This window comes from Pteropus medius, unplaced genomic scaffold (genome assembly GCF_902729225.1).
Source record: "Pteropus medius unplaced genomic scaffold, Ma_sr-lr_union100, whole genome shotgun sequence".
NCBI lineage: Eukaryota > Metazoa > Chordata > Mammalia > Chiroptera > Pteropodidae > Pteropus > Pteropus medius.
Window position 1 is genome coordinate 287,570 of NW_024344371.1, and position 72,089 is coordinate 359,658.

The 72,089-nt window shown below is 44.3% G+C and overlaps 1 protein-coding gene across 2 annotated transcripts; it reads right to left on the reverse strand.

Annotated features, from left to right (window-relative positions):
- Positions 1 to 28,531: 28,531 nt before the first annotated feature.
- Positions 28,532 to 50,648, reverse strand: CD34 (CD34 molecule). 2 transcript variants are annotated; one of them, XM_039870287.1, is made up of 8 exons: positions 50,473 to 50,648; positions 40,762 to 40,944; positions 39,828 to 40,081; positions 38,707 to 38,787; positions 31,126 to 31,276; positions 30,826 to 30,878; positions 30,344 to 30,508; positions 28,532 to 29,644 (listed from the first exon to the last, which is right to left on the reverse strand). In XM_039870287.1, the coding sequence occupies exons 1-8, from the start codon at positions 50,549 to 50,551 to the stop codon at positions 29,459 to 29,461; spliced, it is 1,152 nt and encodes a 383-aa protein (XP_039726221.1). In that variant the 5' UTR covers positions 50,552 to 50,648; the 3' UTR covers positions 28,532 to 29,458. The 2 variants fall into 2 exon arrangements, with proteins under 2 accessions (XP_039726221.1, XP_039726222.1); XM_039870288.1 differs by lacking the exon at positions 28,532 to 29,644 and adding an exon at positions 29,651 to 29,793.
- Between the last annotated feature and the right edge of the window lie 21,441 nt (positions 50,649 to 72,089).

Genomic DNA, 72,089 nt, shown 5'->3' on the forward strand with positions numbered 1-72,089 from the left:
CCCAACTACTAACAAATACGTATTTACTGAGCACCTGATAGGGACCAAGCACTCTGCTAGCCTCTAAGGATCCAGCCGTGAACAAGATGGATGAGATCTTCCTCATGTTCCAAGGCACACCCTCCAATTCCCAATTGCCCCTTCTGGCTAATACAACACTTTCTTACACTCTATTCACATCTTTTTTTTATGCTTTGTCTTGTAGTTTAGTGTGGGTATCTGTCTCCCTCACTAACCATAGTTCCCTGAGGACAGAGACCATGGTTCATTCACACTGGCATATTCATTTTTTCCCATCCCTACCTCACTCCATCCAGAAAGACACAGAACTTTCACACAGGAAGCCCTGTACAAATGTGCATCCATGAACGGATGCTGATGGGTAAGCTAGCGGTCTAAGCAGCAAAGAATGGCTCACTGGGGACAAGCCTTGCTCATCAAGCGGGATCCAGATGTGGGAGACAGTCTCTGTGCAGCAGAAAGTACACAGGGCATCTGTGCCTGGCCACAGCCTATAGTTCTTATTCTAGCCACTCATCTTGTTTTTTTTTTTATTGTTTATTGGGGTAACATTGGTTAATATAATTATATAATTTTTAGGTGTACATTATAATTTGACATCTGTATTTCTACTGTGTTTACCACTCAAAGTCCAGTTTGATCCCCTTTATCCACTCACTCTCTCTCCCTCCCCTATATTTGACCCCCTTAACCACATCTACCTTCGCCCTCCCCCCGCACCTCCTACTCTCTGGTAACCACTAGTCTATAGTCCATGTCTATGAGTCTCTGTTTGTTTGTCCTGTTCCTTTGTTGCTTTTAGGTTTACATCCCACATATAAGTGATATCATCTGATTTTCAACTTTTTGTCTGGCTTATTTTGCTTAGCATGATTATCTCGAGGTCCATCCATGTTGTCGCAAATGGCAATACTTCATCTCTTTTTATGGCTGAGTAATATTCCATTGTATATATGTACCACAGCTTCTTTAGCCAATCATCTATTGTAGGACACTTTGGTTGCTTCCATGTCCTGACCACCATGAATGATGCTGCTATAAACATCGGTGTGCAAATATATTTTGGGGTAAATACCCAGTAGAGGGATTGCTGGATCATATGGTAGATCAATTCTTATTTTTTTGAGGAACTTCCATACTGTTTTCCATAGTGGCTGCACCAATGTACAGTCCCGCCAGCAGTGTATGAGGGTTCCTTTTTCTCCGCATCCTTTCCAACATTTGTTATTACTTGTCCTGTTGATTATAGCTATTGTAATAGATGTGAGATGGTATCTCACTGTGGTTTTGATTTGCATTTCCCTAACAGCTAGCGATATTGAGCATCTTTTCAAATATTTGTTGGCCATTTGTATGTCCTGTAGGGAGAAGTATCTGTTCAAATCCTCTGCCCATTTTTGATTGGATCATTTGCTTTTTTGTTGTTATTGAGTTGTATGAGTTCTTTGTATATTTTGGATATTAGGCCCTTATCAAAGGCATTGCTTGCAAATATATTATTATCCCATTCAGATGGTTGTCTCTTTACCCTGTTGATTTCTTTTGCTGAGCAGAAGCTTTTTAGCTTAATGTAGTCCCATTCATTTATTTTAGCTTTTAATTCTCTTGCTTCTGAGGTCAAATTCATAAAATCCTCTTTAAATCCAAGGTCCTTGAATTTAGTTCCTATGTTTTTTTCTATGCATTTTGTTGTTTCAGGTCTTCTATTCATGTCTTTGATCCATTTTTGAGTTAATTTTGGTGTGTGGTGATAGACAACAGTCTAGTTTCATTCTTTTGCAGGTGGCTTTCCAGTTTTCCCAGCGCCATTTATTGAAGAGGCTTTCCTTTCTCCACTGTATGTTTTTGGCTTTTTTGTTGAAAATAATTTGTCCATATAAATATGAGTTTACTTCTGGACTCTCGATTCTGTTCCACTGGTCCGTGTGTCTGTTTTGCTGCCAATACCATGCCGCTTTGATTACTGTCACTTTGTAGTATAATTTGAAGTCAGGTAGAGTGATAACTCCATCCTCGTTCTTTTTCCTCAGGATCAGCCGCTCATCTTTTAAATTGTTGGAAAATAACCCCAAGTGTACATATGCAGCTGACATACCTCCGGGACTGTCAAAGTGGATGAAAAGTGTAATTGCACAAGCATTTTCAGCATGTAGGTGAGCTGACGGAAGACATGGCACAGTGCTTCAAAGACACATCACCTCTCTCTGTAAGAAGAGAGCTGGCTACTCTAGCTACGTTGGCCATCTCTTCCAGCAACCTCTGCCAGCTCACTTCCAGAGCAATGTTTGAGCACAATCACCTACCTCCTAAATCACAACATGGCAGTGCCTCAAAAGTAGCCGCCATCTTTGCCACCTGTCAGATCCAGAGTGAGGCATTAAGACTGCAATACTGTTTTCCCTAATGTCACCAATGCTTTCAATACTGCTAAAGAAATGGCTCTAGAAGCCACCAAAGGAATCCTGATGCTGGACTTTGTTATTCAACAAAGACAGCTTATCGTACTGAGGTCAGAAAACGGAGCTAATCCCCAGCACTATTCAATACTGGAGAAACCGAGCACTGTCAGAAACTGTGAGCAACAGGAAAGACAACACCCAACCCTGAGTGGATTGAAGATTGGTTAGGGAGGCAAGATTAATCCAGCAACCACTCTTGATGTGGCGTGTACAAGATCCATTAGGATAAAGAACAAAGGATTAGAATGTCTATATTTATTTTTCATTTAAAAATTACGAATTAAACTTTACTGTCATTAGTCTGTGCTGGGTGGTCTCTGTCATTTAAGGTACAGGAGGCATCTCACGTCTGAGTGGGAAACGAAAACACAAAGGGTGACAGTGGCACCCCATTGTCTGTGTACTCTAGTATAGTGTATGTGCGCCCAGTTAAGCAAATTGAAGGATATCATCTTAACTACAATAAATGACAGTCCACTGTAATGAGAGGACAAGGCCAGCAAATCATTCGACCACCTACTCCGACTGTCTCATGGCAAAGTACCTGAAGGAGCTGCTCAACTTAAAAAAAAATTTTTTTAGCAGAAATCAAGGTTCCTAAATCCGCTGACCTCTTCCGTAATGAGTGCCTGTCAGCAGAATGCTACTGAATGAATATTTTAAAACAAACAAAAATTTAGTCTATTCTTTTAAGGTAATGGTGACATTTTAAAAATGGGTACGGAAGCCTTTACTTTTAGAAAGAGACATGTCACAGAAAGAGCACTTCAGAAACAGGCACTTGGGCATGATGATGTAAGAACATCAACTCTAAAATCGTTATCTATGCACACACTTAAAACAGAATATCTAAACTTATTTTAACATCTCCAGTGAAATGAATGAAATGAAGTATTTCAGGGGTCTTGAGACCATTTATACTATAAATTGAACCCATGATAACCTTTTTATAAAGCGATCTCTTTCGAAATACCAGACTTGAATCAGACCTTCAAGAAGCTATGCTGAAAAATATGACACCAAGATATTGTGAAACAATAAAGTATATTCAACTGCATGGTTTTTACTGAAAAAGAATCATTCTCAATAATTCATTCCATTTAATTCTTCAAAAACATCTACCTATCTCTTACGTGCCAGGCACTGTTCCATGCTCTGGAAATATAGCAGGGAACAAAAGTGACAAAAATCCCCGCTCTCATGGAGCTCACCTTCCAGTGGCGAGAGAGAGAAAACACACGAATCAAGAGAGATACACAGTAAGTTAAACGGTGATGGTGCTGTGGAGAAAGAACACAGCAGGGCAGGGGGGCAGGAAATGCGTGCAACAGTGTGGGGGCGGGGAGGGGTGCTGCGAAGGTAACATCCGAGCACAGACCCAGGGGAAGTAAGAGCCAGCTACTGGGCCATCTGGAAGAAAGTGTTCCAAACAAGGGAGCGGGAAGGTATAAAGGGCCTAAACAGGAAATGCCTAGTTTATTTGAGGAACAGCAAGAAGGCAAGTCTGGCTGGAGCCAAGTGAACAAAGGAAAGAGTAGCAGGAGATATGGACACAGAAGTAAAGCAAGGCCTGACCGTGTAGGCCTGCATTTCCAGTATGGCAGCCGCCAGCTACATGAGGCTGCTGAGCACGTGAAATGCACTTAGTCCAAATTGAGATGTGCCGTGAGTGTGACTTAGTACAAAAACAATGTGAGAGATATATATATATTTTTTTTTTTTTTACATACTAAGTTAAACAAATTATTAAAATTAATGTCACTTGTTTTTCCTTTTTTTAATTTGGCCACCAGAAAATGTTAAATTACTCATGCGTAACTCTCGTTACATTTTTATCATGTTTATAAGCTACAGGGTCTTGTGGCCACTCTGAGGACCAAGACTTTCACTGAGTGAGGACAGATGCCACTGCAGGGTTCCGAGCATGGTGGGGCATGATGTGACACGGTGCATGGGACCCCTCTGGCTACTGTGAGGACTACAGCCTGTAAGGAGCAAAGGAGAAACCGGTCAGAGAGATGATGGTGGCTCGGACCAGGGTGCTGGAAGTAGTTCTGACTGGTCATATTCTAGATATATTTTGCAGGTAGAGTAGCCATGACTTGCTGATGATTTAGATGGGTATGAATAAATGAGAAAAGTTATGACCATAGGTGTTTTGGATGAGTAGAAGGACAGCAGTCCCAGAATCAAGATGGGAGCCTGCAGGAAGAATATATTTGCATGGGAAAATCAGGAATTCGTTTTTTGGGCATGTTAAGTGTGAAATGTCTTTTAACATCCTATTCGAAATGTTAAACAGGCAGATGGAGACAGAAGTCAGGTCTGTAGTTCAGGGGAGAGGCAGGACTTGAGACAAATAATTGGGGGTCATCGACATGTAGATTTCTTTTTCATTTTTTCATTCTGTAAAATTTCAAAAATAAGTAAAACTAGAGAACAGTATAATAAACCTCCAGGTACCCATCACCTAGCTTCGACCACTATCAACTCACGGTCAATCTTGTCTCCTAGGATTACTCTGAAGCGAATTCTAGACCTCATGCATATGGAAGGTATTTAAAGCCATGAATCAGGAGAGGATCACAGAGAGAAAGAGAGAAGGTGGGGGAGGCGCCCTGGGGGCCTGCTCACGTGTAGAGGTCAGGGAGATGAGACACTGAGAAGGAAGAGCCAATCAGTCAGGTGGAAAAACAGAAACGTGTCCTAGAAGCCACGTGAAGAAAAGAATGTCAAAGAAAAGGGTGTGACCAGCTGTGCCAAATACTGCTGAAGCTACTACCATGAAGACTGAGCAGTGACTAGATTTAGTGACATGGAGGTCACTACTGGCCTTTCGTCCGGAGTGGTGGGGACAAGCCTGACTGGAGGGATTCAAGAGAGGAAGTGAAGAGAGCAAGGGCTGAAAATTCTTTAAGAGATAGAGAAATGGGCAGTAGCTAAAAGAGGTGAAGTCAAAGAAGGCTTTTTTAAGCTGACGAAAACTACCGCGTATGGAAATGATCCCGCAGAGAAGGGAAACCCGTGATGCAAGAAGAGGAGGGGTGTCCTGGAGCCTCCGCTGAATATGGAAGAGGGGCCGAAACTGAGTGCAAGGAACAGGGGGTTCAGGCTCAGACAGGACCTCAGAGGCTCCTGCTGGGCGAAGGCGCAGAACACGCCCTATCACAACCATTTTTACTTTTTTTTAAATTTTGTGTTTTATAATGCAGATAATATATTAATTAGTATAGTAATGCTGTATATAAAAACACATACACCTAAGGGGATTTGCACAAAAGTTTTAACCATTACAGAGACATAATCAAAATAATTAACTGGAAGAAAATAAAGTAGGTGGCCTTCAGCGACTGACATGTATATTATGGTATATTTAATATATCCTGTATTACTATCTTAAGTACACAATAAAAGAACAAGAAAAGGTAAAGGAATACTACTCTTTGTATCTGAAAACATATATATATTTTTTATTAACTACTTTTTTTTTAAGGCTCAGACACTGTAATCCAGAAACTGCAACAGAGCTGCATTTGAATTGCAAACAGAAAAAACGCAACAAGAATCATGGATCATAGGGACTTTACACAAAGCAATGCAAATCGGTTAACAGTATTATTAGCAAGATGGGCCTGAATTGGACCGTCAGGTTCTGCTACTGAGGCAGCACAGCCACCCTATATCATCCTGCTCAGCAAAGAACAGCAAATCGAGAAAGTGGGCCTAGTTAAGCAGGTAGCCTAATCAGAACAGGCGAAGCCCCAAACCAGCCTGAAGCTCACAATGACACAGAAACATCCAACTTGCCCAAAAAGCCTATCAGCATCACTTGGCATCTGCTAAGCCCTTAAGCAGTATAGAGTGCTTTTTGGATGTTTTTATTCAACCTGCCAGTTAAGTAAGCTCTCCATTTTAACTTGCTTAATTAGCTATAAAGACTCAACCCAAGAGTGGCTTAAATAAATGGATATTCACCAAGTCAGTCGGTAGCACTGCTAGAACCCCAGTCACATGGCTATAAAACAGAGGCCTGCCACAGAAGCCACCTAGAACCTTAGCAACCACAGAAAATGACAGCATGAGAACATAAATACTAAGTCCTAGAACATGGCAGACCTTTCGGCATAGAAGTGACACTCATGGTCATCCAACTCAGCTGGGGCGAACACGCAGGGGAGAGAGACAACAGGCAGACTCACGACAGGCCTCGTGCGGTCCGACTGCAAGCTCCACAAGAGCAGGGCCCTGCCGGTCTTTCCACAGCTGTATGCCCAGTGCCTGGTACAGCGCCTGGCACAAAGCAGGCTCTCAAGAAATACTTATTGAAGGAAGAAAAAAATGACTAGTTATATTAAACCACAAAGACAACAGGAATAATGAAGAATGCTCAAAAATCTCAAAATGGTTCAACAAAACTCAGGAAAGCTGATGACGGCAGCCGACTGGAGACAGAGGGGACAGCTAAGGAAATCCAAAAGGCAGAACTGCAAAACATAAATTCTTTTAAGAAGGACCCTAATCTCCATTAACATAGACTTTGAGATTAATCATCAACTGAAGGAAACGTGTGAATCTTTTTGGGAGCCTGATTCAAACAAAACCAACTATTAAAAAAAAAAAATGTGACAAGCAGGGAAATTGAAATACTGATTAGATGACTGGTGAAATTGAGGAAAGCTGGTGCTTTTTACAAGGGGTGATACTTCTACTGGGTTACGTTACTAAAAGGTATTATCTTTTCGAAATATAAAATGGAATATTTATGACGAAATACGATGTCTGGGATTTGCTGTAAAATAATCTAAGAAGGGAGTAAAGAATAAAATGAGGGATATAAATGAAGCAAGAGAGGCCATGTGTTGATTATATGTTGAAACTGCATGATGGGAACACTGCAGTTTCTCGTGCTCACTCACGCTACCTTCATATATATGTGTAAGCTGACGTAGTGAGAATATTAGAAAGAGTAACTGTAATCTCAAAGCGCAGTTAATTTCCTTGCATCTGCCCCACCACAGGTACTTTGGGTCGAACCTGGACACGGTCATTTCCGAGGAGACCTGCACGACAGACCTGAGGGCACTCTTGCCTTTTCTTCATCACCATCATCTTCACCTGGGATTCAACCGCTTCAGCTCTGCTCTCACTCTAGGCCTAGAGATGGGTTCTAGGTCGTCTCATCGTAAATACCTTTGCCGCAAACCTTTTCACTGCGCAACTAATTGGCCGTAAGGCAATTTCACGGTGAAAGATAAAGTAACTGGCTGACAGTTTGGTTTACATTCGGCAGACTTCATGTATTTAAGCTAGTTGTCAGTTTGGGTTCATTTCTCCATGGATGAAGTTCTTGCATTTTTATATTACAGAAATCTCAGCCCTCATAATGGTCTGTACAGTGACAAGTGGACGTGATGGCCTTAAAACAGTGGATGATAACGACTACGTATAAAGCAGACTACAAAGCTCCATGCAACACCAGATTGCATTCTGTGCTAGGAAATGATCACAGATCATTCTGCAAATCCTTCAGTGAGTTAAAACCTGTTAAAACCAACTTTACCAAGCTATGCAAATATAAATGAGGCGGCTGCTAATTCACAAGTCTTCAAGAGCATTAATTATCAATTCTTTAGTTGGAAACTGATACCTCTCTTAATGAAGAACAAAATTTTAGTGTAAAAGAGAAAAGGTGTAACTCTGAATGAGGCGGCAAATCAAAAAAGAAAATGTATAATGAATGCCATGAATGAAAGAGTTCGAAGACAATATGTTTTCATTTTTCACAATGAAGTTTTTTAATACTATTAACATTTTCACGTTTCATTACGTCCTTTTAAATGTCCCTCTTTCATTTTTTGTTCTTTTATCTTGTAGAATGAAATCGCCTTAGGGCCCATTAGTTACCAACAAACGTGCTAGCGGCAAGATGTTTACGATCAAACTATCACAGACCTGTTTCCTCTCAGGCTGGTTCCCCACCCCAAACCTACCTTCCCTGCCACTGGCTGGTTCTTCTTTCTTCCTCAGCCTCTGCTTTATCTAATGATGTGGGCTGCCGCCAACCCACCTCTCTGTACTGGGTCATTCTCCTCCTTTCTCATGGTTCTGATGGAAAGGAGTCTCTCATCCCACCTGGCGTCAATCTTTCCGTACCCTTCTCTCCTTAACAGCACTGGCATCACCAGTACGTCCACCCTCCCCCAAATGTGTCACACATGCTGCCACGAGCTCCCCTCTTCCTCCACTCACCTGCTCAGATCCCTGCTGCACGTTTGCAGGACAGACCGAGCAAAGACGGGTTGTCCTTACATCTGCGTGCCTACTGTGTGCCAGGCACAGTTACCTCACACTGGGTGACAGCAATGAGCAAGACAGACACGGATATGTGCTCTTGAAGCTTATGCTCTAGTGCAGATCGTATGCCAATTGGTTCAATTGTCCCTATACCTTCCAGATCAGACTGAATCCTTGATTTACTTTGTATTCTCCCCACTTCACAGGGTGCCCGACACATAACAGAGCCTTAATCGATATCTGGTAAAATGCATGATTCTCCAAGTCAGTGCCCTTATTTCCACATTAGTGTAAGTCCACGTAGGATCAGGCCACCCTAAACTCTGCAAAGAAAAGGTATTTAGAGAGGAGTTTTGATAAGGACCTTTTTTTTTTTTCTTGTTTGAAAAAAATATGGAAAAATATGTCTCTAGGAAAAATATGTATGAGGAGGTCTGGGGTCGACTCCTAGAGCCAGACTGACCATCACCAGCTAAAAGCGGCTCTGGGTGTGTCTGGCTGCTGTCTGCTTTGCTATTCTAGCTCGTCTGCTCCCTTCTCCCACTGCCAGCCTCCTCCCTTCCAGCTGCAGTGGAAATAAACCTCAGCCACCCCTGGACGCCCCACCGCTGCGAGCACCTCACACCAAAGTGTCTCATTTCCTAGCTCAGCCCTGCGCAGAAGTGCCCAGACTGCTGTGCTGCTCTTTTGTAAAAGCAGAAACTTTAAATTAGCCCTGTTCCTGCTAGGAGTTTCACCAAGACTCCCAGTTTGAGAACCGAGTCAAAGAAGGTGTAAACCAGGAAGCAAGGGGACTCTGTAAAGGCCGGCTGCCGGAATACTGAGTAGTCATTCAGAGCCCAAGACCACGCAGCCACACCCTCACCAACTCAAGCCACAGGGCCTTGTTCACAGAGTGGACGAGAGCCAGGTTCAGGTTGGCAAACCAGGCTGGGCCGCAGGCTCTCTCTGCAGCTGCATCTCGAGGGCCGTGGCACTAAAGGGGATAGTGAGGCCAGAAGTGACAATGCAGATAACAAGGGAAACGGGCCACAGGATTTGGCAGGACCAATGAGGCCCTCCTCCTTACCAGAGACTGGGTTTGGGTTGATCCACTGTCTACAGGGTCCTGGGAAATGAGAGTAGCTGGTCACACCAAGGCTACACCCTACCCCTGCTAAGGAACTCAGACCTCTAGGCTCAAAGAAGTAAATGGGGAAGGGGGGCTGTGTTGTGGGGTTGGAGGGACACTCTCCAGGTTCCAGAGACAGAACTGAAAATGAAGAGGGTTTCCCAGATACAGGATGCTGTCTTTGGGCAGACCCCAATAACCTGCTCTCAACTGCCACATCAACCTCACAAGGGATCACAAAGGCAGGCCCCAAGCAGAATCTTCAAGAACCCCAGGAATCTGAAACTGCCATAGCAAGCATCCACAGTGGAGATCCAAGTACTTTTCTGGTAGTCAAGGGTGGGAGTTGGTAAACTTTTTCTTAAAGGCAAGACGGTAGATAGTTTAGGCTTACAGATCATATGGTCTCTGTTGTAACTATGGTTAAGTCCTCAATGTTATGGGTAGCTTCCTGAAAACTGCAACTTTAAGCGTATAACAAAACCAATGTGACCACAGGCTAATTGATATAAATTAGAGTTAATTCCTAGGGCACATTTCTGGTCACAAAAAACACCACCGACCTTCTAAATAAAGAAGCAAAACACTACAATATTAAATACTGAACAAAATGTAAGCTACACATACATTTAAGAAAGATTAATAAAAACAAATAAGATTGTTATTTTCCAACCCACTTATTCCAGTGCAGGGTCGTGCGTGACAGGAGGCTATCCCCGAAGCTCAAGGGCACGAGGGGGGATGCTGCCCTTGACAGGACAACCTTCCAGCGCAGGGCGACCCACACGCACGCCCTCACTCCAACAGGGACCATCTAGACACACCAGTTCATCTAACGGTCACGTCCCTGGGCTGTGGGAGGAAACCCACGAGACATGGGGAGAACATGCAAACTCCACACGTAGGGGCCCTGGCCAGGAATCGACTTTTTTCTCATCAACGTTATAACAAAATGACATATAACAAAATTACATTAAACAAAACATTATTAGAGGACCTGCTGTACTCAACTACACCAATGTAACACAAAAGCAGCCACAGACAACATATAAACATCGGGTGCGTCACTGTTTCAATAAAACTGTATTTACAAAAGCAGGCATCTGACCCACGGACTGTAGGTCACCAGCTCCTGACCTTCCTGCTCTTCTAGCATTTCCACAATCTCAAGAGGAAAAGAGGCCACCCTCCACCTGGAGGGCTCCCACCCACTGTGGACACAGGAGCCGCCCCTGGGGACCCAGCCCCCATTCCTGCTACTCCCTCCCATAAAGCATCAAAGAAATCTGGGCTTCTTGTTCAAAAAGCCTGGCCTGCATCAGAAACTTGGGCAAAGGTGTTGAAAGCTTTGGACATCAAATCCGAAGGCTTTAGAGCTGGAAGGAACTAAACCGCTTAGACCAGGCATTGAGGGAAAGAAAGTGACTCGCCCAAGATCATGAAACTGGCAAAGGCCTCCTGACTTTGTCCAGCGTTCTTCTTCCTCTCCAGTGACAACTGGAAAGGAACCAGAACCAACAACCTTGCCGGTGGAGGCTAAGGACCTATGACGCATCTCTACACCACGTCCAGGGTACAGGGACTCTTAGTCGTTTCTAAGTGAATGGCAGAGCAAAGGTCAAGGTGTGAACCTGAGGAGGTAAGAATACTTATCTATCTTTCCAGGACGTATCCTCCTGGTCATAGTTACTAGGGAGAAGAAAACTTAAACAGAAATCTGAACTTCAAAAAAGGGTGTGGTTTGGTAGAAAATGTGGACGTTCATTCGCAGAAACTGGTCCAGCAGTCTGGGTGGGCCCCGGGATAACAAAACAAGTACAAGACATACAGCCTCACCCAATTCTAGGCTGATGCCCCAGGCTCTGGACTCACTCTCTACACACCTTCTCAGCAATCCCGCTCTTTCAAGGCTTCACAGCAATTTCCTCCAAATCTCTTTCCAGAACTGACTTCCCATGCAAACTTTATTTGCCTGACCATAAACATTTCTATACTGACATTACCATACATCCTAAAGATATCATGTCTAAAAGCAAATCAAACATGACTCCCCGTAACAAGCACTTACCCTGATTTTTCTAGTTCTGTCGATAACTAAGAGTCAAAATTTCAGCACTCACTCTTCCCCATCCTGCCCCCAAGCCAAAGTGGCTCGCTGAACTACCTCTTCCTCGACATTCCCACAGGATCCACCCTGATCTATCACCTCCACTCTAGAATACTGCCAGGCTCCTGCCTGGGGCCCAGATTCTAGGCCTGTAACAAGGTCAGACAAGACCATATGCCCCTCTTCCTTCCATCCGCCACAATCTCTCCAAGGTCAAGGCCCAGTCCTACTTCCTTGTTTTCCCAGTTCCCAGAACCTGACCTAACATGGTAGGTACCCAATAAATGCTGAATGAATGAATCTGAGCTTGCATCGGGAGCCATGGCCACGCAGAAACCTTCCTATTCCTACTAGCATGAGCCCAGACTACCAGGCTCTGCAGGCCTCCATCATCTCACCCCCGCTTCCCACCCCCCAGCTCTTATTATTTCAGAAACAAGCTCCATCTAACTGATCAATGCCTGACCCTCCTCATGTGCCAGTCATTCCTGCATCCACATCTCTGCCCACGCTCTGCGCACCCTGCTCTGCAATGACGTCCATGCCCTTCCCCCTCCATCCACTCCAACTCCTACGCAATTGCTGAGCTCTGGGGGAGACAGAGGATGCAGGAAGTGAGATGATTTTTAAAAACTGGGGAAGGGGAGCATGACGGGGATATGCTGAGGTCTCTGATCCCTGGAGCCGTCACCCTCCCAATGGGTCGCAGGCTATTAGAGAAGGAAGAGGCGGAAGGAGGAGCCAGATTTTTCCACTGAAGGAAAGGCATGATTTTCATCACTGCTTCTGTTGCCCTGGTAACCAGGGACAGCCCAGTGGAGAGTACAGTAAAAGAACACCATGTTTATCTTTGCTGTCTGATCCACTTCCCTGTACACCCTTCCCTGATCACCCCTTAGGCCTGCACCAAATTTCTTAAATGCCACCACCATCCTTCTAACCACTTCTGCTCAAAACCCCAAAAGCAGAACTAACATCTCCCTCTTTATCCAACCCTATGTACCATGTATCCTTCCAATGCAACATTCTGGTGGTCATTTCACCACACCCATCTGCCACATCGGTGGGCCCCAAGAACAAAAAGCTGGCTTCGAAGCACAAGAATGGCATCCACTCCAGCAGACAATCCCTTGGGCAATGAGGACTAGAGCACAGGAAGTTGAAGGCTGCCCAGCCAACTCCTCTTCCTCAGCCGCAGACGACTGGTGTGGAGTGGGCCCCTGTTCTCCCATACCCACTCCTATGCCCAGGATCAGGAGTAGGAGCCAGGGAGGTCCGCTCACAAGCCTCCACAGATCCTGCCTCCCTCCTCCACGGACACAGTATCTGTGTGACCTAAGAGTGGAGACACACTGCTTGCCCTGGGAGATTATATAAGCGTTATATAACATGGTGGCACCAATAAGCACACAGCGCCAGAGACAGGCCAGGGGTGGAAGCAAACTGAAGGGGCTGCAAGTAACAGCCCTCTCACCACCGATGCCAGAGCAACAGCAGGCCCTGGCCGCCCCGGCCCTGTCTATACCTGCTCCTTCCACCCCAGAGGACACAGAGAGAGACTTGCCTGGCTCTGCATTCTTCTTCCCACGCTGGGCAACAGGGAGGGGCCGCAGCACCATCATCACCCTGGCCCAGGGCAGCCTCTGTCCACTGAGCCTCAGGCAGCCAGGTTGCCCTTCCCACGGAGAAGCAGCGAGAGGGCCATGGGCAGGGAAAGGGGTGTGAGCCAGCCAGCAGCCCCTTCCTCTCTGTCCTTGCACCAGAATAGGCTTGTTTGGGGAACAAGTGCTGCAGCAGCTCCAGGATTGGCTGGGCCAGCTGTCCCTCTGTTCTGTCATTTGCCGTTCCTCTAAAAAACAAAACAAATCAACAGGCAAAGAAAAAAATTGAGCACATTTGGCAAATGATGAATCCCAAATTTGTCTATGGCTGCAAATCGAGCTAAAAGGAGGGGACCCTAACGACATTACTCAATTTCCCTACAGTCCCACCTCCCACCATATCCTGGCCAAACCACCACCAATGAACTTGGGCTCTAGGCCTAGAAACACCCCCTCACGTCCCGACACGCCCCTCCCCCACAGCCCCTATCTCTGGAGCTGCCTGTGTTGCTGGAGCTTCAATCTCTGGCATTCCCACTCCCCACCCCAAGTCTCTGCAGAGCGCTCAGAGTAGGGGCTCCCGGATATGCATGTAGGAGCCAGGCGGCCAGCCGGGGCAGTTCAGGGCAGTCCTGGGCCAGGTCTTCAGCAAACTCCTCCACCCTCACGACCACACCCACTTTATTAATTTTTGGAAGGTGCGGGTACTGAAAAGAGACAGCCCAGTGGAATCTCCAGCAGCTCCTGCCCTCTCCCGAGCTATGCCTCTGGCCCTCCTGCCTCCTCCTCCTCCACACGCACCTCCGAGCCCCCTGAAGAAGGGGGGAGAAAGAAATATGCATTAATATCACGAGCCTTCGCGCACCATCCCTCGCCCCCTCAACCACCTGTCTCTGCGCTCTCCATCCCCCACAGCCTTCCTCAACTCCGGGCGCCCTCTCTGCAGCAAAGGGGCACCACGCCCACTGCGGAGCGGAGAAATGCAAGGTGGAGAGTGGGTAGGGGCTCCCGTGCCAGGCCCAGGGGGCTGCTCCGCCACCTCCCCAGCCGAGCTGGCCCTAGCCCCCGAGCCTGGGGACCGCCCGGAGCTACTCCCGGCCCGGATCCGCTCCCACCCACGCAGCGAGGGCAGCTGCGCCCCGAGGCCGCGCCGCAGCGCGGGTAGGGCGCGACTGCAGCGCAGCCGGCCCCCGGGCATCGCCCCCAGGGGCCCACCCGTGCCCCGGGGCTCTCGGAGACCGCCTGCAGGCCTGGCCCGCGGTGCCCCGTCCCACCTGGCCGGGGCTCTGCTCTTACCTCCCGCCGCGGCTTCCTTCCCTTAGGACTGCGCCACCCGCCCCGCCGTCCTGAGAGCGCCCCGCGATAGGTGCGAGATGCGCAGCCGCTGCGGACGCCGGCCCCACCGCGGTCGCTTCCCGGGCGTGTGAGCTCAGCCCGCCCGCGCGCTCGCGCTTCCCACGCTCCGCACCCGGCGCCGCGCCACCCAGCGGCGATGGTGGGCACGGCACGCTCGCATCCGGGAAAATCTGACGCAGCCCTGCCGACAGATTTGGAAATTCCCAGAATTTGACCAGAGGTTTGCTGCGGGGTGGAGGACTTACAGGCCGTTGTGACCGCCTCCAGTCTTTGGACAGAACAGCTCCCACCCACCAGATCTTTGAAGGAGATTCCAAGTCTTTGCACGATTCCCTGGTTCCCGCCAACCCGCCCCTTCCTCTGACCTTGCATCCATATTTCTGTCAGGGCAGTGGATACTGTGGTGAGGATGATGACTACTCCTGTAAAGGAGTGGGGAACTGGGACGGGGACAAAAGGCAAGAAGCTCGAGAGGCTAGCATTCCAAGGCCTACTTAGGCCAGTCTAGAGATACCAAGTGTGCACAGGTCACTTCCCGAATGAGCTTGTTTAAAAAAAAAAAAAAAAGGATGACCCAGCCCACCTGTACATTCTAATTGATGAGATTCGGAGTACGTTTTGAGAATTGGAAAAGAGCTGTGGGCCCTCTCTCCAGAAAAGTGCACATGCATACATAAACACAATTTTGCATAGTCAGAATTCTCTGACATCTCGAAGTTCCACGGAGCTCAGCTTAAGACCCCTCTCTCTGCAGATACCCTAAGACGGCAAGAGATGGAACTGGCGATTACCCCAATCTCCTGCCATCTTTGCTCACACTGTTTCCTCCTTCAGGAATGTCTCCTCCGTATCCCAATCCTGCATTTCTGCATATAGAAACCCTACCTCTCCTTTAAGACCAGCTCTTAGCCTCTTACTCCCTGATTTTCCCATTCAGAAGTGCCCTCTATGACTGCGGTTTTTTGGGGAGCATATTCTTTAATGGCTATTAACGCTATGCGTGTGGACCTGTAGTTATTTTGTGGCTGGTTGTCTTATTGCTTATTCTAGATTATAAACTCTTTTCACATCGATTTCCCCCTCTGCAACACTAAGATGTCTTACAAGGTATGCCATTGACAGATAGCTCTTAATAATCAAAGGAGGTTGGATTGAGAGAACAGGTGGTCCAGGAAGATGAATGCCTTTGCTCCAGAGGAACCAAACGCCCCTCTTCTGCCCTGATGCTCCACCTCCAACATAATGCACCACAGGCACACCTCAGTGCCTGGCAAACAGAATTCTCAAGTCAGCAGGATCTTTTCATCCCTCCTCTTCTGGGCAAGACACCCATAATTAAGAGGTCCCTGGATGAAGATGGGATACAAGTTCATACAGGATGCACCTGCCACATAGCAGATATTCTATTTCTAGTGTCCCCTTGTCGAACAAAAGACACCACCACCCACCAGTTGCACATGCCAGATACAAGCTGGCTGTCAGCCTTGACTCCTCCCTCTCACTTCCCTCCCTCTACGAACATTCTCCATCAGTCATCACATCCTGATTTTACTTGTTAAATCTATTTCAAAGATTGCCTTTCTCTCCATCCCCATGGCCCCATCCCGAGCTCAGACCATCATTATTACTTGCCTGAATTTCTGCATTTGTCTCCATCCTAACTGGCCTACCTGCCTCCAGTCTCACCAGCTCAGATCCAGTCTCCATATCTCATCCAGAAGGATCTTCCCAAAATATCAATTACTTCTCTGCTTAAAACGCTTAGGTAGCTCCACGTTTACTAAGGATGAGGCCCAACCTCCTTCACCCAGCTCACTAGGCCTCTAAGCTCTGACCCTCAGCTAACCCTCCAGCCTCTTCTTTGTCCACTTTCCTCCTACCCTTTATGCTTCCCTCATCCTAAACACCATGCTCTTTCTCACCTTGAAGTGAGAACCTTCCCCAACTTGTGAATGAAGCTATGTCTTAACTCATTCTTCAGGTTTCCCCCCTGCCTCCTCCTACGCCGCCCTGACCTCCCCCTGCTATAATATTTATTGCACAATATTGTGCCTCATTTATGTAGTGTCTACTTTCCCTGTCACACTAGGAGCTCTGCATTATACCCTCAATGCCTAGGTAGGAACGCAACAAATATTTATTGAATGAATGAAAGCTTTGAACTTGACATGGACCGAGAGGAGAGACTGGCACAAATGCAGTGGGAATGCAGATTCTGAAAGTCAACCCTACAGAATAATAGCATCACTCACTCTTTTCAAATGAATTTCAATCTTTCTGAGTTTTCAATTTCCACAACTGTAAAATGGGGATAACAACACTCAGGGTTTCTCTGAAGGTTGCCAGAGATATATGTGGAAGCCCTTGTAATTTTGAAGTTCTCTCTCTATATATAATAGCAGTATTATACTACTGATCCTCACAATAACATTTTGGGGTAGGCTGCTGTCATTTCCCATTTTGCATATGAGGAAACTGAAGGTGGACAATGTAAAGCAATTTGCGTAAGGTCACCTAGCTAGTTGCTAGGGAACAGAGGCTTATCATTGCGTCCCAAGTCCAGGCTCTCTCTACACATCACCACCGCTCCTCCCTTCCATTTCCAAAGTCAGAAGCAGTGTTGTTGGGACACATACGTGTTGACATCCTGTGGATCATGCAGCTTGCAAATGTCACCGCTTACCATTTGTGAAGGTTTATTATTATTCTTTCTTTATTTATTTATTTTGGCGGAGGGGAGGCAGGTGATGGGTTGTTGGTAAAAAATGAACTGTGTAACAAGAGGTATCAGGGTAGGAAGGAGTGGAGTCTAGAGAGACTGACCTAGGGGCTGACACTATGCTTCCCATCTCAGCCCCTTCTCCCACCCTAGAGGGGCTACCTGAATTGACAGCCCCCTTTTACCACATTGTTGGACTCCTGTGGGCTCTGAGGTTCCCAGAAGCTAGAGATCTTCTATTGCCTCCATATTTCCAATTCTATCTGTCAGCAAATATTTCCTGAGCTCTTGTCAAGTGCTTTGTCGCTGCCTGTGGAAGCCTGGCCAAATGACTGAAAACTCTCTGAGCCACAGTTTCCCCATTCTGCAAAATGGGATTGATAACAACCCCTCATAGGGTGGCCGTTATGGGCATTCAGCAAGATAACATAACAGCTGCCAGCGGTCCAGACCATTGCTAGTGGAGACACTTGCCTCCAACATCCCACCTTGTGTCTGCTAGTTTCCATTTGAGTGAATGGGAATGTCTGTTTGGTAACCAGGAGAGGATGCCGAGGAGCTGAGGGGCTGGGAAAGAGAGGAAAGGAGCACAAAGGCCCCTCCACCGTGCCCCTCCCAGGAACATGGGAGAGATCTGGGGCTCAGAGCCTGTTTGAACTGTTGAAGAATGACCTGTGAAAAAGAAAAAAAAAAAGACTTGTGATTTTCCGGATCCTTTGAGTTTGTATGACACAGTCAGCTCCAGTGATAAGAAGCTTTTCCAAGCTCTTGGTAGGCATAGGGCTTAGACCACTGAGAGCCAGGAAGAACAGCAGAGCAGCCATCTCTTGCTGACCACAGCTGTGAGGGCTCCTTTGGGAGGGGCAGGGGGGCCTCCCGGAATAACTCCAGGGCATTCTAAGAATGTTGATGAAATCATCAAACAGAATGGTTACCAACATAAAAAAAAAAAAAATGAATATGCTACCTAGCACATAGTAGGAACTCAATGTGTGTTAGTCCCCTAATATGTGTATCTTTAGAATCCCTCTGCTCTGGGGTCTCCTGGCCACGACGCCTTTGGACAAAGCATGTTTGTTTCTCACTATGTCCAGTGCCCCAGGGAACACCCAGTGGAACTGCCCTTCACAGATCCTGGTGTGTGGTTACGGTGGTTTTTTCTTTAAAGATTAAATCGTTTTCTCCCTTTCTGCTCAACAAAGACAACAGCCCTTTGGTTTAGATAAACGTTCCTTTCCTACTAGCAGGTGGATTTGCCCCGGGCACTCAGAGCTGTGCTTTTAAAACACACATGCCCAGCTGTTTGAATCTGCTATTTCTTATTTCTCTTATCTCCTGCCCTAGGGGCTGAGTTTTCTCTGCCTTGGCAGGCTGATAACATGTGGAATGATGAGAACAGTTCTAATTAATAGACTAATTAGTGGTACAAGCCTTTAATAGCTGATTATAGGAAAGTCATTCCCCACCCTCCAAGTGATTGATTTATTTATTGCTGTTGTGCTGCATTATGGCACAATAGTCGGCTTCTCATTATCGACTGGTTGGTTCAGTGGGCCCTTCTCTTTCTTCTCTGTCCCCTTGCTATTGGTCAGCACAGGCAGAATGGAGGAACTCGAACCAGCGGACTAGAGGCTCTGCACAGATACAAGTGTTGGGATCCTGAGGCCGCCCCATCTTGAGAGCTTAGAGTTAGAAAGGGAAGAGGAGGTATAGGGAAGCGGGGGAAAGGCAAGAAAATCCCACCCACAGTGTAGGCTCACCTCCCCCAGGCCCCTCCTCCCATGATCCCACCCTCTTGGTATGCCATAACTCACACACGTCAGTTACATTCAAGAACAGGGTGGAGCTTAAAAACATACACTGAGATTGACTGCCTATGTTCGAGACTTGACTCTCCCGCTGGCTGGCTATGTGGTTTGGGCAAGTCACCTAACCTCACTCAGAACTATAATTGTTCTGAGGATTAAACGAATAAGCCAGGTAAAGCCCTTAGCACAGTACCTAACACATACTACACCCTCAATAACATTAGTTATAATAATCACTACTACCTAGAATTATTTAACTTACCTAAAACATAGAACTCGATAAATGTTAATAGAATAAAGGAATAACTACATCATCATTTTCAAGTATATTGTGAGACCTTGAAGCTCAAATAGGTGAAGAAAACAGGAAATTGCTTCCTAAATCATAAGAAGCTACCTTTAGTTGAGTGCTTATCCCGGGCTAGACTGTGAGCTAATTGCTTTATTCTTTCATTTCATCCTTATGTAACCTGATTTTTACCAGCCCTCTTGGATTCTGTTTTCCTTAAATAGTCCCAGACCCAATACCAAACTTTGTGGGATGCCTGTCTTCTCCTCAAGACTTCCAGGGACTCTTGGGGCATGGGCTGACATTTTCATGATCACTTTTCCTTATGAATTCCTGCTCCGGCTGAATTCGAGCTTTCACCTGCTTCCTACAATGCCATCCTCTTGTCCCAACATCCTCACTCACAGCAAGCTGAGCCTCTTCCTTTCTCTCTTCTATCCCTAAAGTCCCCAGAGCACAGGGCCATTTTGTGTAGAAGAATTTACTGAAGGTCAGAGGCTATCTAGTCAGAGCACCAGTGAGAGCGTGAAAGCTGGAAATCACCACACACGGAAGCTCCCCACCTTCCTCTCCCCAGTGTTCTCTCTCCTGGCTGTTCTGCTCCCCAGAGCCCTGACTGTAGCCATTTTTCCCTTCCAACATCCTTCTCCATCTCTCTACTGTTCCCTAGCTCTCCCTTAAAACATTGGATTGCTATTACTTTATTACACAAAGAAATTTAGCTCTTTTTGGACAAACGTCTCTATTCTGGGCTAGTCTCAATCTGGGGTCAGCGTAGGTACTAAGGAGATGGATGAATGTGAGGCTGCTCAGCTGCTTTTCTCAGCCACAAAAGTTGACCAAAGTGTTTTCCTCAACAAATGAGCCAGGCACCTCTGAGATGACTCCTGCCTGCCCCTGACTAAGGAAATATGGCAGTCATATTTTTACACAAATTTTTTTCTTCCTGTTAAATTTGTGACAATGCTATGAGGTAGATATCATCATCCCCGTTTTTTCCAGATGAGGAGGCTGAGAATTGAAAAAGATTAAAAAGAAGTCACCCACTCAATGTGACATAGTCACGTCAGAGGTGGAGTCCCAGAGAGGGCCTGAGAGGTTGACTGCGACACCCTGTGGTCACTTCGTGCAGCTCAGGCAGGTCTGAGGTAGGCTTTGCTCCCAGGGCAAACCTTTCTCAGGAAGTCTCTCTGTGGGGGAGGCAATATGGGTCATAGGAAGGTGAATTGATTGACTGAAGGCCAAAGACATTAAAACAGAGTTAGAGCTAGAAATAGCTACCTATCTATAGCTTCATGTATGAGACCCAAGAGGAGTTGTGTTAATCACTGCTGAATGATTGACTCTGATAGCCTCGCTTGTTGATGCTGCAGTTGCTGACTTTTGCTGTGCTTTATCCAACCTTGGGGAGGGGCCCCCTCTCTAGAAAGAGAAAGCCGATTTTCTTTTGCTTGTCGAGTGCTGACTTCATATGTAAAATATCACACTGGTAGCCCATCCATGTTTAATTAAGAAGGTTAGCCAGGTAGCTGCGGCTCTTATAAATAGCTCGGTAAGTAGCTATGGACCGAATGAAAGATTGGCTCTTCACGCTAATTCGTTTGTTCTCTTCCCAAGGTCTTACCTAAGTAGAAGAGATGAGTTAGGCAGAAGCAGATGAAGGAGCATCCATCCCAGCTGGGCAGCTGGCTGAGGCACCAAAATTATAATGGATGCAAAAACATCACTGAAAATAGAAGGAGGTTACCAAAACAGGGGTGGGGGCATGCCGATTTTATTACAAAGTAGCAGTGTGACCTTGGTTGTCTCATCCCTAAAATGGGGATTATGATACTTACCACATGGGAATTTTCCCCCTAATCGAGTATGATAATGGAAAAATCATAGCTTTCATTATTACTTATTCTTCAGCCTTCTATATTCTGGTCTCTGCCCTCTCACACTCTACCGACTGCTTTCACCAAGGTTACCAACCACTCCTTTGTTGAAAATTCCATTCCTCTAGCGACTGATAGCATTCGACACTGTATACCAGGCCTTCTCCATGAAATATCCTCCTGCCTGGTTTCTTGTGACCCAAGTCTCAATGCTTTCATATTTCCTCGACCACCCTTCTAAGTCTCTAGTGAAGCATCCGTATTAGTTATTAGTTGCTGCATAACAAATCATCCCCAAATTTAGCAGCTTAAAACAGTATTATCTTACATAGTTTCTTAGGGTCAGGTTTTGGGGAGCAGATTAGCTGGATGGGGTGGCTTATCTGGGTTGCTCTGGCTTCAGATCGCTCATGAGATTGCAGTCTTATTCACTCATCCAAGCACTTTCTTCACCACATGGCCTCTCCTTAGGACTGCTCAGGACATGACAAATGTCTTCCCCATGAGCAAATGATCTAAGAAAATTGAGCATATGTGGCCAAGTTGACAATCACAGTGTCTTTGATGACCTAATCTCAGGAGTGACATACTATCACGTCTGCCCTTGTCGCACAGACCAGTGCTGGTCCAACATGAGGAAGGACCATGCAAGGGTGTGAATACAGCACTGGGGGCCATCCTGGAGACTGCCTGCTATCGCATCCTTCTTTGCTGACTCTAAAAAGTCAGTGTTCCCCAGGGTTCCACCCTCACCCTTCCTCGCTGCACATTCTCCACACATACCCTTGATACTATAGTGCTCGCCAATACCTCCAATTGTTGTCTGGATTCTAAAGGCATCCATTCTGCTGCTTAATCACAGTCCTCTCTCGGAAGCTTCAGCTCGTACACTGCTTACTGTATCCCAAAGCCCACACGTTACATACTGAACTCATCATTCCCACGATCCTGTTTCACTTCTGTTTCCATCTCACTGTCTGCTGTCAAGTGAGAAACTAGAAAATCATTCTTCACAGCCATTTCCCCTTTCTCTCATATCCAATCAGTGCATTAAGGTTCTTGGCTTTTTCATTATTTTCTCCATCTTTTCATTTTGAAAAATTTCAAACCTACAGAAAGTTTAAAAGAAAACCCAAATGATCTCTATTTACTCGATTATGTCATCTAGATTCACAATTGCTAATATTTTGTGTCACATTTGCTTTCTCTCCCCTCTTCCTCTCTCCGTATAAAAAAACACTCCATATGGTTTATAAAGCGTTCATCGTCTAGATTCATCTACAGCAGCACTGCCCAGGAAAAATAGAATATGAGCTTATACATGTAACTTTAAATTCGTAGTAGTCACATTTTAAAAGGCAAAAAAAAAAAAGGTGAAATTAATTTTAAAAATATATTTTATTTACCACGATATATTTAAAATATTATCATAGCAATATAAACCCAATATAAAAATTATTAATGAGATGGCTTATGTTCTTTTTTCTAAGTCCTCAAATCTGCTCTATTTTTAACATGTATAGCACATATCAATTCAGATGCTAAATTTTCAAGAGTTAAAGTGAAATGTATTCCTACCAAACAATGAGGTTGTAGTTAACAAAAATATTTTTACACTATTCAAGTTTTAAATTTTGAATTAAAATTAAATAAAATTGAAAGTTCTGTTCTTTAGTCACACTAGCCACATGTCATGTGCTCAGTAGTCACATGCGGCAGGTGGCTACAGAAAGAGTGCATGCAGTACTAGAGCAGCAGTTCTCCAAGTGTCATCCAGAGTCTTCCCAGGGGTCCCCGAAACATGTTCAAGGGCTCTGTAAAGTTGAAACTATTTTCATAACAATATTAACATGGCATTTGCTTTTCTCCTGTTCCTGCTCTCACAACTTAAGTTTCCAGAGGCTACATGACACGTAATATGACAACAGATTGAACACAGAAACATATAAGAGAATCGGTGGTCTTCTATTAAGCCAGATATTGAAGAGATTAGCCAAAATGTAAAACAATGCCTCTCTTCTCTCTAATGATTTTGTTTTGGAAAAATACCATTATTTTTCGTTAAAATATGTGTTACTTATATACTCACATCATGAGATAATATTATTTTAATGAGTAAGTTTTTCTTAGTTTTGATTTCTGACACAGTAATTACTGATAGATATAACTCTTGAAATCAAAAGCTCTCTGAAGGCTTCAATAACTTTTCCTGGTGTAGGAGGCCTTTGAGAACAGCTAGTCTAGAGCCTCCTGCCTCTCCAGCCTCATGGCTAAAGATTCCTCTCCCCCATCATGTTCCTTGCATGAACGTCCAGTTCTAGACAAGATGAAACAGATCTATTTCCCCCTATTTCTCTGGCTAAGTACTTCTAAAAACCCTGGACATTTTATATAAAACAAATATAAGAAGATGCTGAAAGGTAAAGAAAAGGCAGCTAGAGAGCTCAGGACTCAAGGAAACGACACGTCACCAGTCACCAGGGTGGTATCAGCAGAGATCTAGTGAGGAGCCTGAACTTCCACTATGGCCCAGAAATTATGAGGCACCCACCCCCCGAAAGGTATCAACCGCCAAATGGGGAGCCTGGACTTCTACCCGAACCCACTAGTGACCAGGAGGCACCACACCGATGCAGTACTCAAGAGGGACTGCTCAAACAGAAGACTTATAAGCTCCAGGGTCTCATACCATAATACACCAAATGTCCAAGACACAATTTAAAATCCCTCTTAAAACGAAGAACCGGGACAATCTCAACTTGAAAGAGAAAAAATAATTAACAGATGCCAACACTGAGATGACAGAGATTTTGAAATTACCTGACAAGGATTTTAAAACAGCTATTATAAAAATGCTTCAATGAGCAATTACAGCATGCTTGAAATAAAAGAACAAATAAAAACTCTCAGCATAGAAATAGAAGATACAGAGAAGAATCGTGTTCTTTGCTTGGGCCTTAAAGGAACCGCTCACATTTCTGGAATGACCATCCTCACTTTGCGCCTGGGCCACGGGTCCTTCTTCTCCCTGGAACACCCATCTCTATCCTCTGCTCCTTTTTAAATCCCGTTTGTCCCTTAGGATCAGGCGAGATGTCACCTCTTCTGGGAAGCCTTCCATGGCATCCATGCCCCTCCCACTCAAGCTTCCTACACCATAGTACCTACATTCAGTGCTAATTGTTCCATCATCTGTCCCTCCCACCACCAGTGTAAAGACTTGACAGAAGGGACTGTGTTTTATCCCAGGTGACTGGCTTATAATAAGCATTCAAAAAAAAACTTTGTTGAATAAATGAATAAATAAGTGAATAAACGGAAACTCTTCAGTGGCTCTCTCTTTTCTATTGAATAAAATTAAACTCTGTGGTCTGGCATTAAATGCTCTACACAAACGGACACACGCCTTTTTGGTACTAGGCTTTCCTTCACACATCTTACCTCTCTGCCGTACTGGAAAACACATTGTTTTTAGGAAGACCTTTTATTTCCCATCTCTACATATCAGGCATGCTCGTCTCTCAGCCTCAAATGTCCTCACCCGTTTTTGTCATCCAAATCTTATCCATTTTACGGCCCCACAGATACTTCTCCGTGACCCAGCCCCGGGTCTCCCCAGCTGGGAGTCCTGCCCACCTCCGGACGCACAGCACTTCGGTTAGTCTTTTCCTGTGTCATTACTCGCTTTCTGCCTTGCATTTTTCTTGTTGTTGTTTGTTTGTTTGTATTAATGCACTTGTAGTATTCTGGGTTCACGTAAACTCACATCTTACTCATCTTTGCCTTGTTCACTGAGCTGCTAGCACATCCCCTTGTTACTCCCTGAAGTTCTGGTTTTGTTCTGAGTAACGGTACCTACTTCATAAGGTTTTCGAGAATATTAAATAAAATATAGTATTTAAATTTTGGTATAGCATCTCAATTTTGATACAGTAAGTACTCAATAAATGTTAGCTACTGTTATGATTATTATGATCATCATTTGAAGGAATAAATAGAGCAAGTCCCTTTAACTCCACCTTTAAACCATATTCTAAATTCTGCTTCTTCTCACTGCTTCGGTTATTATCACCCCGATCCAGCCACGAACAGTCGACCTGCTCGCCTTCCTTCCATTCTCTTGCCTCTACCTCTATTCTCCACTCAGCAGCCAGCGAGATCCTTCTACGACATAAAGCAGATCATGTTACTCCCCTGCTCAAAATCCTCCGGTGGTTTCCCCGTCTACTAATAAAATCCAAACTCCTTACCGAGGCCCGGAAGGCCCGATGTGATCTGACCTACATCCTTCCCGCCCTCACTCAGAGGCAGCCTCGGCGGCCTCCTTGTCCACCTTCGTCAGCTGTACTTCTTGCACTTGCCAGGCTTCGCATCACAGAGCTTTGAACTTGCTCTTCCCTCTGTGCAGCATAATCTCTTTCTTACTTCATTCAAGTGAACTATACTCTCAATTCTTACCACCTTGAGAGTAATCGCTATGTGTAAAATATCAACAATTACTCTCAATCTATTTTATATCTTTCATAGCTCTTAATATAACCTGAAAACACATTTACTTAGAAAAATGTGTTTGTTTATTCTTTCTCCCCTATTAGAATTGTAAGCTCCGTGAGGATATGTTCACTGCTCTGTCCTCAGCCTCTAGAACAGTCTCTGGCACACAGTAGGTATTCCCTAAGACTTGCTGAGTGACTGAATGCCGGCTCTGAACGCCTCAGGAACAGAAGCGGTATGCTGGTGCACACAATTGCTAACGTACTACTGGGTTTGTGTGAAGAGGAAGTGTGGGATTGATCTACCTAGATAGGATGGGATGGGGAATACCGAGACTTGGAGGATTTTCCTGTTTATGCAGCTAGATGAAAATCAGACAGAAGATACTTTCAGGTATGCTTTCCATAATGAACTATGTACTTCAGAGTTAATTCTTCAGGGCCAGCTATAGGCACAGCAGAGGGGCTGAGCCTCCCTGCCTCCTAGAGTCTTCAGTCTCTCCTTTGTCCTAGGGCCTCCGTCCTGCTTAGCCGGCCAGGCCCGAAAGAGCACATGTTGATGAAATGCTCTAGAAGTGAAGTCTCCAAAGTATCTTCACACTGCCCTCACCAGCTTCATGACATCCAACCAGAGGCAGTCTGAGGCCCCAGCAGATGAGTGGGGAGAGGTGATGAAGGGAAGAGCTTTGGATTCAGGAGCCTGATTCCAGGTGATATGGGCAAGCCACACGCACTCTCTGGGCCTTAGTTTATCTTTAACGATACCATAAGAGAGTTGAGTTGGATGTATCTTTAAAGTCTTCACCAGCAGCGACTTTCTGTAGTTAAATGAACTTCGAGTTTGAAATCCACTGGGCCAGGCTGTTCAAGGGCGGGGCAGCCGGGGAGCGAAACCCAACATGGATGCGAATTGAACGGAAGCTGAGCGGTAGGAGCCCAGCAAGACCAGCAGGTGGAGCCATTGCCGCACCAGGACGCTCAGGCCAAAGGGGAAAGTCTGATGTTTCAGAAAGCTGAGTCCTTTAGGGCAAGCGGCCCAGCCATCAGAGAACTAGTCTCCAGCCCACCCCACCCCTTAAATATACACGTACGCACCCCTTCTCCCCAAAGGCTGTACACGCCGACATACTCAGGAAAAAATACCATCACAGGTCGTTAGGCCTGAGGCTGAGGGCGTTTCAGACTCAGTAGCCTTTTTTCCTCTTCCCGTGTTTCTCAGGACTCAGTACCCTGTACCTACCCCTCTCCCCAGCCACCCCTAACTGACCAGTCTTTCATCTGGTCGCTCTCATTGCAGGACGTGTGACTAGGTAGGTCGAGGCCAACCTGACTTCTTTTTCCGCAGGTGCTCTCTCTCCTTTCTCCAATGCCCCACTATCAGCCATCGCCTTCCAGGGAAGGCTCTAGATCACATCCCTCCACCTCCTGGAGAGGAACCTCCGGTTAGAGCAGTTGGGGAAAGCAAGGAGGGGGTGGGGGTGGGACAGCACTAAAGGGAAAAGTCTGGCTTTGGTCAGATAAGAACTGGAAGGATCCTTTGTTTGGCCCCAACTGCCTCTGCCACTGTTGACACACTTGGGAGCGTTTCCTGAAGCTACTCAGTTGTGTCCGGCACATGCCTTCCCACACTTCCTATGGTCTGGGGTGGGGTAGGGGTGTCTGGGTCTGGAGGGGGTGGTGTGTGCTCACAGATTTTGTAGTTTAGCTGCTGTCTTAATGCTGAGGGTAGAGACCAACCGCTCCCCAGAGTTCACAGCCAAATCTCTAAAGCAGAAGTTGCCCACATTGTCCTTCACTGTTCTGCTCCCAGCTAGGAGCAGGATGTGGTGTGATAACAGCGGGTGCATAGGACATGGTGCCTTCCCTTTGATTTTTTGTATCGATACCAAAATGTGCCTCTTCTCAGAAGAGGGTTCTCTGGGAGCAGTTTTCGCCTTAGCCCAAGGGGCAGCATCACCAGTTAGTGTCCCTGAGATGGTCCCACCTCTTCTACGGCTGGCCTCTCCCCACCGCCTGCAGTCCAGCCAGGTGGATGGAGCGGACTGCTCTGCATTCAAGACACGCCCAGCTGGGACAGAGCCACAGGGACAAATGTGTTCACTATCCTTTAATTACAGTATTTACACACCATTTTGCCCAGGGAAAAAAAAAAATAATATTCTATCTCACAGGAAAGTTCTATTCCAAACGTCATTGAAACCAGGATCTCTGCTCGCCCCTCTGGAAAAAAAAAAAGAGAACTGGGTCATCCACTTAGAGGCTTATGGTGAGGGTCCTCTGGAGGTGTCCTGAGGACATGACCGCATGTGGAGTGCAGAGCAGTGAAGGAGGTGGGGGAGGCAGAGATAGAAGGGAGTCTACTGGGGTGAGGGGCCTGAGGACTGGTTTTTAGGAATCAGGGGAGAGGAGAGAGGCAGCCATGAAGATCAGAGGATAAGGACACGACCTAGCCCAGGGGCGAGGGGCTTCCTTAGATGCGCAAGGAGCTCCAGTCCCACGTTCTTGCTCTCTCTGACCACAGGGACATAAAGGAGCCCAAGCAGAGGCTCTGCTCCAGGAAGACCAGGACCGAGCTGTCTGCTCTCTCCCATTTGCCCCTACGGGTGGGAACACGTGCGTCGTGCACTTTCACCTTGTCTCAAACAGAGAGACTCAGGACGTTGTTCTAAAACTCAGAGCTCAGTTCCAGGCTCAGCCAGAAACCTGTGCAGGCTTCTGTTCACAGATGCGGGGACACATGGAAAGCTCAGGGGAGGTAGGAGAGCAAAAGGGAAGCTGGTGACTGAATCCACAGTGACTTGGAGGGGGCATAAGGGACATGGTGTAAAACGACAAGTTTTTCTGGCTATATCACTGCAAAGGAGCAAGTGCAATGGGTAGCTTTGGTTTCCCTAAAGTAGAGAAAGAAAGTATAAGGAAGAAAGGGCAAAAGGCAAAGATTCCTGGGAAGAAACTGTAGCCCAGAAAAGCCGATGCTTTCCCCCTGGGAGTTCCCGTAATGAGGCGGAGAGCAGGGAGAGGGAAGGGGCCATGTGTGAATGCTGCAAGATCGTCAACCCCCACTGGGAGCTTCTCTGAACCCTGGCTTCCCCATCACCTCTTTACTCGAAGACCAGAATCTGGGGCCAGGGAGCTGAATGTGCAAAGGGCAGGGTTACCTGCCTCTCCCCAAGGTGGAGAGAACCCTGGGTGGTGCAGCGCAGGGCCCCAGGAAAGGCCTCGGAGGGTGCGTGCAGTGGGAAAGGGGGAAGGTGAGGGACGGCACCTCCAGCAGGGACGGCCCCTTCCCCGGACGTTGCCCAGCCTTGCCCCACCCAGCCGAGTCACAGTTCGGTATCAGCCACCACGTGTTGTCTCGCTGAATGGCCATTTCTGGATGTGGCCTGGCCGGTCCCGTTCTCCTGAGCCCCTCGGTTCACACTGGCCTTTCCCTGAGCTTCAGGGGAGGCCCCAGGGCCTGAGCTATAGCCCTGGCTTCCACCGTTCTCCGTGTAATAAGGGTCTTCGCCCTAGACAGTGTATAAATAAAGGAGCATTATCTGGTAAGCAGGGGAGTGAGACTCTGGCGGTGGGGGAGAACAGGAGTAGGAGGGAGAGGGGGGTTGCAGCTGCATGTGCAGAGTCCTTTCTTCCTGAAGAGCAGTCAGGGTTCCAGCTCCTAGAGGAGAAAGGACAGAGGAGAGGCACCACACCATGCCATCGCAGCTCAACAGCCAGCTCCCGCCAGACACCAGGCAGTACCCGGGGTATAATAACCCTCCCAGGCCATAATAACCCTCCCAGGCCAGAGGCCAAGAGTCAAACTCCAGTCTTGTCCTTCCTCAAGAGTAGATTTTTCCCTCCGTATGTCCCCTTCTTGTAAGCCAAGTGGTTCCCATGGTCATTTAACATGCTTGCAAAATAAATGGTTGATTTAGCAGTCTGTTCTGGTTGTACCCAGCTGAAGTATCCCAGGGAAAATAATAGATGACATGAACCATCTGTTACCACAGTGAGGTGGGCAGGCCCCAGTCAGTGCTTCCTCCCCAATCTGCTATTTATTGTTTTGACCTGTCCACAGGCACAAGTATGTACAGGTATAAATAACCCTATTTAAGGGCACAGAAGTACCTTTTCTGGTATTTCTTCTCCTCCACTGTGATATTCATAGACCTCCCCAGAAGACCACTATCTTCCTTATTCCCTTTGGCCTGGACCCCAGAACTGACCAGCCTTTCTCCTGTGGGGCTCCAACTGCGACGGTTCATCAGGAAATAGCCAATGGTGCCCAAGACAGCCAGCAGGATCCCCGAGGTGACCAGTGCAATCAGGGTCTTGCGGGAATAGCTCTGGTGGCTCCCAACATCTTGTTCAGTGAAGTTTTGGATCCCCAGCTGGAAGAGAAGACACGGAAAAGAGAGCCGAGTCATTTGCAGAACGTGGGTTTTGGAAAGGAGCTCAGCTTACACTTGACCCCTGTGTGTGGTGCAACAGTGAATAAACACAAGAAGACACTGACCTTAAGGATTTTTTAAACAGGGTTTAAGACTGACATCTCTTAATTACGCTGCATCGTAAAATTTTGGTTCAAGCATCAGGGTGAAGACGGTTGGAGAAGAATGGAGAGGTAGGAAGAGCAAGTCTAGAGAAGATAATTATTTTCTCCCCTACTCCAGTGAACGCCCCTGACCCATTATCTTAGAGACCTTACCTTTCTCAGGTCAGACTGATGATCTTTCAGAAGCTGGAGCTTCCTGGGAAGTTCTAGAATTAGAAACAGGGGTTGCTGAGTCTAGAAGCTAGACCAGCTCATTCTGCTCCACCCTCCTGCACTGTTCTAGAAGATGCTCTGGATGGCCATCCTCACCTCAGGAGGGCCTCCACCAAGATCGGCCCGGCCCTTCCCCACCAGCACCCATACTCTCTGAGCTAAGATGCCTGATTTCTACCCAGCATCCTCTAACCTCAGCCCCCCTCCCTTCCTAACCCCCAAGACAGATGTGCCTCTTACCGGTTTTGTTGGCCAAGACCAATAGCAGGCAGTGAGGCCTCACCTCGGAGTGGGCAAGGAGCAAGGAACACACCCCGGCCCCAGCCTCGGCCTGATCCTTCCCACACAGGATTTGGGTCAGTTCCTCTCCATTGGCCTTCTTAAAGTCCTCCTGGGAAGACAGGGAAAAATGACGAGCAAGAGATTAAAGTACTAGTATGTCCTGGGCTACATCCAGAGTCTTGACAATAATTCTGGTTAAATTCACACTATTACCCCCTCCACAAGACTGTTTTTTTCCTAAAATTCCAACTGGAAAAAAAAAATACCATGAACTATATATGTGCAAGAACACAACAGGAAAAAAAAAAAAAACCCTCAAAAATTTCTCAGTAGCAAAGCATATATCTATTAGTGTCTTAGATGTAAGATGGCATCTATAAGATGCCAGAGAACAAATTTCTTATTTAGGGATTGTCTTATTTAGGAAATGTCTTATTTAGGGATTGCCCCTACACACATATACTATTCAAATTAAATTCAAAACAAATTGCCGATAACAGAAAATATTAACAGTACAATAGTAACGAGGAGACAATCCTGTTTCAAGGTTACCGTAGCCGCACATGTTGGAGGAAAGCCAAGGGAGGTGAGGAGTGGAGACCAAATATCTGACTACAGACTCAATGGGATCCTCGGTCCCTTCAAAGGGGTCTCACGAAGATCATGGCTCAAAGGGAAAGGGTGTTTTTGTCCAGTCTTCCATTCCCCTTTCCCATTAAAAGCATGGATCAATGCTTTTCAGGGTCACAAATCTTCCTCCAGTTTGCTGACTGGACAACAGGCCTGGAGACCTCAGACTTAGAAGATAAACTCTGATCATTCTTCAACAGCGAGCCCCAGGACAGGGATGAATCGGAAGCACCGGCTGCACCCTTCCAGCGCCCTGTGTCGCACCTCCTTAGATTTATCCCAGCAGTCTGCAATCAGAGTGGCCTCCCCTGTGCAGGAAAGGAACGGAAACCAAGACTCTCTCCTCTGTCCAGATGGCAGATGGAGGAGGAGGAAATACCTGAACAGCTCTGACAACTTTCCCGTTAGGGGAAACTGCTGGGGCACATGAGGGCCATCGGGACTGAGCCTCCACGGAGGAGAAAGCTTCCTGTTTGTGGGCAGGTCTGCTTCTCGTGGCAAGGCCAGAGGGCCTCCTCTCGGCTTGGAAAGCAGCCTGACTATTTTCCTAACGAAGTGGCTCAAGGCAGGAAAACCCAGGCTCCCCTGCTCCTGCACAAGGCGAGGTCAAGATTGGCCTCAGGCCCCAGTGTTCTTCCATCAGCTGGAAATGCACTGGGCTTGGCTGAGGCCGGGAGAGCAAGGCTGGATAACCTCCAAGTCACGGATGAGTCCAACGGTGGCCTCAGAAGGCCCCCGAGGGCTGAGGTCTCAGAAATGAAGTCTCAGGCCACTGCCGCTTCACCCCTCAGGAAAAGGACCGATTTTGCAGGTCTCCCTTGTTAAGTCCTTGGATAAAGGCTCTGCTTCTGGAAAAATCTGGCTCTTTAAAGCAGCATCTGCTGTAGGCGGTCTGGACACCACATTGGATACGATCACAGCCTCCTTCCTCTCTAGGCCCATTTCTCCTCAGAGAGCCGTATGAGGCTCTCCCTGCATCCTCCTAACGCCGTGCTGCCTGAGGAGGAGGAAGGGAGTCCTGCCTGGACGACTCGGGGCTTCTGAGGTGTCTCTGGTTGAAATACGTCTCTTTCCTGAGTGGGGTAGAGGGACAAGGCTCCTGCACGATCTAAACAAGTCAAACAAAATGGCGTTTCCCTCGATCTGCTGAGTCTTAAGAAGCTGCACCTCAACCAGATTCAGCTGTTCTGACATTTATCAAGCCCCGAATATAAGACATTGTGTGAAAAACTTCTGTGTGTGTGTCTGGTGGGGTGTGTGTGTGTGTGTGTGTGTGTGTGTGTGTGTGTGTGTGTGTATTAGCTATGAATTCCACATGGTTGTATGCACGGCAATGAAATTAAATGACACTTACTGTCTCAGGCACTATTCAAAGTGTTTTACACATATTGACTCATTTAGGCCTCACACAACCCTATAATATATTATCATTCTCTTCATTTTATAAATGAAGAAACTGAGGCACAAAGAGACTAACAGGTCACAGATTTAGTTACATGGCAAGTAGCGAAGAATGGTACAATTAAGGTGCTATGTACATTCAAAGGAGGGTGAGCACGCATCTGATTTGGGGTTATCAGAAACATCTCAATGTAGGCCTTGAAGAAATGAGCAGAATGTGTGCAGGAGAAGCTAGTGAGGCGAGGCCTGTGACTGTAGGTACCACCGTGAAGAAGCCTGGGGTGTGAGAGCAAAGAACACTGCCTCTCCCCTGGATTTCCCATCCTTCAAGACTCCACTCGACTCCACCTCTTCCGTGAAGCAGGTATTACCTGCCCTCCACAGACTGGGCATCAACCTTTGCTCTGCTACTTATTAGATTCTTTGCATGTCATGCAACTTGTCTGAGTGTCAGGTTCTTCAGCTGAAGACTGGGTTGTTGTGGTGAGTGAGGACATATTGTAAGACAAGTGCCCAACGAGGTGACTGGAACCTCATGGGCACTGGATAAATGGCAGCTATCACTATTACTATTAATAATAGCATATCATCTAGAATGTATATTTTGATGTTTAATCATATTCTCCCTTACTGTTATTGTTATTTTTCTGTAACTAGACTGTAAGACTCCTTGGTGTGGGGATTGGGTGTACATTACATAATTTGGAAACCAAACTGCACTAAACATAGCAAGTAAACAAAAGAACTCAGTGAATTGTTGTTCAACCCAACATCCCAACTGGTTTGGCCTTCACACAGAGTCCCTCCACCCCTTGTTTAGTTTCTTGGACTAAATTCAAGGGAATAACAGCGGCCAGCCACCCACTCTGGAATCCAACAGCATCAGTGAATTGTGTTTGGGCCTGGAGAAGAGCAGGTGGATCCTGAACAAAGCACAATGCTTCTCTGGATGCTTGAAATAAACATCCTCCCCCAAGAGAGGCTGTAGGCAGACATCATGGGAGAGTGGGCAGGAGGAAGCCACAGCCTCGCCATTTTGCTCATGAGAATCAGATTTGTGAGCCCCTAACTACATCTGCTTGCACATGTTACTTTGCAAAAATAATAACCGCAATAATAAAACCATCCAACCTTTCTAGAGTAGCATCCCCAAACTTTTCAAAGACTTTTAACATGTTAAAGAAGCATGTTAAGTATTGGAGTGGGGAAAGGACAGGTATTTTTCTAAATGACCTTTAAGCTATCTCCAGATGCTGAATCAATCTCTCAATCTCTCAATCTCTCAATCAATCTCTCTCTTTCTCTTTCCTCTCTCTCTCTCTCTCTCTCTCTCTCTCTCTCTCTCTCTCTCTCACTTTGGTGTGAATCTGACAATGCAGGCAAAACCTCTATGTTCATACAGGGTCTGGAGTAATTAAGGGACCTGAGCAAGGGCAGCTGAGCAAGGGCGAGAAATTAGGAATCATGCAGTATGTCTCTAGACTTCAGGTTGTTTCCAGGAGATACACTCTTCATCAGTCCTCCATCTGTAAGTTTTTTCTGCATGGAAACTGACCTTTAGTGTTTGGGCACAGGGCAAGAAAGGCGTGGGCTGGGGGATATGGTCTGGAGGCTGGATGCAGTCTGCCTCAGATGAAGTCAGTGTAACAGAGTAAGTATGATGAGAACTAGCTGCGTAAATAAAATCTCTGCATAAAAACAGATGTGTCTCCAAAGAAAGGTAGTTCTAAAAACCAAATTGGTGGGCAAAGGACTTGAACAGAGATTTCCCCAAGAAGATATACAAATGGCCAATAAACACATGAAGAGATGTTCAATATCATTAACCATCAAGAAATGCCAACCAAAACCACAATGAGATGCCACTTCATGCCCATTAGGATGGCTACTATCAAAAAAAAACAAAAAACAAAAACAAAAAAAACCCAGAAAATAACAAGTGTTGGCAAGGATGTGGAGAAATTGGAACCCTTTTGCACTGTTGATGGGACTGCAAAATGGTGCAGCTGCTATGGAAAACAGAATGGCAGTTCCTCGAAAATTTTAAAACAGACCTACCATATGATCCAGCAATTCCACTTCTGTGTATATAACCAAAAGAAATGAAATCAGGGTGTTGAAGAGATATTTGTACACCCACGTTCAGCATTATTCACAATCGCCACGATGTGGAAACAACCCAAGTGTCCATCAGCGGATGAGTGGATAGACAAAATGGGGTATAGAGATGCAAAAAAAAGATTCTTTGGCCTTAGTAAGTAAGGAAATTCTGACACACGCTACAGCGTGGATGAAACTTGACGGCATTAGGCTGACTGATATAAGCCAGTCACAAAAGACATAAATACTGCATGATTCCACTCATATAGGGTACCTAGAGGAATCAAATTCATAGCGATGGAAAGTTGAATCATGGTTTCCACTAACAGGGTTGCGGGGTGGTGGGGTGAGGGATTGTTTAATGGACACAGAGTTTCGATTCTGGAAGATGAAAAGAGTTCTGAAGACTGGCTTCCCAATGATGTGAACTTCCTTAACCCCGCCGAACCATACATTTAAAATAGTTAAGGAGGTAAGTTTTATGCCATTAAAAAATTTTTTTGGTGGAATCCTCTGGACAAATAGGTATAGCATAAGAGAATAAAGTATTCGCACAATTTCGAAACTATCTGGGAAACCACAACCACAAAAACTTAATTAATCTGACATTGCAGCAGAGAAAATGGAGGTCGGACTTGGAGCAACATGTTCTGTTCGTGAGGGTTCTGAGACGTGGTACCAGGTGCTTGAGAAGAGCATGGGATCACCCTTCCGCTCCCTGGATTGGTTTCTGCCTAGAGGTGAAGGACGGGGAGTAAAAGAAGAGTGGTTGGGATACAAATGTCTACAGAACGCAGGTACAGGAGACAGATCTAAAGAATCCACATGGCGAGAGCGAATATGTTGGATATTCAGCAGGTACTGGTGCAGAATGAGTGTCTGGAGGGCTGAGAACAATGCATGTGTATTTTTGTTATGGGAATACAGACGCAGGAGCATGCCAAAATTACATAAGTACTCAAGGACGTGATATTAGGGGAATCCAAACCCTCATGCTTCTCACTAGGCTGCGAGTAGGGCCTGAGTTTCCCACGGTTCGAGCTAGTACCTTAAGGCCTTCTAAAACCAAAGGTACAAATGCAATCTAAGGAAAATTGACACTACCCCACTCACAGACTTTGGAACAGATGGATTATCAGAGAATCATGCAATACGACTCAAGGAAAAGAAATCTGGGACGCGATCGGGAGCTGTGGCTAAAAATTCTAGAACAAGGAAAAATGACCTTGGGGAGCTGTAGGAGGTACTGCTGCTTGGGGTCTGGGGAACAGGGGTCCTCAGGAAGAAAAGGGGATCAACAGTGGTGGAAGGACCATGAGAACAATAGCACAACACAGGGGTTACCACGAAGTAGACTCATCACGGGCAGTGCAGAAGCCTTCTTTAAGATATTGGGGGAACTGCTCTCTTTCCACATGGCTACTCACAGATCCTCCCCAAGTTTCAGAGAAGAATGCAGACTTTCTCGGCTGTGGCACAAAATAGATTAGACAGTGAAGAGCACAGGGTAAAAGAGGCCACAGCAGCAGCAGCATAAGCGGGGCTATTTCTGGAGTAGCAGTAAGTGTCTGGCACTTGTCTGGGATGATGACCCTAGTAAAATGTGAACTTTGAAGAGCAATTGACAGACACCTAGAATGCTCTGCAATTAGCTCTAAATCACTGGTACAAAGAATGAGCATTCTGGCACAGATCCATGTGATACACAGGAACATAAGCGTTCAAACAAAACAACAGACACAGGAAAAAAAAAAAAAGATGGTCATTTTCCTTAGCTATAATTAGCAAAGGGTTTGGCAATTTCCTTAATGAGTAGAGTTGAAAATCAGGATCAGAAACACAGAATATCACTTGTATACTGTATATTCATGTTTAAGTTAACTATTTCGCTGATTGCACTTAGTTATTCCATTGTGTGAGTTTATGTCTTCACAATTTCTGTTGTTTTTTTAAAGTCTTAAATTAAATAATTCTCTTAAGTATAATTTTAAAAGGTCTATGAGTCAGAGCCACCCAGTTGATAATTGCAGGTAAGATAACAGTGGTCAGAATAAACAAAATAAGTAACTTAATGCCTCTATAATCTAGTATTTATCCAGGCTCTTTCCGAACTATGTATGCACACATGATATATATTGCATTCCCTTAAATATATTTTCAACTTGTAAGAAAATGGGGGTTTTTTTCCCCTATAAGTAAATACTGCTCTTCTCATCATCCCATCCTTTACCCAGAGCCTTGTTATAGTCAGGAAACTGAATTTACTGAAACGAGGCAAGGAGCTCTGCTATCATCATTAAAAATTAACACCACGCTGTACAGTTTTACCAATGCGATAAGACACGAAACTGAAACAGGAGTCATACTGCTAAAAAGGCGGAGAAAAACAACATATTGTGGTAGATAACATGATAGTCCACCTTAAAAACAGAAAAGAACCAACTAAAAAGCTCCTGGAGTTAATAAGCAAGTTAAAGAAACAGCTAAACCCCAGACAAATATTCAAAACTCAATTAACTTACTAATATACAAGCAACAATCAGTTGAAATATATAATGGGAAATCTATATTATAAATAACTTTAATAAATCTATAAAACCCATAGGAAAAAAATTTAAAACCAAAAAAACAAGATACTGAACAAGAGAAGATCAGAAAAAATGGAGAGATTTTAAAGTAGTTCCAATTAAAATTTCAAATGTTTTCCTTTTGGAATCTGGACAAGATGTTCTCAAAGTCTTTCTAAAAGAATAAAAAAATACTTCATATTTTTATAGTGTAATAAGCAAAGACCATCCTGGCTAAATATTAAAAATACTATAATGTAAAAGTATAATAATTTTTAAAATTTAAAACTGGCCAAAAAAAAGGCAAACTGAACAAATGAAATATTTCTAAAGAATAGGCCTGGGGACATATGAAAACTTAATGTAGGCTAAAAGAAGCATTCCAATCTAAAGAAGGATCGGTCAATAATGTTAAGAAAAATGGTTACATGAAAAATGCAGCATTATAGCAAAAACAATTTTATATGGATTAAAGAGATCTATAAATAAGAATAATAAATGAATATTTTAAGTGACTAGTTTCTATTTCAGGAAGGACTTTCTTAACGTAAAAGCAAACTCGAATCAAGCAAACTTGAATCTAACTATATATATTAAGTGTTATAAAAAGATGGAAAAAATAACTACATTTAAACAAAGTTATCTTTTCCTTCTTCATCCACCAGATGGGGCCTCTTACTTCCTAAGCCCAAAGCTGAGAATTGCAAGCAGCCTCAAGGTGCTAAACTTCCCCACCGCACCAAAGTCCATTCAGTCCAAAATGACAAGGAGGTTCAGAAGGATTGTGGGAGAGAGGGAAAGGGAAGCAGTGGAGTTGCGGGGTTCAGGTAGCGTGACTTACACAGCTGGAGGTCTCATTTAGCTCCAGGCAAATACTTAGGGTCAATTTCACTTCTTTGACCCTGGAACATTTGATTTCTCCCTGTATTAAAACAAAAACAAAGTAAATAAGCCAGTATTTTGCCCCTCACTTCTTCCCCCACCCCTTTTCCAGTTAGATTTCTGTGAAATACTCTCTAAAAAGATTTTAAAGAAAAAGAAATTTTAAAATTTCTTAGGGGACTAGAGATTTTATAACAGTCACACTTCCTTCCTCCATCTCACCCCCTAGCCCCAGCAGATAATTAACTTTGTTACTAGCCTGAGCTTGCAGGCAGGTAGCTATTTGCAGTCTTGGTAAACATGGGCTTGAATGGTGCAACGATGGAAGAGGGGAGGATCTTTTCCCATTTGGGCCATTTTCCCTCCCATGAATTAATTATTCACTTGCAGCAAAGCCATACAGGCAAACAGATAATGGGGTGACTGGGAAGATCCTAGTGATATTCATTTTCCCCCTGATCCCTAGGACTTTCCAGATTCTTATTTTGGCTCCTTTAAAAACAGAAACCAGGCGGTGCCCCGCCCCATGCCTGCCTGCCAGGTTCCACACCCGCTTATTTTCCACTCTTTCTGCTGGAAGCTCTTGACAGACACCTGCTCTAAGGCTGAGCTCAGTATACCCCGTCTGTCCAGTTCCTCACAGCCTCTCTATGCCTGACACAGCCACCAAACCCTCTCACATCGAGGAAATGGTTTTAGTCCTAAACATTTTGGGGAAAGCCGGCACCATTAAGGAGGACGGTTTCCAAATATGGCCAAAGGGGAATGGTGCCTGGTCAAAGCCCAGACTGAGAAGTACTAGAAAAAGATTCAGAGAAATGGATGGATCTCAGAGAATCCTCGTTATTCTCTATTCCTTAGAAATGCAATACCCACGACCCAGATCAGCCCTGCCACCTGACTCCACCCCTCTCTGCCCCTTTCTATCCCTTCCAGCAATATTTGAGCTGCGTATTTTCCCTGCTAATACTTAATGACCCAAATCTCATTAGTTGGGATGAGGAGAGGATGAAGGGAAGAGAGAGCCTGTATACATATGAAATGAGGGGCCAACCTGCCATTTTGGCCCAATTTACCCACCTTGATGGTACTCGGGGTAGATGAAGATGATGTATAGGGTATAGTGAGAGATGTCACAGGGCTGGTGCTATTGTGTGGGGGATGTGAAACATTTCCAGGTGACATGTTGGGTGTCAAGGTCATCTCTGAAGTTGAAAAGTTGATTGTGGTGGAAGACACTGTGATGACTACAGAGGTCTGTGTCTGGACAGGAGAGGTCATGGCTTCAGGAACTGGGGTGATCCCAGAGGTAGATGTGAAGTTGACCGTAGACTCTGAAAAAGACCAAAAATACAAGTGTGCATGTGTGCACATTTGCATAAACACACACACACACACACACACACACACACACACACACACACACCCCTCAATAAACTGTCTTGAATCAAGAAGACCTTGTAGATAATGACATGGGCATGGACTTCCACCCAGAAAAGGGAATTTGGGGAGTTAAGAGTTACTTCCTGTCCTAATCCCTACCAAACTCATTTCAAGCCAGCTATTGGAACCATAGCTATAATCTAGAACGTATTAGAAGCATCCTTGGGATTCTGAAACTGGATGTTGGTCCGCCCTAGAGAAGTCAAAGACCCCCAATTTGAACCTGTACACACTTTCCTTCACTTGGAAGAGATCGGAGAGCTCTAGGGAATTCTCACTTAATCCTTTTATGGCTAAGCTCAATTGAGCATGAGAGCAAGGGTACAAGGAGCATTACTAATCAGGATCAGCTGCCAAGGCACTGGCTTGAGAAAGCTGACACTGTTGGAAGACTTATCTAGAACTTACCTCAGAGTACCCTAAATATGATGCCAAAGTCATTACTACAGAGAGATTGTATGTTTTCATCTGGGCAAGAAAGTGGGAGCAGGGCGTGGTCTGCAAACATCTAATGCTTTATCCCCCAAGCACCAGTAGCATCCCTCTGGGGCCTGAGACAAACACTCTTTACCTGAGATGGCTGCTATGGTCCCATTGCTGTTCTCAGAGATGGGGTCGAGGGTAGTACTTTCAAGAGTACTTAGTATTCTGGTCTCCTGGTTGGATACATTTACAGGAACAACTGAAGATATTCTTAAGATCGATGACTCTGTGGTTACATTACTCAAGTTATTCATGTTTGTGAATCCAGAGGCTATAGAGAAACAAGGAGGAAAGGTCAGAACCAAATTGTCCTGGAGCCTCCTGACATCACCCAATTCAGTGTCTTGACTTCAGGCAGAATCCATTTAGAACATCCTCTGCTGCCCCTGGCAAGGCAGCAGCAACAAAAACATCTTCCTGGACAGGCAACTGAGTTCCCACCACTAGTTTTTTCCTAAGGAAATAGGGAAGGAAAAGCTCGTATGCACCCAGTGTCTAGCATAGTATTATTCATAGTATGGAAAAGTTGCAACTAAATAAATTTAGTTGTATAAATGGCATATGCACTATAATCGCTACAAATAAAAAATTATGAAAAAACTATAACATGAAAACAATGTTCACAACATGTCGATAAAATATTAAAATATTAAATTATACCTGAATAAATACTGCAAAGATCTGAAATGTGGGGAGGATGTACCCGTTTTCTTTTTAATGTATCCTATCTTTTTTTTTTTTTTCACTCTCCATCTACCATATTCATTCCTGGAATAATCACTAAATTCACACCATACTCTATTCAATCCCTTTTAAAAAAATCTTCTCCCCTTTCCAGACTTCCCCGTTCCCCAACTCTCCATTCTTTTCCTCATGGCCTGTAAATGTATTCTCCCTTCCTTTGGTTAAAGAACTGCAGCAAGCAACCCCAAGATTTCTTCCAGGAAGCTCCGCCTCAGAAATCCAGCTGACGGGCTAGAGAACATAAGGCCTGGTTTCTCCTCAGATGTAGCTGGGAGCTAGAGAGCTTAGTTCTGGCTCTGCCAATAACTATGTAATTTCGTGTGTGTGTGTGTGTGTGTGTGTGTGTGTATGTACCAATCTCTAAAGTGAGGGCCTTTTCTTACACGGATTTTTGGGAGAATCAATGAGATAACAAATGTTAGAATACTATAAGTGTAATGTTCCTGAGTCTAGTTATTCTCTGAAGATCTTCACGAGGGTCCTGGCCCTTCCATGTTTCCTGGGGAACCCAGCAGTGCCACCCTTCGATCCAGGGAGGAGAAGCTTCCTGCCCAGCCCCTGCATTTTAAAGCCTATACTCTGTTTCTCCTCCTGCTCTGCCCTTCCCCAAACCATGAGGAGTCCATGGGGCCAACAGAGATGTACTCTTTCTTCTAGATCACTGGAGACCAGAAAGCCTAGAAAATTTTGCCTTCTTGGGGACCTGCATGGCCTTTTCTCACAGTCCATCCTTTGGAGGGTCAACTGCAACACCAAAATCTCACATCCAAGGGCTAAGGATGGCCAAGGGCGGCTCTTTGCAGGGAGAAGGGTTAGAGCATAAGCGTGTGGTGGAGTGTCCCTTAAATGAACATAAGACCCCCTACAGTGTGCGCCAGAGTCATGGGTAAGAAGAGAAAAGAGGTGGGCTGGAGCCAAGGGCACCTCTTCCTGCTTAGCCACATTGCGGCACTGGATTCTAGGACCGTGAGAGTCTCAAATTCAAACCCCGCCTTCCAGGTAGTCATGAAGATGTTTTTCAAGGAAAGAGGATAGAGATTTTTTTATTTATCAGTTAGTTGACCTGATTTATTTGAAGTATTCAAAAATATGGTATATGGGCCTCCATTGTACACTTGGCTTGGGCACTATGAATTTTGGGGTGGCCTTGGTATGCAGAGGTCACGCCCACATCGGTGCTACCATCCTCAAGGAAAGGCCCCTGATGGTCTCAGTCTACCCTAAAGCTTGTCTCAAAACTTTCCTGGTTAAGAGCTAGGTCTGTATTTTTCAGAAGTTTCCAGGTAAATTGAATTGTAGAATGACACTTCCTCTTTCCCTCAGCAACAAGAGGGAAGTTAGGCTTCAGTTTCAAGGCAATGAACCTGGAGCCACGAATGTTTCTCCTAAAGGTGGTAACAAGTCTCACTGTCCCACATCTGCCATCCTCACCAACCTGCCGCAAGAAGACTGATATTAACGGCGAATACGACGATCATATTTTAATATTATTGGCAAGTGAGCGGGAAGAAAAAGTAATATTGCTATTTCCATTTTAGAGATGAGAACGTGAATCGCAAAGGTTTGGGCAGAGAGGGAAGGCCATGTTCATGCGGGCCGAGGAGCAGGGGCGCCCCTGAGGTTTAGCTGACTCTTGAGTAGAAAGTCAAGCTAAAGCGCTGAGGACCAGTGTACGTCCGCCACACCTCTGGAGGGAAAAGAAGGGGCTCCCGTATGGCTTAGGTCGGGGGTAAGTTTATCGAAACGAAATAGATGGAGAAGCGGATCCAGTCTTCTTCTGTCCTTAATTAGGACCCTCTAAGCCATCCGACCTAAGATATGAATTCACTGTAGGCGTAAAGAGGTGGGAGCATTTGGACACTGAATTGAAGGGTTATCCTCTCAAGGAGCCATTCCAAGGCACCACTGGAACTCCCCCTTGACATCACCCTTCCTGCCCGCCCTTTCCTCATCTTCCTTCCAGTATATCAATTCCTGGGAATCCCATCTGGCCCAGCCTGGCCCAGCCCTTCTCTCTACCCGAAGGAAGCTGATCCTGGCTGAGGTGATGTCATGCTTTTGAATCCCCTCTCCCAGGGCCTCCTTCACCCAGACAAACAGTTTTGAACTTTTCCAGATGTGAAGAGAGACCTGCTGCTAGTTCTGAGGACAGAAGTGCCTGTGCCAGATGAGTGAAGCAACCCTGGGCCCAGGCCAGCTACCAACCCACTAGGGTCAGGCTCCTGGTTGCAGCAGCCTCCACCCATCTACCAGTCATCCAAGCACTGAGGCACATGTACCAGGCTCCGACTGCACATGAGAACAGGACCCCAACCTCAGATCCATGTCTCTGAAGCTAGGATGAGTGGGGAAACCTCCAAGACTCTGGAGAAACTGGACAAAGGCGGGGAGAAAGGGACAGAAGGCAAGGCTGAGCACAGGGCATATACAAGCTGGTGTAGGACAAGGGGTCACCTCAGTAGGGCCCTGGGAGCCAATCCTGGCCTAGGTACTGTAATATAGGGACTCTCCATGAAGGAGTCTCTTGGTTTCATAGTCTCTAAGGCTCCATTTACAGAGTTCCCATGAAGAGACTGGGGTCTTGAGGAAAAGGCATCTGCAAGAATCAAGACTGACCACAGATCTCTTTTTATACTGTCCTTCCACACACAACCATAGTATTAAACCATCAAATTCTGACCTTTATTGATCTGTACTTCTGATTCCTTACTCTGCAGGGGAGTCACAGCAGCCTACGAGTCAGAATCTAATAGGCGATGGAGGAAATCTCCACTACACCTTCTATTCCGGACTGGGGGCACAGCCCTCACCCAACCCAACAGAGTGTGCTAGCATGATTTAAAATAGAGTGAAAGGCTATCTCCTCTGGTTTACTTCTCATTGCACCTTTATTAACTGTGTCTCCCTAAGTACCCTATTTGACTTTAAGTACCCTATTTGATCTCAACTATTGGACTTGGAGCAAGGGGAAGACATAAGAGCTCAGGAAGCTAACAAGATGAGGATTCGAAGAGGCCAAATAGATGTCACAAAATTCACGTGGTAAAAGTCATCCATTTAACTTGCAGGTACTTATTCAGAAGCAATTACTCTTGTTAATCGCACAATTCTAACGAGCTTGGTTATCTGATATACTAGATAAAGCTAAAAATTAGAAAGAGACTCTCAGAAACAAACAATAAGGAGAAGCAGCAGCTGAAAATGAAATAAAAGAAACAGAAATAATAAAAAACAGTCATGAGTATCAAAACCCACACTAGTCTGGAACCATTTATGGTAGGAGTAAATAAATACATACACCTTAACATGCATTAATGATGTCACTGAGTTGCACCATGACCAAATTATTTTCATGACACATCTGAGTCTTGAAGGTTAAAGTCCTCTTTTTTCGGTCCACTTAAGGAAGCAGAGGCATATTAAATACATTTTTAATAAGATTTCTAACTACAATGGATAAACTGAAGATTCTGTTTGTCTTTAAAAGGGGGTTACAAATCCTCAGAGATCCAGAAAGCTCTGTTACCTAAATAACTCAATTTCCACATTCTAGGAGACTAGGTTTTCCTGTACTCGGTCTTGCTTCTCACAGGTCCTTAGTTCTATAGCTTTGCTAGTGGTGTTATGATCTCCTAGCCAGCCAGCCCCATTCCCTTCATCCTTTCAAATTCCAGCACCTGGCCCAAGAGGAGTTTCTCAGAGGAGTTCCTGGGTGTTTTAGCCCATGGAGACACAGTGATAGGAAGAAGGAACACACTGGCCTCTGCTGGGAGCCATGGCTTGTGCTGAGAAGACAGGAGACCCTGCAAACAAAGAGCTCGCATTCTGCAATCAGACCATGATGGAAGGAGGCTTTCTACCAGGCTCTAGCTGTGCAGCCTTGGGAAGCTTCTTCTACTCCTTAAACCTCACCTGTAAAACAGGGATAAAAATAGTCCCTGTTTCCTAGTTGTTTCAAGGGATAAAGGAGATAAGGGATGCAAAGTAGTTAGCCTGTCTGATAAATGCTGAAGAAACAGCGGTTTCCTTTAACACAGGCCCCCTCCATTCTGCATCTCTAAGACCTTAAATCACAGAGCTCCATCACTTACCAGGCACAAATCACATATGCTTGTTTCCTAAGGAAAGGGCTTGACACCTCGGTCCCATTATAAATTACTTGAGTGCCAAAACTATCTCTTCTACTTGTTTGTTTGACTCAGGGCGCTTAGTATAATCCTCTAAGTTCAGAATAAGCACGTGGGTTGAAGGGCGACTGCATCAGGGGAGCTCACACTAACCACCTCTACGCAGTGGTCTCATTAGATGCTATATTTTATGAGGAAATTTATTAAATTAAGGAGTGTCTACGGGAGGATAACCAGAATTAGAAGAGTTCTAGAAAGCAAGTCATATGATTGAGGGCCTAGTGTTATTTACTCTAGATCAGGTGTTGACAGTCGCAGATGGTGGACCAAATTCCGACCAAGGCTATTTATTGTATGGCCAGAGAACTAAGAATGGCTTTTACGTGTTTAAAGTGCTGTAAAATAAAACAAAGTGGAATATGCATCAGAGCCTACCCATGGCCTCAAAAGCCTAAGATATTTATTATCTGGCTCTTTACTGTAGAAGTTTGCTGACCTCTGATCTAGAAAAGAAGAATTTGGGGAGAGAGAATAAATAATTTTCTTCAAGGTTCATTTCACATATTGATTTATTCATTCTTATTTTTCATAAGCAAGTGATGTGGGAAGGACCACACTCAGTGCTGTGGGCAGCACAAAATAAGAGAAAATTTCTTCCTGCTGTGAGGTGTGAACGTTATTAGAATTTAAATAAATCTCCACCCTCAAGGTGCTTATAATCTAGTGGGGCCAACTAGAAATGTCTTTAAGGATTGTCATGAAGAAAGATCAGATTAATTCTGTGAGAGTTGAAAGAATGGAATTAGAATTGATGACTAGAAGTTACAGGAAGGCTAATTTCACTGCAGTACAAAGACAAGCTTAAAATAATGGGGTTACTTTTTTTAATGGAATGAAATGACTCCGGAAATAGTAAGCCACCCATCTTTCCTGGGAACATTCAGGAAGCATTCTTGTTATGAGTTTGGACCATGTTGGGCTTGAACAAAGAACTGGGCTGATGCCTTCCTACGCATCGGAGGAGAAGTTGAGGTGTGAGTGAAAACTCAGTGTATTGAGACTTCCCCTTACTCTTCAAATGATATGTCTCGGACCACTTCCACTTACTTCAACCCCAATATCGTCAGCTCTCTCTAGGGGCCCACATTTGCCCCAGTTGTCTTTCTCCATTTTCCTGATTGCCACTGACTCCTGGATGGAAGCACCACACGCCTCCCTGACCTCAGGCTGCAGCAGCTCTTGGTGTGCACTACTCACATGGGTGAGCCAAACACCCATTCCTTTATTCCCTCCACAGCACCACCAACACAGGGTTAGTGTGTGTTTACCGAAGATCTGAGAGCATGGAGCGAGGTTACGTCCCAGCTCAGAGGAGACGATGACATAACTTTGAAATTTTAGACATCACTGTGATAAACATGCCAAACTATAAGGAATTTCTCCTAGACAAGTCTTTTCCACCTCTGCTCACTGCTGTTCCCCTACTGTTCCAGGCACCTCTCCTCCTCTCTCTGTATCTTCTTGGACTCTGGACTCCTTCAGCCTTTTGTCTCTTGGGCCCATCAAATATAAAGTTCCACTTTCTTTTTATCATGGTCAGCAATTCAACCTCTTGTTGAATTGCATATGCAAAGTTTGTCCAGGAGTCTAGGTTTCTCATTCAGAGACCATTTAAGAAATTCTTTTAAACAATGGAACTGGCTACCTCGAGATGCTCTTCTCCTAGAAGCTATCGGTTTTAAGTTCTTCGGGTTTTTCATTTCCCCCTAATCAGCAAAGAGCAGACTTTCCAATTAAGCCCAAAGGCCTTTTCCTTTACATCTAAAGGGAAGTGATTCATTCCCAGATGGGCTCTGGCCTGTAGGACATAGCACGCACACCTTGGGATGCATCCCCATTTGTCTGTAGCTCATCCTCCCAAGACGCATGCATCTTTCTCCTTAGCAAAGCTGGAGGCTCTTGAAACTAAAAGTCATAGATAATGTGTTTTGATTTCTTTGCTGAGGAAGGAAGAAAATGTTCTTATTAAAAAAAGTCGAAGCCCAGAAAAAAATACAGAAATTCTGCCCTGTCAACTCGAGCATTTTCTTCTGGAGGATGGTATTTTTGTTGTTTCCATACCTTTACGTTTTTAGTTCTCTACACTCGGGTCCATTTAATTAGATCGGGCAGAGTCAACAAGAGAAAAAGAGAACCAGGAACCCTGAGGGTGGAGCTGGGTAACCATCCAGCCCTGAAAGTCAGCCCACACCGCCTGCCCGGGGTCTAAAGGAAATCAGGCAATGAGACCATAAGAAGTGGAATTTGTTCCTTTCTTTTATTTGTTTTTGTAAGGCTGCGCAGGAGTTTATCTGCTGCAGTTGGCACTCTTTGCCCTGAGCTTTTGAAGACAAAGATTCAGAGAATGAAGGAGATGAGGACAAGTGAATCAGGCTCCCAGGAGGTGGAGCCAAAGGGATAAGAAAAAGCCTCTCTAGTGGCATGTTTTATCAGTCAAACTGGAAGACTTGCATCTGCAAAGGTTGTGCCAGCAGGGTTGGCCCTACCAAGGGGAGCACCGGGGGCCACTGAATTAGTCAGAGGTCCCCAAGGCTGCTCCTCCTCAGTCGCCATGTGGCAGAGATTCAAAGGGTGGAGTCTTCTCTCCTCTGGAAAACATCTGATAAAATTCTTTTCCCTTTTCTTTTTCCCCCTCTTACACGTAGCCCCAGACAGGATATGGGTGTGGGGTCAGCAGGCACGAAGGACCCAAAGGAAGAAGAGGAATGTGAAGGGGTGGGGTTGGGGGGTGTCCTTAGGGACAGAGGAAGGATAAGCCATGGAGGGCTTGGAGGAAACAGATACCGTGAGACTGACAAATGAGGTGCCCTAATAACCTGAAAGCCTTCTCTTCCCAGCTGGTGGTGTAGCAGTGCTATTTGGTGGCCTCTCAGCCTCCACCGACCCTGGTTCTGACCAGAACCACCCCATTTCCAACAAAGAGAGTCTACTTTTGGTTGGCTGCTGTGCCCATCCCCATGCCAACTTCTCACAAGGACAGAAAAAAGACCTTCCCAGAACAAACCGCTATGTTGGGGTAAGTGATGAGAAAACCACAGAACCCCTTTCTGCCCTGAATTTCACAGTAATAATGGCACAGAATTTCTGCAATACCCCTTAGTTAGCATTTCAAGGTATAGTCACTCATTTCACTTCCTCCACGATATATCTCAAGATAGAAAATGACTCCTAGTATTAACAAAACACACACCCTAGAAAGTTCTCAGGGAAGGCGCAGAGCTACAACTGGCCCAAACAGTCTGGAAAGATTGAGAATAGGGACCTGTGCCCCTCCGCTCACCCCCAAGCTGAGATACTGAAATTCTCAGCACATCAACCTGAGGTTTTGAAGAGGTTAAGTTGCTCCTCCCATCCCCACTGCTGAAGGCCAAGGCGACACTGAGAATGGCCAGCTGAGGAAATAAGAAAAGGGTGGACCTCCCTCAGCTCAGGACCAGGTCACCATCACAAGCTGTGTACTCAAAGCATCTGATCAGAATTGGAGCCACTGATCAACTCACCCGTCATGAGGGCATAGTCTAGCACCCAGGGGAGTACCCCATTCTAGGGCTTCGACATCTCCGTGACAGTTTTTTCCCTGCCCCCAAGGGCATGTCTGAAGCTGCCAAACAGGTCGACCCAGAGCCAAACTTATAGCTTCCTCAAGCCCTGAATATCTCTCCAACTGGGTGGACCCAAAGAGGGAGGGAAATCAGAGGAAAGTGAGAGCAAAAGAGGTCTAGCTGGCTGCGCAGGCCACTCTGTGGGCCGTGGTGGGTGGCCTTTAGCAAGAGTTGGGAATTTGGAGCCCTATAGGGCTGGAAGCAGAATCTTGAGCTAAATGGAGAACTTACAATATTTAAAATCCTCTAACTTCAATGAAATGAGATGGAGAATGTTATCTCCAATGAAAGCAATTAAGAATAAATATTTACTGAGCGCCTTTAAAACAAAAAAAACAAAAAAACAAAGGTGAGAGCAACAGCTTGAGAGGGGCATGTGTGGATGAGTGGAAGAGGAGGGTCCATTAGCCTGCTGACCTGTCCACTAGTTTTCGAACTGGGAGGGGGGCAGAGAAAGAAAACCCCACAATGTAACAATTTTGAATTGGTGCCAGGGAGAAGAGCTGTGGAGGAGGGTTGGAGGCAGGGCTCAGAACAAACTCCGTCCACCATCACCTTCTCTCCAGTGGAATGGGTGTGGGCGTCGGAAGAGGGAGTCGTAACAGCTTTGCGATTCTAAATGCAAGGATTTTTGCATGGACTGTTCTTCACTCCAAACTCCACTGGTCAGCCTGCCTCCTGGGCCTCCTGGGCGCTGCATCAGCGGCCTCGTCCCAGGTTGACTTTGCTCCCTTTTCCCCTCCCTGTCCCGGTGATCGGTGGGGCGCCCGACCCCCTTCCCCGCTGCCCGCTCAGGCCCTAGCTATCCGAATCAGCCGTCAGACGCAAAACTTCTCTGCTTCTCTCCTCCCCCTCTCCTGGTTCTGGCTCCAACTATGCGCTCCGCACCGTGGGTAACGCGAAGAGGCACTGGCATCTTCAATACGCTTTACATTAGAGACAACTCCAGCGAGTCGCACTGTCCGACTCCGGGACGCCTACGGCGCTGCGCGAGTTAACACCTGGGGTAGTTCACACTCGCGTTGTGGTCGCCTTCCATTCCCATCCCACCCCCGCCCATTCACAGGTGAAGCGCTGGGCCCGGCTGGAATCGGTTCGCACGGCTCTCGTTCCAGCAAAGCCCGGAGCAGCCGCGGGCGTGGGGGCGTAGGGTGAGGCCGAGGTCCCTTCCCTCTAGGTAGCTGGCTCTGCGCGCTGTGCCTCTGGGGGAGCGGCGACCTTCCCCGCCGCCCAGCTCCGCGGGCCGCGCGCGCGGCGGGTACTCACGCAGCAAACTCAGCAGGCAGAGCGCCGTCCAGCCCCATGGCATCCCGCGCTCCGCGCGCGCGCCCCTGCGGCCCAGCATCCTTCCCGCGCGGCTCGGGGGAGAAGCAGAGCCCAAGACACTGCTCGCTCAGCCGGGACCCGATGCTCCCGCCCCTCCGCCTGGGAGCGGGGTGGGCGATTCTTGCTTTTCCCCTCCCCTCCCTCTTTAGTCCTGGCAAGGCCGGCCCCTCTCCTTGGCTGCTACTAACGTGAGCTTCCCTGCTTAGTCCCAAAGGCGGAGGACATTGGGAGGGAGGCTGGGGTTGCCGCCTTCGAGGCCAAAAAAGGTGGAGAGGTTTGTGCGAGCCCCAGACGCCTTAATTTCAACTTTGTGTAGAGGCCCCATCTTACTTCTTCAAGCTTGACTTCCACTTAACTCTTAACCCCTTTTTGTCAGCCTTGCCTGTGGCCAGGGCAGACGCCAAGTTTCCTTTGATTTTTTTTTTTTTTTTTTGGCTTTCCATTTCTTTTTGCTTTTCTTTATTTTTAAGTTTTAAGCCGAGAACAATCTTGCAGAAGGCATCTCCGGGCAGGACCTGAGTTTACAAGTGTGAGCATTTTGTTAATCAGGTAAAACTTAACCACCCGTGTCCAGTCTGATGCATTTAATGGTAGTCGTACCAGAGACTGCTGCATGTTAATGAAGCGTAATGAATGAGAAAGACACAGAAATGACTGTAATTATGCATTTTACCCGTCCAAACCATCCTCTTTGATTTTTTCTTTTCATTTTTTTTCCCTGCAAGATCTGTCTATTTGTGTTCATTCGGAGGGATTTTCTTGTGAGCAGCCCCATTTTTCCACATGGTTAGACTCTGTCGCCATCATTAGAAAGACAAAAGACTCAGCACCTAGATGCCTCTCTAGGCATCCCCTGTCCAGCCCTGGTCCCAGACTCTTAAGACCTTCATCCTGCTCTCCTGTCAGAAAAAAAAAAAAGCCTTGCCCTGACTCCCCCTATGCTACCTGGCTGATCCTGGAGCTCCCAATTCCTCACTAGTAGTTTAGGATGTTGGTAAACTGAACTGCAGAAACTGAGCTGCTGGGCAGGCAGCCTAGTCCCGGATTGGCCTGGGGAGGTAGAGACTGGAGGAGAGAGGAGCCAAGCAGAGGAAATCAGGGCACCAGGGAGGGGACAAGTGATAAGGCACTGTCTGAGAGAACATGCTCTGAGACCCTGAGTGGAATCACGGGATTACAAACACGCAGCTCCAGTCTCTTCCATGATGTCTGTACCATGTAGCCCAAAGGGGAGAAAGAAAGCCAGACCAGCACCCTCTGATCCTTTCTGATTTAATTCTCTGCAGATCCCCTCGCATTATGAAAGTGGGTTTATCTTTATGGTCCTTCTCCGACCTACTATAAATTTAGTTTGTAAAGGAGAGGGGTGCCAGGTTGAAAAACAATCCCCCAAACTCCCTATTCTGATCTCGTTCCCCAACATTTTTTTTAAAATAGAAAACAAAGCCTTCAATTGCATAATAAAACCAAAGGCTCAAGATGCAAATTTGCTAGAACACAATAATATGGTATGAATCTGTATCAAAGGGCAAATGGTGATTGGATCTAACCACATTGTGATCTCAAGGACCTGCAGCTGGGGACAGAACCGTCTGCAAAATACATTTCAAAATCAAGCCTTTGTCCTTGGGATTCCCAGTTAACAGAAAAAAGAAGTTACCCACCTCCCCCACCCCCCACCATTACCACCACTCAACTCAGCTCCAAGAGTTGGGTCTGCTTCACACTCAATAAGAGGGTGCGAACAAAATGTGGGGCTGCAATGCTTGCTAGATATGAAAATCAGTTTAGTCCATCTGGCTCTTCTTTTTTTCTCAGTAATTTCTTCTGATTACTTCAAATGCCATTTGTCTCCCCTAGCTGGACCACAACGAGAAGCGGGAAAGAACTTGTCTAGAGTGCCTGAATTTCTTAACCAGCTCTGGGAGCAGAGGAAAGAGAGAATGACCCTATGGAGCAGGGCTTCTCCAAGCATGGCGTGCACAGAATCAAGGGGAACGTCTAGGAGTCTGCACTTCTAATAGGCACTCTCCGTGATTCTTATGCATGCTACTAGCATAGAAAGAAAATATGTTAGGTACAGTGTGGAAGGCAGACTTCAGGGAGGGAAAACAGGAGTGGGGGATGGGAGGGCGGCCGATCCCTTCCTCTGAGAACCAGAGCTGTTCTTCTCTAGCCCACAAGGCTATGCATAGCCCCAGAACTATGACACTGGGTGATACCAGGCTACTCTTCATATTTTCCAGTGTCTTTGAGACCCATTACTCCAAGCACACACTACCTTGCCCCAAATACCCTTGAACTCAGGTTCTGGCCACTGGACGAAAGTCCATTCTGGGACCCTCAGCCTTATGTATTTTCTCATAGGCCAGATAGAGATGAACTATTAAGTCTCTTCAAAGCTCTAGCCTTTTTTGGCTGATCCTCAGCATCTCTGCTTTCCTATTTCAACATACGAGTTGTTGCCAAAATAAGATGTTAACTACACTGCACATAGTGGGGGGGGAGGGCACAGAAATATATAGTGAGGCTCTGTCAGGCCCTTAACGACCTTACCATTAAAGATGCCCCTACGCCAGCCTCAACATATCAATCAATTTAAAATAGACCCTCATCCTATGTTGCGTATAACTTCTTTGATGTTGAAAATCATTTCGATTTTTCGAGTCTGTATTTTGGAACCAAGACTTTTCCCCCATGTAGCAAACTTGTTTGGGGTCTTCAAGAGCCTTCGGGGTTTGGATCCCAGGTTGGCAGGGTAGAGTCCTTGGTGGCAGAGATGTTCAGATGCGAGAGGGAGGCAAGGAGAACTTGCAGTCAGAAGTGAGTTCCTTCTTTCCGCTTCTCACCTTCTAATCTCTCTCCAGTGCCTCTTCTTGGCAGAACCTAACTGGAAACCATCTGACAAGGAAGTCTGGGAAATGTGCTGTGTAGATTGCCAGCCCCGGTGTCCTGTGGAAAATTAGCTTCGTGCAAGTGGTAGCCTTCAAGTACGCTACAGGTAGGCTATAGAGGCCACAGTCCAAAAAGGCTCAGACAGAATCATGCTGATCAAATCATGAAGGTTATTGAGACTATTTAAAACATACGGCCAGAACCAATGGGAAAGATTGGGGTAGGTTAATTCACTTGGGAAGGGTGCAAACAGAAGAAAGGACTATACTACCTGAATTTCGTGTTACGCTACACTAGCGTAGCTGTGAGGACCAGAATTGAGGTTAAGTAAGGGATCAGTGGATGGGAGGTGCTTGGAACCAACATATACTTGCTCTACTAGGAGATACAAGGGCGAGTAGGCCTGGCCGCGGTTCTGCTTACACAGTTCACCAGTGTGCTGGGCAGCTGTCCCTTTGGTCAGTGTTTCTGGGACAGAGTATATAGGGGCCAGAATGGCGTTACCAATAGGTAGACACTTAGGGATGACCTGGCTGTCAGCCCTAAAGTGGCATATTCTATACCTTGTGACTTATGGCTTGAACTTTCCATCCTTTTCTATCTGTAAAGAACATTTGTTTGCTCCATTCCTTTAATAATGTATTCTATTTACTCTGTTTTTACATGTCTTACAGATTATAAACTTACTACCTGCTTTCAGCACTTCTGAATTCTGCCTGTGTCCCACAACCTACTTGTTTACTTATTATCTATAGTTAATACATCTAATGAATTTCACCCATCCTGTTTGCTTTTCTTGTCCTCTTAGCAGAATTGAATATTCTCACATAATAGAGCAAACACACATTATACCCAGCATTATAAAGAAGAATACAGAAGCGCGATGTTGAGAGTGAGAGACACAAGGTAAATAACTGGAACTAATTCTGTTTCATATATTTTTCATACAGATATAACCACTTTTCCAGTTCTGTTTGTTCAGTAGACTGTCCCTTCCCTATTGATCTAAAATACCATTTTTGTCATGTGCCAACATTTCATCTCTATGTGGGCCTATTTCTCGGCTCTCTATCCATCAATCCCCATATATACCTCAGTACCTTTATCATTGCCTTATTTACTGCCACTTCCAATAAGCCCAGATACAGGTCAGGAAGTGAAGACTCATTTTTTTGGAAATGTGTCCCGGATATTCTTGGCTCTTTACTCTTCCATATATGTTAGAATCTGCTTATGAGTTTCCTCCCCAAAATAACCTTTTGGATTTTGATCAAACATTTGAAAATCTCTGTAGATTAATTTGAGAGAATTGAATCTTTCATTCAGTCAGCTTGGCGTATGTTTCCACCATTTTGGTCGTCTTTAAAGTTTATGATTTTCTCTGTAGTGATTTTAATTCATCCTTTGTTAGATTCATTCCTAAGTAATTGATGTCCTCTAAATAGTAAATAGTATTTTCTTTTTAATTATTTTTGTTGCTGGTGTATAAAAATACAGTTCACTGCTTTATTTAATCTTTTATGGAACTACTTTGTTAAATTCTCCTATTATTTCTAAGTATTTATAGATTCTTTTTTTTGTAAATGATTATATCAACTGCAAATAGTGATAATTTTATTTTTTCTTTCTAATCCTTCTCCCTCTGAATTATTTTTTTTTTAAGTTAATGTACCGGTAATACCATCCACTACAAGGGTAAAAGATGTGGCGATGCTGCATATCCTTACCTCATTCCAGATTTTAAAGGCTAATATTCTAATGTTTTCCTACTTAGGACTAAATTTGCTTAATTTTCATATGTGCTTTTTATCATCCTAAAGAAATTCCCTTCTACCAAAAGATTTCTTTCTTTCATAATAAACATGATTTTTAAATGTCTTATCTATATCAAAATGATATAAAGTTTTTCTTTTCTTTTTTAATGGCTAAAATGGTAAATTTTATGTTATCTATATATTTTTAATATTTTTTATTTTCAGTTACGGTTGGCATATAATATTATATTAGTTTCAGGTGTACAAGATAGTGATTAGACGTCTGTATAACTCACAAAGTGATCAGTCCAGTAAATCTAGTACCCCTCTGACACCATACATAGTTATTACAATATTATTGGCTATATTCCTTACTCTATACTTTATATCTCCATGACTATTTTGTAACTGCCCATTTGTACTTCTTAATCCCTTCCGCCTCTCCCCTTTTTCACTAACTCCCCCAAACCTCTCCCATCTGGTAACCCTCAAAATGTTCTCTGTATCTGTAAGTTTGTTCCTATTTTTTGTTTGTTTGTTTTATTATTTAGATTCCACATATATGTGCAGTCATATGGCATTTGTCTTCCTCTATCAGACTTATTCCCCTCAGCACAATACCCTCTAGGTCCATCATGAAATATCTTTTTCCATCCCATTACTTTTAGTCTATGTGTGTCTTTTAATCTGAAGTGAGTCTCTCGTAGTCAGCATATGTAAGGGTCTTATTTTCTTTTCCATTCAGGCACCTATCTTTTGATTGGAATATTTAATTCTTTCTCATTTGAAGTATTTATTGATAGATATGTAGTTATTGTCATTCTTTGTTTAGATTTTTGAAATATATATATTTTTCTTCTTCTTAAAGAAGTTCCTCTAACATTTCCTGTAATACTGGCTTGGTGGTGATGAACTCCTTTAGCTTTTTCTTGTCTGGGAAGCTCTTTATCTGTTCTTGAATTCTAAATAATTGCTGGGCAAAGTAATCTTGGTTATATGTCGGGGGTTTTCATCACTTTGAATATTTTGTGCCAAACACTCCTGGCCTGTAAACTTTCTGTTGAGAAATCAGCTGGCAGTCTTATGGGAGCTTCTTTGTAGGCGACTAATTGCTTTTCTCTTGCTGCTTTTAAGATTCTCTCTTTGAATTTAACCTTTGGCATTTTAATTATGATGTGTCTTGGTATGGGCCTCTTTGGGTTCATCTTGTTTGGGACGCTGAACTTTCTGGGATTGTATGTCTATTTCTTTCACCATTTTAGGGAATTTTTCCATCATTATTTCTTCAAATAAGTTTTCAATTCTTAGCTCTCTCTCTTCTTCTTCTGGCACCCCTATGATGCGAATGTTGTTATGCTTCATATTGTCCCAAAGGCTTCTTAAACTATCTGGATTTTTTTTGGATTCTTTTTTCTTGTTGACGTTCTGATTGGGTGTCCTCCTTTAGGTCACTGATTCGATCCTACATTTCACCTACTCTGTTGATTCCCTCTAATGTGCTCTTCATCACAGATATTATATTCTTCATTTCTGACTGGCTCCCTGTTATGTTTTCTATCTCCATTTTTTATGTTTTTCATCTCTTTGTTAAAGTTCTCACTGAGTTAAACATCTCTTCCCCTAAGTTCTTTGAGCATCCTTATAACCAGTTTTTTGAATTCTATATCTGGTATATTGCTTGCCTCCATTTTGGTGAATTCTTTTTCTGGAGCTTTATTCTGTTCTTTCATGTGGAACATGCTTCTTTGTCTCCTTATTTTGGCTGCTTCCCTGTGTCTGTTTCTATGTATTATGTAGGGCTCCTAAGTCTCCCGGTCTTAGTACAGTGGCTTTACATAGGAGGTGTGCTGTAGGGCTTAGTGGCACAGTCCTGGGGAAGTGCGGGGAGGTGGTCCAGCTGTAAGCCAAGTTCAGCTGTAGCCTGTGCACCTCCAGGGCCACCTGGTAAGAGTCACCAAGCAAACCACATATGGCTGCCACCCATGCTGGGCTTATAGGTGCCTCAAGAGGCTAAGTATGAAACTGAGGCCAGCTGCCACTAGTACAGGGCTTGGGACTATTCAGCAAGAGGTATGGGGTACACCGAGGCCAGATGCTGCTTCTTTGGGTTTTGTGAACCTTTGAGAGATTTTATGAAAGTTAGCAGCAGGAGTTGAGACAGCCTGTTTGTATGGAATAAATCACTGGAAGCAGCTTGGATGGGCCCACAAGTTGGGAGGTGGAGGTTCAGGGAATCCCCTGGGCAGAGTGAGCTGTATTATTCAGGCTGATGATGACTCGGATATGGAGGCACCTGCGTCTACATTTTGGAGAGGGGAGTACTCATCAAAGAAACAATGGCTTCTACCTGTACCTCTGTCTGAAAGAAAGCACCCCCTCCAGCTCTCACCCTGAAGCCTGACAACTCAGTGCCTCCTCATATGTCCCTGGCACCCCTCAAGCAGCTCCCCCAGCACTGGAATTCAGAGCGAACGTGTCCATCAGCGAGTAAGGTCAGGCGGGGGCCCTTTAAGAGGAATGATCTCTAACTCCTGCGGCCCTCCATCTCAGTCAGCCACAACCTCCACTGCTCTTCATAGCCAGAGATTGTGAGACTCTCTTCCCGGCACTGGTATCCTGGACTAGGGAGACCAGTGTGCAGTCTGGCACCCCTCGCTCCACAGGTTGGGGAGGGGGCTCTGCAACCAAGACAGCCCTCTGAGTCTCAATTGCCAGATGTGGTTGTTGGACCGGGCTGTCTCGGATCTCTGTCTCTCCTGCCGTTTTGAGGTGACCTGTTATTTTTTGTCCCTAGTTGTAGGGCTTCTGTTCAGCCAGACCTCAGGCTCCCCTGTGTGCTGGTTGCTCTGTAGTTCTGTTATAATTTTGGTGTGGTCACTAAAGAGATGTGCACAGCCACTACCTTCTACACCATCTTGGCTCCACTATTTTTTCTCTTTTAATATGGTTATGTAGTGAATTGCATTTATAGATTTTCTAATATTAAACTGACTTTGCGTTAAACTCAACTTTGTCATGGTTTATTATCATTTTTATGAACTATAGAATTTAATTTGTTAATATAATATTTTACTTATGATTTTTGCTTCCATGTTCATAAATGAAATGGGCCTGTAATTTTCCTTTCATCATTATGTCATTGTACAATTTTGGTAACAGAGGTATGAAGTCCTTTTAAAATGAGTTAGAGAGTATTTCCTTTTTTTTTCTGTTCTCAGGAAGAGTTTTTATAAGATTGAGATGATCCTTAAAGTTTGGTTAGAACTTGCCTATGAAATCACTGGGCCTGGTATTTAGTGTGGGGCTATTTTAAAATATTGTTTTCATTTCTATAATTGTTCTAAGAGTTCTCAGTTTAAAAAAAAATTACCTCGTGAGTAAATTTGGTTATTTTCCTGGGAAATGATGTATTTATTAAAGTTTTTAAATTGTTGATAAAAATTTTTTTATCTCATTAATCTGTACTTTAGAGTCTGTCCTCTTTTTCATCTGTATTATAATTTGTTTGTGAATAATTTGTGTCTTAATTTGTTATAAATATTTAAGTTACAAAAGTTTACAAATTACTTAGAGATGTATATGTATATATGAGTAATCTGCATATATACATATATTAAAATCTTTAAGTGGGTTGGAGATTATCCTTATGTTGGGCTAACGTCCCCCTATTATGTGGGTGGAGCTGTTCTTTAGAAGGGAGTGAGCTTGAGCTGATCAACCAGTGCAGGCACCAGAGATAATCGGCTGGCATATTTCATAGGCCCCTTGGGATATCATTAAAGACAAAAATGTAATGGCGTTCAGAAAAGAGATGTAAAATGCAATGCCTCACTTCCCCCTCCCCTCCAAGCATTGACCCAGGGCTGCCATCCCAGTTTTATTTCGTAAGGGACAAGCTTCTGAGTAAGAGAGAAAGACGTGGCATTTCGGCTAGACTTGCACATAATCCACAGCTTTTCTGTGCATTGCTACAACTTTTAAGAACTGGTGATATGACATATCACAATATGATGCTGCTTCGTTATCGAAAGGGAGGAAAGGTCAGCGTGCGATGTGGTCATATGCTTCACACATAGACAAAGATTATCTCGAGGTGGTAGAGTTATGGGTAATTTCACTTTTTTCTTCATTTCCGTATGCAGCGTGTCCATTTGCTTTTTTATAATAACCGTGCTTTACATTTTCAGAAAAAATAATAAATAATGCTATTTTCATTTTGAAGAAGAAAGCAGTGTGGCGATTATTAGTTACTGTGGTTCTTTTCTTCAGATTTGTCAGGACCTGGGTGGTCTGTGGAGCAGCTGTATGATAGCTGAAAATAGCTGGTTTAAGTCCCCGGAAGCAGCTCTGGGACTGGGTCAGAAATCCATTGTTCGCGAATGTGGTGTGTGTACTTAGGTATCGTCCCTGCTCATTTCCTTTGTGTCTTTTCTAGACTTTCAATAACTCCTCCTGCCAGTGCAGGCCTGTCTCGGCATTGCTCACGAGTGCTACTAGACGGCATTTATATTTTCACCAAAGCCAAGTTATCAAAGGGGATCTAAGCTACCCTGGGGGTGGGGGTATAATTGATTCAAGAAAACTCCAAGACGATTTATTCAGAGAAACGAAAGTGGATCAACTTGATGAACTGTCCTTCTTCACCTGGAAATTCTCTTCCCGGTGCTACCTGAAGGTAGGTGTAGCGAAGCAAGTTCCCTCAAAAGAGGATCCAGAAATCTGCCTCAAAGGGCTAAATCATCTTGTACCTGATGCTTCATCTAGTTCATGGGCTAACAGGCTCTAAAGTCTCAGGTCCTATAAATCTTTGACTCTGGAAACCCAAACGGAGAGCTTTAATGACATACATTCTATGGAAGTCGAAGCAAAGAGGATAACTATTTTTAACTTGGGGCAGAAAAATGTGACTGGAAAGGAAACATCTGTCCCAAACTATTAATTCTTGTACTTTATAGAGAGGTCTTTTTTCTGTCTTGAAACCGTCAAAAATAAAAAGGTGGTAGTTCAGGCCTGGTCTGGAAGAAAAAGGCAAAGTGCTCGTCATTTCTTGTTTCTTTCACTTATCTGCATTGGGCCTGTGGCCTGGAGGAGACTGCCCGGGAGGCAAAGGGTGGGGGACTTGCTCAAGGACAACACAATTCCTATGAATTTTTTGAACTCCTCCTAGTTTACATCTTCATCCAAGATGACTCCATCCTTTAGGGTTTAAATTTTGTTGTTTCCCCAGTTGGGGGTCACCAGAGGTCTCGTACAGGGAGAAAAGGACCTCTGGGTGCCAGACCCTTCCTTTGGCAGTTCTGGCTGTTGGTGTCTGAGCAGAGAGGTCATTCTTTCTTCTAGAGGCAGCAAAGAAGTTTCCTTTCCTCTAAGACATGCCAGCCAGCCTCCTGCGTGTCTGACTGGGAAAAGAGAGGCTAATGTGAGCCTGCAAAGTTTCAGAGATGTCTTTTTGCCTCAGCAGAAGCATTTTCCATCATTTCTGAGCACAGAGAGTAAGGCAGAATTTACCTATCAGAGGCTCAGCATGGATTACCTGATGAAGGAGGCAGAGTTGCGTCAGATAGTGCTCAGGCCGTGTGCTGCACTGATCCAGCAGCAGTATCTGCACAGGGGGAGGATGGCTCCCCTTAGAGTAGCTGGAAGTGGAAAAGAGGAGGAGGAGCAAGACGGAGTGTGTAGTTGGTTGAGGGGCTCCTGTCTTTGTCTTGGAAGACTGACTGAAATACTTCGGTGTTTTTTTAACTCTCATTCCTCTGTCTCTCTCTGTGTCTCTCTCTTTCTCCCGCTTCTCCTCCTTCTTGATTTCAGCCAAAGGCTGGGCTAGGAGAGAAACAATTTTTGTTTTCCAGATTGAGTAGGGAGTTGCCAGGACAAAAGACAAGGGAAGAGAAAGAAAAAAAAGAGGCTGCATGGGTCCACTCCTTCCCTCCCCTGGTGCACTCCAAGCAGAGCACTGTCAGAGCAGCAGGACTTGGAGGGTGTGAAACAGGGTTGCCAAATCTCATGAGTCTCTAAAAAGATCCATATGTCTGGGCTGCACCAAACTTCTGAGCTCAGGGAGGGGGCCGATAACATCATCTGCTGGATGAGAGTACAGTTCTCTTCCTTTGGAGAAGATTACATGTCAGCTTGACTAGATGCTGACAGACTCATGACGACCCAGGTTGAGAAGTTGGGGTGCAAGTGTTTGGGGTGTAGAGAAAGGGAGAGGGGCAGGGAGTAGAGTAAAGAGGAAAGATGAAGTTTCTAAGCTAGAGTCTGTGAAACATTTAATAGGGAAGGAGTTTGGAAGCACCAGAACACTGAGTTTTCTTTGAAAAATTTTCCCATGCGAGGATAGTAATGGGGGAGCTGCCGTGCAGTTGGATGCCAGGCCCCTTACCTACTTCACGGGAAGTCTTAGACTCCTTATACCTATAACTCACCCACCAGAGCCAAGGAAGAGTCACTCTCTTCCCCTCATTTCTTTAACCTCCAAACTGTAGCTTCTTCTGGGGCGGAGGGTAGCAGATGGTACACAGCTGTGGGACACATCTGGTCTTGCAGGGATCAGAGGAAGGCATAAAGGCCAGTTGAAATCTCGATGGCCACCCTGGAGGCATGTCTCCAAAGATTTGGGTGGTGCCTCTGACACTGTACCCAGATCCCGTCTTGGACAGACTGCATGTTTTTCCCTGGTCTTCCACGCCTCCTTTCCATTCCAACTTCAACTGGATTAGACAGAGATGATTTTGTGAGAGTGGCCAGGCAGCTGCTTCCCAGATGTGTGTTTTCTCCGGAGACGGTCACATTCAAACCGAGGAACTTTCAAGAATTGTCCGGGGACAGTAGGGACAGGGCCTTGGAGAGTCCTCAAGCACGTATTAACCTAGGGGAGCGAGCACAGCAACTAGCTAAAGACCCCACAGTAAAGCCAGAGGATTAGAACTGGTGAGGGAGTGGGAGGGTCCTGGAGTGTTCTCAGCTTGTCTCTCCAAAAATCCGTGTCCAAACACATGGCTTTACTTCATTTGCCAGATGACTTGACTTATTCAGTGTCTGCACGTGTGTATGCGTATGTGGATACGTGCATGTGTACATGTGTATGTATACGTGTGTTTGTGCATATGTGTATATGTGTATGTGTATATGTTTGTATATATGTATATGTGTGAATGCATGTGTTATATACGTGTATGTGTATACATGTGTGTGCATGTGTCTCTGTGTACGTGTATATGTGTGTAAATATATGTGTGTATACATGTGTGTTTTCTTGACAAGTAGAATACAGTCTTCTGTAGGAAGATCTTGGCCGGCCACTTCTCTGCATCTTCTTTACTCCTGCATTTTTCACCTGGAATGTCAGTCGCCTCTAATCTGGTCTCCCTGTGACCATTCTTGAGTTTCTCCTTTTCATTCTTCACACAGCAGGCAGAGATGATGTATCCAAAATTAAAACGGGGCCATCTCATTCCCCTTCTGAAACCCTTCAATGACTTTCCTTTGCTTTAAAATAAAATCCAAACTCTTCACCATGGCCAATAAGATGTGAAGAGGCTGGACTCCAGCTCACCTCCCAGCCTCATCTCCCAGACCCCACCTCTTGCTCAGTCTCTCCACCACGCGGGCTGTTTGGAGTTCCTCAAATTGGCCAAGGTTTTCGCCAACCTTGAGTCTTTCCCCAGGCTGTAACTTGGCCTGGCTGCTCCTCTTCCCTGTCACTTTTTGTAAACTGGCTTCTCATCCTCCGGTCTCCCCTGACTACCCAAATGGAAATAAGTCCACTCGCCATTGTCCTCTAGTCTCACTCACAGCCCCCACCTGTTAAAAACTCATTCATGGCACAAATCACATTTTACAGGCTTATGTTCACTTGTTCGTTACTTGTTGTCCCCATTTGACTATGAGCAACATGAGGGCAGAAACCAGGTGTATTTTGTGCCTTGTCATAATAAACACTCTGAATTTCTACTGAATGAATGAATGAATGAATGAATGAACTTTGTCATTATTTTCTTTCAAATATTTTCCACAGTATTGGTTCCTGTTTTTCACATATCGGTAAAATAAAATGTTTAAATGTTAGAGACTGACATGGGATTATCTTATACTATTACAGTCATTTCATAAAAACAAGATCATGTTTATAACCTCAACGTAAAAAGAGCATAAACTCAAAAGGAAGCCTTTTCCACAAAAGTGAAGTTAATGATCTTATCCTAACATTTTTCACTTTACTGAGAACTTGTGAAAATGTTGTCACAGGTAGACCATGTTCTCTGACTGTCATTAGGAAACCTTAGCCCAACCTCACAGCTCCAATGACTTCGTCCCCACCCAGGAGTGCTTAGAGTTCTGATTCGGACTCTGAATATCCAGGTGGACCTGCGCAAATCACTTCCCCTCCCTGGAGCTCAGTCTTGGCATCTGTAGAATGAGAGGGTTCTATGAAGGACCTGAGATGGTTGCTAAGGTACCTCCCAGCTCTAACTGTACCCACAAACTGACCTATAAGAGGGAGGCTGAACCATGCTTGCTACAGAGGGGACTGAAGGGGTGGCCTGTTTCTGAACCATAAGCTCCTGCTGGGTGAGGGGAGTGTGGTGGTCATTTCCTTGTGTAAGGGGTAGCCAAGGGAGAGAGGGGAAGCAGCCAGAGTGGGTGGCTAATTCCTGTCTCTGACCCCTGGGGCAGCGCCTGTAGCTCTTGCCAGGCTCCCACACCTTGGCTAAGAATAGCTCAGCTCCTTCCTGCTGGCCTGCAGTCCTCCGGAGCCCAGAGGAAAGAGAGCTGGACTATCTAACCTCAGGCTGGGCTGTCCCTTCCGGCGATTCTCTCCCCCGCTCTTGGGATCAAAGGGCCGCCAGGGATTGCTGTTCTAGTTTCTGATGCTACTGGCTAATAATAGTGCTGTAGTGTACAGGGAAGGGTGGCATTCTGGCCACCACTGAAGGGTGGTAGGAGCTTGGGACCTCAAAACTGAAAACAACTGATTCTGGGTGTCAAGGGTTAGGAAGATGTTTGTTTGGGAGAAGAGAGAGATATCAAGGGTCTTCCAGGTAAACTAAGGTTACAGCAGAGAGTGTCAGACTGAGGCCTTAAGGGAACAGAAGCTCCTGGTTCTGACTTAGTGGGAGCAAGGTGGGGCCCTGGCCCCAGTCCGGTACCCAGCTCCACACATGTCTGATGCAGTTGGTCTGAAGAAACCACCAACAACAGAGGGTTCTCCAGTCCAGTAGGAAGGACTGGCCACGTTCTGGCTCCTGAGGTGACTCTAGGACCATTACTAGGCCCCAGTGACGGGGTCAGCATATAATTTATCATCCAAACAGGGACGTTTTTGACAATGAAAGGGGACATTGTTAATAACTATGCCAGGGCAACAAGCATAACTGGAGACAGTCCTAGGAAAACCAGGATGTCTGGTTTCTCTAACTGCTGGGTGCTCATGTTCCCCTCTCCTTGGATTTCTCCATAAGAAGAGGTGAGATGTAATAGATTGAAAAACCAAAGAGCTTTAGAAATTGAGAGACCACAGAAATCAGGGGATTGTGATCAAGCTTCCCTGCATTTCACAGATCCCATTTTCATAAATCGAGTGGAGGTTAATTATAACTTCAGAGAAGTTTTGCTCCAGAGCTGGGAAAGAAAGGAGAACTTTTCTCAAGAAGTCCCATTGCTTGTCTGGGGTAGGGGCTGCCTGCACGGAGAGATAAGCTGCACTGACAAGCCAAGAGCAGTCTCGTTTGTTGGTTTTCTGTGGCCGAAATCCTGAGCTTGTAGCAAACCCCAGAGAGAACCCCTATACCTTCTTTTATTCCAAAATAATGTCAGCTCCCAGGGAACTGTCCTCAATCTACACTGCTCACTTGAACAAACAGGTCCATTGTTGATTAATTAATGAACATGTCATGAACAGATCGTACATTATGAGCCAGTTTCTGCGTCAGTTGCTGGAGAGGTAAAAACAAATACGGTAATAGTTCCACCTCTTAACTCTCAATCTAGCAAGGAAAACAGGGCTCAGCAATGTGCGGATGGATGAAGTGATGCTGCTGTGGTGGAGGCACCCGTTCCAGAGCTTCTTTTTCAAAATCCTTGAAGACTTGCGCAGCTTCCCTTTAAACAGACAACAGTGTCCATACCGCAAAATATCCTTGCTAATATGATGATAAATTTACTGAGAGATGTTTTGGAGTGTTAGTTAGGAGAGTAGGTTTTAGAATTCGAATCCAGTCAGACCTGGGTTCGGCTTCTGGTTCTGCTAACTTTCTAATTGCACACTCTTCAGCAAGTTCATTAAGGCAGACAGTGATGGTGCCGACTTCATAACACAGGATATCTAAAATTTTAATGTGTACGTGAATTGCCTGGGCATCTTGACAAAATACAGGTTCTGATTGAAGAGATCTGGGCTGGGGCCCAAGATTCTGCATTTTTAACGGGCTCCCAGGTGGTGTCTATGTTCCTGGTGGGAGGACCACAAGTTTGAGTAGCCATGGCATAGAACATTAAAAGTCCCAGGAAGTGCTGCATACACGGTGGACAAGTGGTGAGTTGATTGCTCAACAAATGTACTGTTACTATTCAAATGAAATGTTAAAGTGTTCACTTATCATCATTTAAATATCTCCCCATAAATTACTTATCATTGTCACTTAAAAGAAAATTTTGTATGTCAGGGAAACACTCTTTGTTCCATCTCTTGGGTACCACATCGGGCTAGCTCTTTTCACAGTGACACCACGTAATCACGCAGCAATGCAAACATCCCAGAAGAGGGAAATGGAAGATTTAGAATTCATTTCTAATAGTACCCCCAAATTTCTCTGATGCGAGGCACGATAGGAACACTTGTTGAAATGCCTCATCTCTCCTGTAGAATGTGAGCACCGTGAAGGTGTCACTCTCAGGCCTGATACCAACAGTAAAGACAGAAACAAGGATGAAGCTGTCAAAAACATGATTAAAGTTCTTGGTGTCTTTCAGATACGGCCTCCAAATCATTGACACCCCTACCATTGAGAGACAGGCTCCATGTTCCCTTCCCTTAAATCTGAGCTAGTTATGATTGCTTCAACCAATAGAGTATGGCGGGAATGCTGCTGTGTGACTTCTCAGACTACATCAGAAAATACTCTGCAGCTTTTTTCTTTTTATCTTGGAGTGTTTGCTCTTCTGACATGCTCCTTCCCTTGGAACACAGCTACCACATGCCACGTGCAGGGCCCCCAACTAGACTCTGGTTGACAGCCTCAGCTGAGTCTAGCCTTTCAGTCATCCCAGATAAGGCATTAGGCATATAAATGACGTAGCCTCCAGCTATTCCTGTTTCTCAGCTGAGGCCCCAGACCTGGTGGAGCAGAGACAAGCCCTTCCTGCTGTGCCCTGACTCACAGAATTCACGAACATAATAAAATGCCAGGTTTTTTATGCCAATACGTTGTGGGATGATTTGTTACTCAGCAATAAATAATTCAAACATATGCAATATTTTTATTTAGAATAAGAAAAGATAGATATGGTATTTAAAATTTTAAAGTTTATCTTGAGCCCTTATTTACAAATGTTAAATATTATTTGCTATAAATTAATAATCCATTAGATTTTCAAAAATAAACATCAACTCGCTAATACACTAAATTTAAATTCTGTGATTAAGTATTATGTCATTAGAAGAAGAGTAATAGTGGATAAAATATCAAGCTTTGGAATCAGACCTCAATTCGAATGCCAAATTTAAAAGTTAACAATTGTGTAAAAGGCAGATAGACTTACTTTTCTGTATCTCAGTTGTATAATCTATTAAATGGGATAATAATATCTACTGCATAGGGGTTGCGGGTGATATTATAGCACATAAATAATAGTTATTATTCCCAAAAGGATCTCTGGAGAAAAATGTACCCTGGGAGCTATAAGTGCATTTAAAATGGGAACCTAAGGACCTGGGGGGGGTGGGGGGTGGGGGCCCAGCGGAGATAGGAAGGTTTATGAACAAGCTGTCTCTTAAGTTAATCTCTAAAATGCGTAAGAATAAATAGGTTAGACCTTCTCAGACTTTAGAATTTCAAAAATTTCCAAACAAAAACAAAAACAAAAACAAAAACAAAAAAACCTTGGAGACAGATCTAGGGGGTGAAAAGTCTTCAAAAAAAGCGATTTTTCTAAAATGTATGTATAAATTCAAAAAGCCAAGAATAGCCAAGGCAATCTTGAAGAGAAACAAAGCCAGAGATCTTATATTATTCTATATAGAGATCAATTATAAAGATACAGTAATTAAGCTCAGCGATTCTGGAACAAGGATAGACAAACTGATGAACAGAACAGAAGAGAGCTTTCAGAAATACTCCCACATGCATTTGGTCACTTGATTTGTAGCAAAGGGGACATTCAGAGATTATGAAGAATACCAAAGAGGAAGAGAAAGATGAAAGGAGAACAAGGAAAGAGTATCACAGGACCGAAGGACGAAGCAGCTTCAGGGAGGAGGAAGAGATCAATAGTGTCAAATACAGCAGATGTCTATTAAACTGAAAAGTTACTCTGAATTTGACTTTCAAGAGATTGTTGAAACTCAAGTGGGAGCTCTTCTAGCAAAGTGGACATGAACCAGATCATGGTTGTTCACGGAGCGAGTGGAAATGATGGGTTAGAGGTAGGAAGTATTAGGCTGCTCCTCCAAGAACTCTGTGGGAAGGGAGGCAAGAAATACACAGCAGATACTTCTTATCTATTTAAAAACATACATGTCATGGAGATACATTGCCGGTCCAAAGGAAGAAAGGAAGATTAAGAGTCGAGAATAACACATGGATAAACTGTATTTTGTGACTCTTTAAATGTCTCCAGAAGCTGTTACATTAACATTTAAGTTAAAATAGCCCTAATTCTTGGACATCTTCCGTTCTATCTCAAAGGCCTTTTAACTGCTTAAAAATATGTTTTAAAAATAATTCAGGCATAAAAAAGGTTATAGAGAGTAATGTAAGGGCCTTGTGCGTCTCCCATACATCTTAAGAAATAGAACGCTATCAACACAATTGAAGACCCCTTCGTACCCCATTTCTGATCATACCTGTTCCCTCCAAAGAAAATCATTATCCTGAATTTGGTATTTATTATCCTTGAGCTTTTCTTTGTATTTATAATGCATTTGTATTTATCCCTAAGTGGTAGACACTATTTTACACATTTGCATATCTTAAATGAATGACATTATACTGTATGTATTCTGTAACTTTGTTTTATCTCTCAACATTTTTGTGATATTTATTTGTGTTGATACATGTAGCTCCAGCTTATTAATTTCTAGTGATATATAGTATTCTGTTATATGGATATTTCATAATTTATCTTCTCTCCTATTGATGAATATTTAAAGTATTTTTAATTACAAATCTTGATATGATAAATATTCTTACATGTTATCTTATATACATGCACGAGAAGTTATTTATGATACATGCATACCTAGGAGTAAGATTGCTGTATTGTTGGAAAATGAACATGCTCAATTTTAGTAAATATTAGCAAATTGTTCTCCAGCGTGGTTGTTCCTATCTAACAGTTCTGGGAAAGTCTCAGCTATTATCTCTTCAAATATTTCTTCTGACGCATATACTCAGCCCTTTCTTTCTAAGCTCTAATTGAATACTTATCAGAATTTCTTAACTCATTTCTCTTTCCTATTTTCTACCTCTTTGAATATCTGAGCTGCATTTTAGATAATTTCTTCATTTCTATTTTACCATTCAACTAATTCCATTAATTTGCTCTTTAGCTGCATCTTATTTTAAATCCCTATAAATATAAATTTATATGTTTAAAATTTATAGATTCATAGATCTGAGATTTTCAATCTTTTATTTTTATGTTGTAAAATACATTAACACATACAGAACAATAGGTTGCTCAAAAGAATATTTTTGGATATTAAATGTTTATTAGTTATATGTTATAATCTCTTTCCCAATCTGTAACTTGTCTTTTTTTTTAGTGGTTTGTTTTGTTGTATAGAAGTTTTAAACTGTAAAGTAATTGAATTTATTGATCTTTTCTTTTATTACTTTCACCTTTTGTATCTTGTATAAGAAATTCTTCTCTACGTTATAGTCTTAAAGACTTCTTATACTTTTGTTGAAAACTCTTAAATTTTGCTTTTCACATTGAGTCTCAATCCAATTGGAACTGATACTAGTGTCGTATTGATATTGAGATCTAGTATTATTTTGCATAAGGCTAATTGACCTAGCACTAATTAACTGTCTATCTTATCCTTATCTTAAGAGTCACTTCAATTTTAGATACGTTTTCCATATGTGTGTGTGTGTGTGTGTGTGTGTGTGTGTATTTCTGGGTGCTCTATTCCACCACTTGTATTTCTATCCTCATGCCAGTTCTTCTCTATCTTAACTACTATAGCTTCAAAACAGTTTAATATTGAGATGGTAGGGCTAATCCTCTCCTCCTCATTCTTTTTCTTCAAAAATATCTTGACTATTATTGAACTTCCACTTTTTCGTATAAGTTTTAGAATCCACTCACTTAGAAAAAACACTTTAAGTTTTATACTTTTATATAAACAATCATATCAACTGTGGATATGACAATTTTATCTCTTTCTTTACGTTTCTTATAATATTTATTTCTTTGTCTTTCTTTGTTGAGCTGGCCAGAACAGGAAGTAAAATGTTCAGTAGAAGCAGTGATACTAGACATCTTTGCTCTGTTCCTGATTTTAAAAGAAAACTGAAAATAACATGTGAACAAGACAAACAAGCAGATAAAAACTCATAGACACAGACAACAGTTTAGTGGTTACCAGAGAGAAAGGGAGGAGGAGGAGGGAAGGTAGAAAAGAGTAAAGAGAGTCAGATATATGGTGATGGAAGGAAAGTTTTCCTTGAGTGGTGAACACACAATGCAATATACAGGTGATGTATTATAGAATTGTGTACTTGAAACCTATATAATTTTATTAACCAATGTCACCCTAATAAATTTAATTGAAAAAAAAGAAATACTTCTGATATTTCATCGGTAAGAATTATTTTCTCTAATTTTAGGCCAATAATTCTCAATCTTTGGTGTTCAGAATTACCTGAAGCAATCACAGCAATCACAGGTGACACGGCCCATCGCAAGCATTTGTGATCGAGTAGCAGTGGGGTGGGACCTAAGAATTTGCATTTCTAACAAGTTTCCAGCTGATACTGGTGCTGCTGTCCTGGAATCACATTTTGTGAATCACTGGTTTAGACATCATTTTGTTAGCGACTGCTATTTTCCATCCAGTCATCTATTCTCTTCTTCCTCCTTGGTAATAGAACCCCAATTTTTAGTTGGGAACATCAAAGCTCAGTGAAAAGACTACAATTCCCAGACTTCTTTACAGCGAGGTATGACCCTGTAACTAAATTCGGGCCAATAAAATATAAATCCAAGTATTGTGCGAGATGTCTGGGAAAGCTCCTTAAGAGAAATGCTTCATTGCTGTGAAACAAACTACACGTAGTAGGTCAAAGCAAACATTTTACTTTGCTCACAGTCTCATGAGTCAGAAATTCAGAAAAGGTTTGTCTGGGTGGGTCCCCTCTAGCTAGAGCTGGAATGTCACCATGATGGTGTCTTCATTCGTATGTGTGGCACTTCTGTGCTCCTTGGTGTCTCTTCACATGAAATCTTATTTTGTTGTGAACTCAGCTTTGCATTTAAAAGGATTATATTTTACTTTGTTTTACAGCAGAACATTTCAGGATATCTAGTCCACCCTCTGATTAAAGATGGAAGTCTCTTTTAGATTCTTAGTCTCTCAAGATTGGAGATGGTTACTCAAGCAGATAATGTCATATTCATTCATTCATTCATTCATTCATTCAACAAACATTATCCTGTGCTTGGACCTGAGCTCGAAGCAATGTGGGTTTATATCCCTGTTGTACATGTGCCCAAGTGGCCTGGAGAACTGAACAGACCAGAGACTTTCGAGCAGTGTCCCTAACCCAGCACAGGAGGGTCTGCTGACCTGGAAGGTTTGAAAAGAACTACAAGTAACATACAAAAGAAGGCAACTAAACAGAGCGATGGTGATCATTAAAGGATACTTGCATTGTAGTGAGACCTGATCATTGGAAAGAGACATTTCAATGTGACACAAAAAGAAATGGGAAGTTGATGTTTCCTCAACCAGAGGCTATTACGATTAGTGTTTCACCAGAAAATTCTGAGAACTTTTTGTTGACCACTGGGACAGGAAAGGATAGGGATGACTAGAAATAGAGAAACCAGCTAAGAACAACCACAACAATCCATGGACTAACTATGACTTCCACACTCAATTTTAAAATTTTTTTGGAGGGAAAAGAAAAGTTTAAAAAGATCTCAAAAAATTTAATTTTTTTTTTTTTTAAATTTAGGATTCCAACTTTATATCAGCATCACAGGACTGCTTTGAAGTTCTGTTAATGTAACATTATCTACAGTCATTTGTGTGCCAAATATCTCTAAGTAACATAAAAATATTAAGTTCTTTGTAGCTTAGAAAGCCTTTCTAGATATGGGAACTCTAAAACAGATTTGCTCATGACACCATCTAATTCTGCTTTTACTCTGTGACCTCAAGTATCCTGTGTTATACAAACCCAATTTATTCCTGAAAATATTTTGGATATTGAAATTTCAAATAGCTTTGGCTCATATTTTATTATTTTAAGTGAAAATAAAAAAATTCTTAAAACCCCAACCAATCTCCCCACATATCACTAAAACACTTGGAAATCTATATAATAATCCATGGAGGATTTCTGAAAGGTAAAGAATTTAAAACACTAGTTACATTTAATGAACTCATTAGTGATTATAGACAAATGTTCTGTATCTAATACCTGCTTATGGTTTTTATTCATTCTCCTCTCTCAAAAT

What these genes read in the sequence shown, in the direction of transcription:
- CD34 (XM_039870287.1), bottom strand. Translation starts at nt 50,551, where the DNA reads ATGCTGGGCCGCAGGGGCGCGCGCGCGGAGCGCGGGATGCCATGGGGC. An exon ending in CTACCCCGAGTACCATCAAG is followed by an intron (nt 38,788 to 39,827) that starts GTGGGTAAATTG and finishes GTTTTAATACAG; the next exon opens with GGAGAAATCAAATGTTCCAG. An exon ending in ATCAGTCTGACCTGAGAAAG is followed by an intron (nt 30,509 to 30,825) that starts GTAAGGTCTCTA and finishes CTTCTCTTCCAG; the next exon opens with CTGGGGATCCAAAACTTCAC.